General features: G+C 44.9%; 2 protein-coding genes across 4 annotated transcripts; both read left to right on the top strand.

The window, feature by feature from the left end:
* The first annotated feature begins 22,466 nt into the window (after positions 1-22,466).
* Positions 22,467-45,714, top strand: phf21ab (PHD finger protein 21Ab). The gene is made up of 19 exons (XM_080847310.1): positions 22,467-22,585; positions 26,524-26,560; positions 28,295-28,393; positions 29,923-29,955; positions 30,175-30,240; positions 33,028-33,234; positions 33,645-33,890; positions 34,380-34,475; positions 37,359-37,655; positions 38,132-38,239; positions 38,745-38,796; positions 38,889-38,968; positions 39,324-39,384; positions 40,334-40,503; positions 42,313-42,468; positions 42,860-42,935; positions 43,668-43,771; positions 44,274-44,711; positions 44,928-45,714. The coding sequence occupies exons 3-19, from the start codon at positions 28,337-28,339 to the stop codon at positions 45,552-45,554; spliced, it is 2,874 nt and encodes a 957-aa protein (XP_080703436.1). The 5' UTR covers positions 22,467-22,585; positions 26,524-26,560; positions 28,295-28,336; the 3' UTR covers positions 45,555-45,714.
* Positions 45,715-51,674: 5,960 nt separating this feature from the next.
* prdm11 (PR domain containing 11) lies at positions 51,675-64,201 on the top strand. Of its 3 annotated transcripts, none has more exons than XM_080846992.1 (8): positions 51,675-51,852; positions 52,920-53,019; positions 53,154-53,251; positions 53,423-53,682; positions 53,875-53,939; positions 55,387-55,574; positions 56,965-57,501; positions 59,047-64,201. In XM_080846992.1, the coding sequence occupies exons 2-8, from the start codon at positions 52,955-52,957 to the stop codon at positions 61,203-61,205; spliced, it is 3,372 nt and encodes a 1,123-aa protein (XP_080703118.1). In that variant the 5' UTR covers positions 51,675-51,852; positions 52,920-52,954; the 3' UTR covers positions 61,206-64,201. The 3 variants fall into 3 exon arrangements, with proteins under 3 accessions (XP_080703118.1, XP_080703117.1, XP_080703119.1); XM_080846991.1 differs by having other exon boundaries at positions 52,917-53,019; XM_080846993.1 differs by lacking the exon at positions 56,965-57,501 and having other exon boundaries at positions 52,917-53,019.
* The last annotated feature ends 1,318 nt before the right edge of the window (positions 64,202-65,519 follow it).

Here is a 65,519-nt window from a genome sequence, read left to right as displayed (position 1 = left end):
ACACACACACACACACACGCTCACACACACACACACACACGAACACACACACACACACACTTCTCCACTCCCTCTGGCAGGGTGGAAGAGGTGGGTTGCGGAGCAGTTTTACTGCAGTGTGCAGACATGGATCAAACCGCCTCCTACACTGACACTGTGGTTGGATAACAGACTGAGCTGCTGAGCTGAACTGAGCTGATAAGGTTCTCAACGAGGGAGAGAAAGAGACAGTTTATCATGGAGGGAGAGAAAGAGAGAGTTTCTCACAGAGGGAGAGAAAGAAACAGTTTATCACGGAGGGAGAGAAAGATTCTCATGGAGTTCTCATGGAGGAAGAGAATGTCACTGCACACACCTCGACTGATGTCACTACACACACCTCGACTGATGTCACTACACACACCTCGACTGATGTCACTACACCCACCTCGACTGATGTCACTGTACACACATTGACTGTTGTCACTGTACACACCTCGACTGATGTCACTGCGCACACCTCGACTGATGTCACTGCGCACACCTCGACTGATTTATACAGTGTGAATGCTACACTGAAATCAGGGGACTCTGCCAAGCATCTTTATCTAGTATACAAATATATATATATACACACACACATACACACACAGTATATAGAGGCCAGTGCATGTCCGCCTTTGTAGTGGGACTATGGCTCCATATGCAGAGAGTATGTTCATACACACATGCAGAGTGTGTTTTCACTCTCTCTCTCACACACACACACACACACACACACACACACACTAGGGCTGCTTGATTATGGCACAAATCATAATCATATTGGTCAATATCACAATTATTTAACAGCGATTCCCCTAGGCCTTCTTCCAGAAGGGGTCTGGCTGTGCACGCGGACATGAGCCTGCGGCACTGGACCCCTGATAAGAATAGATTTGGTCTTCTTTATTTATTAGAAATAGCAAATACACTAATACGCCCAGACAATTTGTTTTCATATTTTCATATTCAGTTGAAAAGATAATTACTGTAAGCCTACATGATGTAGTCCCACACTGATTAATGGTGCCCTTTAGGTTCAAGGTTGTAGGTTATAGGTTATAGGTTATAGGTTATAGGTTATAGGTTATAGGTTAAAGGTTGTAGGTTATAGGTTATAGGTTATAGGTTATAGGTTTAGGTTATAGGTTGTAGGTTAGGGTTATAGGTTATAGGTTATAGGTTATAGGTTATAGGTTATAGGTTTAGGTTCAAGGTTGTAGGTTATAGGTTATAGGTTATAGGTTATAGGTGCAAGGTTGTATTATGTTTTCATGCGGGCTTGTTACTTGCTACTGGAAATTCCATCGTTTTTGCATCAACCCAAACTGAGCCGTATTTAAATAGTTCAGGACAGCAGCACGATAAACTTGACAACATTTCATACTAAACACGTTGATGGATGACAGGTCAGATAAGGCGCTAATGTGAGATCTGGGATTTACTTTTAACCCCAGTCTATTAGCTAGCTGTGACTCGCACAGAGCTGCAGTGGATAACACTTAGAGAGAGAACAGGGCTGTAGAGAGAGAACAGGGCTGCAGTGGATAACTCTAAGAGAGAGAACAGGGCTGCAGTGGATAACACTAAGATAGAGAACAGGGCTGCAGTGGATAACACTAAGAGAGAGAACAGGGCTGCAGTGGATAACACTAAGATAGAGAACAGGGCTGTAGAGAGAGAACAGGGCTGTAGAGAGAGAACAGGGCTGTAGAGAGAGAACAGGGCTGCAGTGGATAACTCTAAGAGAGAGAACAGGGCTGCAGTGGATAACTCTAAGAGAGAGAACAGGGCTGTAGAGAGAGAACAGGGCTGCAGTGGATAACTCTAAGAGAGAGAACAGGGCTGTAGAGAGTGCAGTGGATAACACTAAGAGAGAGAACAGGGCTGTAGAGAGAGAACAGGGCTGTAGAGAGAGAACAGGGCTGCAGTGGATAACTCTAAGAGAGAGAACAGGGCTGCAGTGGATAACTCTAAGAGAGAGAACAGGGCTGTAGAGAGTGCAGTGGATAACACTAAGAGAGAGAACAGGGCTGCAGTGGATAACACTAAGAGAGAGAACAGGGCTGTAGAGAGAGAACAGGGCTGTAGAGAGTGCAGTGGATAACACTAAGAGAGAGAACAGGGCTGTAGAGAGAGAACAGGGCTGTAGAGAGAGAACAGGGCTGCAGTGGATAACTCTAAGAGAGAGAACAGGGCTGTAGAGAGAGAACAGGGCTGTAGAGAGTGCAGTGGATAACACTAAGAGAGAGAACAGGGCTGTAGAGAGAGAACAGGGCTGTAGAGAGAGAACAGGGCTGCAGTGGATAACTCTAAGAGAGAGAACAGGGCTGTAGAGAGAGAACAGGGCTGCAGTGGATAACTCTAAGAGAGAGAACAGGGCTGTAGAGAGAGAACAGGGCTGCAGAGAGAGAACAGGGCTGTAGAGAGAGAACAGGGCTGCAGTGGATAACTCTAAGAGAGAGAACAGGGCTGTAGAGAGAGAACAGGGCTGCAGAGAGAGAACAGGGCTGTAGAGAGAGAACAGGGCTGCAGTGGATAACTAAGAGAGAGAACAGGGCTGTAGAGAGTGCAGTGGATAACTCTAAGAGAGAGAGTGCAGGGCTGCGGTGGATAACGCTGGTTGGTGGTTATTAAAGCAGCAGCAAGGAGTTATGTTCCAAAACTAGCAAGCTAACTACCTAAAAGGCATGCAAAAACCTTGCAAACACCTCGAACAGCCCAGTTGACACTGATAGAAGCTTGCCAGAACACTAACTGGTGTCTTTTGGCAGTAAAGCAGGACGGTCATGCTGTAAAAGCTTTTCTTCCATTTTTGCAAGCCTTTCCTGCGCGGTACACAGAACTACAGAGCATATCCTGGATGGCTAGTGGGAAAGAGTCACAGGTGTTTATCTGTCCTTCATATGACCATATGCTATCAAAACGGATTGGAGGATGGTACCAAAATAGTTGCCTATAAAATCATACCTCAAAAAGTGTCAAATTGTTGCAAAGTGGTAATTTAGCGCTAGCTGTCGTAGGCTGTTCCCTGCATTGTGTACTAAGATGTGTTTAAAATATTCCAAGTGCTCCACTGGTATTATAAACTAGACCGCTCCTTTACTTAACGTTTAAAAGATTCCAAATACAGTACTCCTCTGGTCTTATGCACCTAATCCTAACCCTAGGCTAGTCCCTTACTTAACTTCTGGCTGGCGTTAGTAATTTGCCATGTAGATTAGGCCTGTAGCATTCAACTATAATATCTTTAGCTTGCTAATTAATATAATGGTATGTTTCGTCATGACTTTCAAACTGTGTGAAATTTAAGCTGTGGCTCTACTTATTCAGTGGCTGCGAGTGAGTTTGAGCTTTTAGAGAGGGAAGAAGGGACTCCACTGTTGTGGAGAAGAGTGCGCTGGATTTATAACACGAGCCAAAACGACAAACATGATTGCAAAACAGAACGCAGCACAGTTAATCGTTTTATCTCGATTATATTGCTTCCATAATCAATGCCATAATCGTAATTGAAATTCAATGAATTGCACAGCCCTAATGGCCACACACACACACACACACACATCACTGCGCCTCCTTACTCCCCAAACTGCAGTGAGTCATTGAATAACAGCATTATTCTAAAACTGAACAATTAAAAAAAACTTTTTTTTGTGATGCCTATATCACAAGTTTAACCAACTCCAGCTCCCTTTTCTACTACATTTAAATGATGTGTCTTTAAGATAAAGCTGTTCATACGAGCCCACTGTATCCATACTCTATGATGTGTTATACTGTATGTCTTGTGTTTTTTGACTTGTTTTTACTTAAGCTGAGTATTTATAGTGTAAATGGGTATAGTTATATTGTGTATATACGTATTTGCATTGTTTTAGTTTTTTTTTAACTTTTCAATTGCCCTGAAGTCTGAGAGCTGCCACCTCAATTTTGTTGCAATGACAAATAAATATATTCTATTCTATTCTATTCTATTCTGTTCTGTTCTATCCATACAAAAGCTGAAGCAGAAACACATGAAGCGAGTGGAACTGCGAGTGGATCTGCCAAACGCTTTTCCACACGGCAGACATGGACCTGAAGCATCAGCTGAGTATTTTTAGCGTAGCTGGATGCTGCCGCTAAATCTGTGCAGTACCTCAGAGACGTGGAGAGGGAGGAGGAGGGGGAGGAAGAGGTGGAGGGGGTGGAAGAACTCTGCTGCTGCCTCCTCCTCCTCTGTGCATGTGTGTGTGTAAGTGTATGTTCTCTCCTCCTCTGTGCATGTGTGTATGTGTAATGTGTGTAAGTGTATGCTATCTTCTCCTCTGTGCATGTGTGTGCATGTATGTGTTAATGTGTGTATGTGTATGTTATCTACTCTGTGCATGTGTGTAAATGTGTGTAAGTGTATGTTCTCTCCTCCACTGTGCATGTGTGTGTATGTGTATGTTATCTACTCTGTGCATGTGTGTAAGTGTATGTTCTCTCCTCCACTGTGTGTGGGTGTTAATGTGTGTATGTGTAATGTGTGTAAGTGTATGCTATCTTCTCCTCTGTGCATGTCTGTGTGTGTGTGTGTTAATGTGTGTAAGTGCATGTTCTGCTGAGCGTGTGTGTGTTAATGTGTGTACGTGTTTGTGCATGTTCTCTCCTCCACTGTGCGTGTGTGTTAATGTGTGTATGCATGTTCTGTCCTCTACTGTGTGTGTGTGTGTGTGTTAATGTGTGTACGTGTGTGTGCATGTTCTCTCCTCCTCTTTGCGTGTGTGTGTGTGTGTGTGTGTGTTAATGTGGTAAGTACATGTTCCCTCCACTGCTGAGTGTATGTGTGTGTTAATGTGTGTACGTGTGTTACTGTGTATATGTGTGTGTTAATGTGTGTACGTGTGTTAATGTGTGTACGTGTGTTACTGTGTGTGTTAATGTGTGTACGTGTGTTAATGTGTGTACGTGTATTAATTGTATGTTCTCTCCTCTGCTGAGCGTGTGTGTTTGTTTATATATGTGTGTGTGTGTGTGTTTTAATGTGTGTGTGTGTGTGTGTGTGCATGCTTTCTCCTCTGCTGAGCCAGGTCTATGCAGGTTGTGCGTTTACATCGCCATCATTTAATTTCTTAAGGATTTCCTGTTCATCTATCGAGAGTTCCTCTTTTCTGCTTCACTGTGTGTGTGTGTGTGTGTGTGTGTGTGTGTGTGTGTGTGTGTGTGTGCAGGCTCCTGATGGAATACATCACGCCCACATACTTGTCCTACAGATATCACTGATGTGTTGGAGTGGCGTGAGTTTCAACAGCTTAGAGGTATTTCCTGTCACTGTGTTGAAGAGCATGTATTCTTTGCAAACCATCCGTTTACAAACCCTTTAAACGAGGCTTTTTGATTGCCCTAACAGCACCCCAGGACGAGTCATGAAATAATGAGCAGGTGTTAAGGTGAATAAGTGGAACGTCCATAAAATGGAGCAACATTGAGTGACCTTGTTTCCTGGAGTGGGTCTTTCGTAATGATACTTCTGGAGGAGCAGGAGTGTGAGTGTGTGTGTGTGTGCCGGCGTGGGATGAGCAGGAGTGTGTGTGTGTGCCAGCGTGGGAGGAGGTTTATCGCAACTGGACGTTCAGCTGCTGCTACAGAATTAGACTCATTGATTGGTTCTGTTTCAGAGACGCTGCCTCTGTGTTCTCTCCAAGCCTAGCATCACTCTTTGCAGAGGACCAGCAGGCCAGGAGCGCACTACGTAGCGTTAGCTTCACCCAAAGGGCCCAGAGGCCACTATGTAGCATCGCATTGGTAACTTCACCCAGAGGCCACTATGTAGCATTGCATTGTTAACTTCACCCAGAGGTCACTATTAAGCATTGCAACATTAGCTTCACCCAAAGGTCACTATGTAGCATCACAGCATTAGCTTCACCCAAAGGTCACTATGTAGCATCGCTGCATTAGCTTCACCCAAAGGTCACTAGTAGCATCGCAGTGTTAGCTTTACCCGAAGGGCCCATAGGTCACTATATAGCATCCCAGCGTTAGCTTCACCCAGAAGTCCAAGAGAGACCTTCTACAGACTGCCCACATACGCACTAGGTATAGTATCCCCCTGGACACCACCTACCACAGCTGCATCTCACAGCAGCTGCAACAGAGACCAGACTGCTGCCATTTCCTGTGTCTGCAGTGTTGCTGCTCTCTGCTCCTGCCTGACTCACAACCGCGAGTCGTGTGAGCCGCGCGCAGATGGAAACTCCTGACGGTGAAGAGGAATAGCGGCCATGCGCGCGTGTGTGTGTGTGGGCAGCTCAGGACTCTGCAGCTTTTACTGCCTCTGATGCACACCAGACCTTACATAAAGAGCACACACATACACACACTATGCTACAGTAGTACTCTTATACACACTACACCTTACATAAAGAGCACACACACACTCACACACACACTACGCTACAGTAGTACTGTTATACACACTAGACCTTATATAAAGAACCCACACACACTGCACAACTGTAGTACTATTATAGATGACAGACCTTACATAAAGAGCGCACGCACACACATTACACTACTCTAGTGCTCTTATAGATGCCAGACCTTAAATAAAGAGTGTGCACACACACACACACACACACACACACACACACACACACACACCACTCCCCTATAGCAGCAAGGTGTACAGAACAGTGAGATGTTCTCCACTATATCTCTGTGTTTTCAGTGTCGTTTAAGGAAGCATGGAACTGACTTTCTGCAGACTGAAATAAAACGCAGAGCTCCAGCTCATTGAAGTAGTCTGTGTAACCTGCTGCTTTTGGGAGGACAGCAGGGCAATGGCCACGGCACATGTGGCGATGCTGTTGGCACCGAGAGGACCACGTCAACAAGCTCAATCACCTGCGTCAGTGTCATGGGTGGGGTTACCACATTCCTCATTTAACTATCCTCCAGAATGTCAACCTCACCACCAGCATTGAATGTATCTTCATCGCCCTCCAGCTTAGATTGACAGGTCATGTTATTAGGAGAGTTACGAGATGGCAGCCGTATAGTCAGAGGACAGAGGAAGAGATGCAAAGACCAGCTGAATGTCACACTCAAGCAGTGCAGTGTCCCAGCCCATCAGCTCCAGCTATTGGCAGCTGATCACCAGAGCTGGTGCGCTGTAATGCGCCAGGCTGCTGCTGAGGCCCCTGGAGTCGGCATGCCTTGCTCCCAGCATGCACTGCTGCCAGGGCTCAGTGTTGAACAACGCAGACATGAGAGACAGGCCTATGGCAGCCCAGCCCCTGGGGATGGCATCCCTTGTCCATCCTGCGAGAAGCAGAAAAATCAGCAAAATCAAAGATGTAACAAAAGAAGAATGCTTAAGACGAGGAATTAAGGACGTTATAGTCGATCGAGATGGGATAAGAGGAAGAAGTAGAGAGGCTATGCTAATTAAGCTACATGAACCCAATAATGCATAACGTTTGCAGCCACCTATCCTTTTCAGTTTAGCTGAACAGAGCTAACAGAGCCAGACCATGTCCTGTGCCTGTGCTTAGCTGCAGGGGCCACACAGACGTGAAGTCCAGAGGGCCAGTGTCCAGAGGACCAGTGTCCAGAGGACCAGTGTCCAGAGGACGTGCTCGTTTCCTTTCATGCGGGGGCTTTCATGTGTAATTGTGAGGTCCCTTTGAGGCAGCGCCTCTCCGCTGGGACGGGGGTCTGGAGCTGCCTAATGACGGCTGGTCGTTACACAGGGACGCCTGTTTGATGTGGCAGCAGGTGCAGCCTGACGGACGGCTTTTGTTCTCTGAAATAACCTGTGGCTTCAGCTCAATAACTCCTGATTATCCTGACGCTCAAACGCATCATGCAGAGTGCAGACGGACTCACACAGGGACTCAGTGCTGCTCAGTGGAAGTGTATTATAAGGTGTAGTTTTAAGTGTAGTATTAAGTGTAGTATTGTCTTTGAAAAGAGTTGCTATCTGCTAAGCGGAACTATAGATATGAATATTCATGTCTATGGCCTGAGCCTCATCACCACTCGACTGGTTGATTTCCCTTCTCTTCTGCTGCACCCTCACTAGAATCTGACTAATGAAGAGCCAGTAACTCAAAGTTATCATTGCTGAGGTTATATTAGCTGCAGTGTGTGTGTGTGTGTGTGTGTGTGTGTGTGTGTGTGTGTGTGTGTGTGTGTGTGTGTGTCTGTGTGTGTCTGTGTATGTGTGTGTGTGTGTGTGTGTGTTTGTTTGTGTGTGTATGTGTGTGTGTGTGTGTGTTTGTGTGTGTGTGTGTGTGTGTGTGATGGGTATATCAATCACACCTGTCAGAAGCCTAAGACAGATACCCCAGCTCTCAAATCAAAGAGAAGCTACTTCAACAGGCCGGGTACAGCTGGCATCATTATTAAAGAACTGAGTGTGTGTGTGTGTGTGTGTGTGTGTGTGTGATTGTGGCTAAGAGGGTGGGGTGGGGGGGGGGGGGGGGTAATCTGAGAAGGGAACAGGATCATTTAGGTCTGATAATCTAATTCATGAAACACACATTGCCTGGGAACAATCACTATACTTTTATCCAAGTCAAGATTGTGTTGCAGGGCTAAAATTATTGACTAACTAGGACCAGAGCACCTATGTCTTATCTGCCTCCTCATCCTTGATGCCCTTTCATGAGGCCTCTTCCTTGTTGCCCTTTCATGGGGCCTCATCCTTGTTGCCCTTTCACAAAGCCTGTACACTGATGCGCAAGGGCTGTGCTCAGAGGAGGAAGTTGACGATAGGGTTTGGATGGGGGAATAGGGATAGTATAAGGGGGTAGGATGATAGGATAGGAGGGGATAGGATAAGGGGTGATAGGAGGATAGGATAAGGGGAGATAGGAGGATAGGATAAGGGGGGATAGGGTTTGGATGGGGGAATAGGGATAGTAAGGGGGTAGGATGATAGGATAAGGGGGGATAGGATGGGGTGATAGGATGAGGGGGGATAGGGAGAGAACACCTGCTAGACTTTCCCAGACACAAATGATTGAAGTTCAGAGCAGAGTAAAAACTCATTCTGTCCTGTCCTTTCAGGTCAATTAGTCTCTCTATCACACAGTCACAGGCTGTATTTGAGCTTTAGAACCGGCCCTCATCACCAGTTTAGTCTGCCCCCTAACCCTAACCCTAACCCTGGCCCTCATCACCAGTTTAGTCTGCCCCCTAATCCTAATCCTAACCCAGGCCCCCATCACCAGTATAGTCTGCCCCCTAATCCTAATCCTAACCCAGACCCTCATCACCTGTATAGTCTGCCCCCTAATCCTAATCCTAACCCAGGCCCCCATCACCAGTATAGCCTGCCCCCTAATCCTTACCCTGGCCCCCATCACCAGTATAGTCTCCCCCCTAATCCTAACCCTGGCCCCCATCACCAGTATAGTCTGCCCCCTAATCCTAACCCAGGCCCCCATCACCAGTATAGTCTGCCCCCTAATCCTAACCCTGGCCCCCATCACCAGTATAGTCTGCCCCCTAATCCTATCCCTAACCCAGGCCCCCATCACCATTACAGCCTGCCCCCTCACCTTTGGTTCCTGTGAGGTCAGAGATAGTTGGGTTAGGGTCTGAGAGGGATGGGGAAGGTTTTTTTCTTCTAAAGGTCTTCAGGGTTTTTTCTACACGTGTTCTATCACCAGCCACACAGGTGGGGTTAGGGCTACGGTTAGTCCTGCTCAATCCAGGCCCTGGGCGCTGTTTTTTGTCCCAGCCTGTACGTCCAGTTGTGTGAACTGTGAAATTCTGCTTAACAGACCCTCTACATATGTGCGATGTAAGTTATCCACCTGCAATATGATCTTTACTGAACTCATTATACTGCATAAAGCTTTCTAGTGCTTTGGAGATTTCTGGTTAAATGTTGGATTGATATTAAACATAATAATGATAATACTACTACATTTGATTTGTAACGCACATGTGTGCAGTTACTCTATAATTCTGGACCATGAGGGCAGGGATTATGATTTCCTATTTTTTCTTGCATAGGAGGAAAGGCTCTTTCTGCACGTGGCTCCAATCTTGAGAGAGGACTCCATCTACTGGTCAAAATGTTAGTTACACCTTATGCAGTTGGCACTATGTCAGAATAACTGTAGACCAACCCCAGATAAACTAATTTGTATTCTAACTACTATGAACTCAGGATTAACAGATGCAAGCATAAAACCATAACATCCATGTGAACAGCTACCTTAGGGACACATCCATGTGTTATAACTTATAACTATAAAAATGTCAGCAGACCTGTACCTGCGTGGAGTGTGGGAGTAAGTGAACACTGACAGACTAAGACACAATGCCATTATAAGCTCACCCTAATGGGTTCACACACAAACTGGACTGGGAGTATAGGGATTACTTTTTATTCTCTAAAAAAGAGATTTACATAAATCTTAAATTTTGCCACACATGAAAAGCAGATCTCCCAAGTGGCACATTGTTAAGAATTACAATTTATTTAAATGGGACTTAAATTAAATTAATTAAATCAGTGAATATAATATGGGTCTCCCTTGTGTTGTACATCTGGCCTTGTCAGCGTTTGAGTCTACGACACAGAAATGGACAGTGCGATGTTGAGGTTGCAGCAGTAGTATTATGTGAGTTGTGCAGTAGTAGTATTATGTGAGTGCTGTAGTGATATCATATTATGTTGTTCAGTGGTACTGTGTGAGTTGTGCAGTAGTATAATGTAGAGTTGTGCAGGGGTACTATGTGGAGTTGTATTAGTATAATAGTGTGGTGTGCAATACAGAGTTGCAGTGGTATTGTGTAGTTGTATTATATTATGTTGTGCAGTGGTGTTATATCAAATTGTGCAGTGCTGTTATATGGAGTTATTATTGTGAAGTGCAGTGGTATTATATGAGTTGTGCAGTGCTATTACATGGAGTTGTGCAGTGGTATTATATGATGTGAGTTGTGCAGTGGTATTATATGGAGTTGTGCAGTGGTATTATATGATGTGAGTTGTGCAGTGGTATTATATGGAGTTGTGCAGTGGTATTATGTGGAGTTGTGCAGTGGTATTATATGGAGTTGTGCAGTGCTATTATATGAGTTGTGCAGTGGTATTATATGATGTGAGTTGTGTAGTGGTATTATGTGGAGTTGTGCAGTGGTATTATATGAGTTGTGCAGTGGTATTATATGATGTGAGTTGTGCAGTGATATTATATGGAGTTGTGCAGTGGTATTATGTGGAATTGTGCAGTGGTATTATATGGAGTTGTGCAGTGGTATTATATGATGTGAGTTGTGCAGTGGTATTATATGGAGTTGTGCAGTGCTATTATATGAGTTGTGCAGTGGTATTCTATGATGTGAGTTGTGTAGTGGTATTATGTGGAGTTGTGCAGTGGTATTATATGAGTTGTGCAGTGGTATTATATGATGTGAGTTGTGCAGTGGTATTATATGGAGTTGTGCAGTGGTATTATATGATGTGAGTTGTGCAGTGATATTATATGATGTGAGTTGTGCAGTGATATTATATGGAGTTTTGCAGTGGTATTATGTGGAGTTGTGCAGTGGTATTATATGGAGTTGTGCAGTGGTATTATATGGAGTTGTGCAGTGGTATTATATGAGTTGTGCAGTGGTATTATATGATGTGAGTTGTGTAGTGGTATTATATGATGTGAGTTGTGCAGTGGTATTATGTGGAGTTGTGCAGTGGTATTATATGAGTTGTGCAGTGGTATTATATGATGTGAGTTGTGCAGTGGTATAATATGGAGTTGTGCAGTGGTATTATATTATGTGAGTTGTGCAGTGGTATTATATGGAGTTGTGCAGTGGTATTATATGGAGTTGTGCAGTGGTATTATATGATGTGAGTTGTGCAGTGGTATTTTATGATGTGAGTTGTGCAGTGGTATTTTATGATGTGAGTTGTGCAGTGATATTATATGGAGTTGTGCAGTGGTATTATGTGGAGTTGTGCAGTGGTATTATATGGAGTTGTGCAGTGGTATTATATGATGTGAGTTGTGCAGTGGTATTATATGATGTGAGTTGTGCAGTGATATTATATGGAGTTGTGCAGTGGTATTATGTGGAGTTGTGCAGTGGTATTATATGAGTTGTGCAGTGGTATTATATGAGTTGTGCAGTGGTATTATATGATGTGAGTTGTGCAGTGGTATTATATGGAGTTGTGCAGTGGTATTATATGGAGTTGTGCAGTGGTATTATGTGGAGTTGGGCAGTGGTATTATGTGGAGTTGTGCAGTGGTTTTATATGATGTGAGTTGTGCAGTGGTATTATGTGAGTTGTGCAATGGTATTATGTGAGTTGTGCAGTGGTATTATATGATGTGAGTTGTGCAGTGGTATTATATGGAGTTGTGCAGTGGTATTATATGAGTTGTGCAGTGGTATTATATGAGTTGTGCAGTGGTATTATATGATGTGAGTTGTGCAGTGGTATTATATGGAGTTGTGCAGTGGTATTATATGGAGTTGTGCAGTGGTATTATGTGGAGTTGTGCAGTGGTATTATATGGAGTTGTGCAGTGGTATTATATGATGTGAGTTGTGCAGTGGTATAATATGATGTGAGTTGTGCAGTGGTATTATATGGAGTTGTGCAGTGGTATTATGTGGAGTTGTGCAGTGGTATTATATGGAGTTGTGCAGTGGTATTATATGATGTGAGTTGTGCAGTGATATTATATGGAGTTGTGCAGTGGTATTATGTGGAGTTGTGCAGTGGTATTATATGGAGTTGTGCAGTGGTATTATATGATGTGAGTTGTGCAGTGGTATTATATGATGTGAGTTGTGCAGTGATATTATATGGAGTTGTGCAGTGGTATTATGTGGAGTTGTGCAGTGGTATTATATGAGTTGTGCAGTGGTATTATATGAGTTGTGCAGTGGTATTATATGAGTTGTGCAGTGGTATTATATGATGTGAGTTGTGCAGTGGTATTATATGGAGTTGTGCAGTGGTATTATGTGGAGTTGGGCAGTGGTATTATGTGGAGTTGGGCAGTGGTTTTATATGATGTGAGTTGTGCAGTGGTATTATGTGAGTTGTGCAGTGGTATTATGTGAGTTGTGCAGTGGTATTATATGATGTGAGTTGTGCAGTGGTATTATATGGAGTTGTGCAGTGGTATTATGTGGAGTTGGGCAGTGGTATTATGTGGAGTTGTGCAGTGGTTTTATATGATGTGAGTTGTGCAGTAGTATTTTATGGAGTTGTGCAGTGGTATTATATGATGTGAGTTGTGCAGTGGTATTATATGATGTGAGTTGTGCAGTGGTATTATGTGAGTTGTGCAGTGGTATTATGTGGAGTTGGGCAGTGGTATTATGTGGAGTTGTGCAGTGGTTTTATATGATGTGAGTTGTGCAGTGATATTTTGTGAGTTGTGCAGTGGTATTATGTGAGTTGTGCAGTGGTATTATGTGAGTTGTGCAGTGGTATTATATGATGTGATTTGTGCAGTGGTATTATGTGAGTTGTGCAGTGGTATTCTGTGAGTTGTGCAGTGGTATTATATGGAGTTGTGCAGTGGTATTATATGAGTTGTGCAGTGGCATTATATGATGTGAGTTGTGCAGTGGTATTATATGGAGTTGTGCAGTGGTATTATATGATGTGAGTTGTGCAGTGGTATTTTATGGAGTTGTGCAGTGGTATTATATGATGTGAGTTGTGCAGTGGTATTATATGAGTTGTGCAGTGGTATTATATGGAGTTGTGCAGTGGTATTATATGAGTTGTGCAGTGGTATTATATGATGTGAGTTTTGCAGTGGTATTATATGATGTGAGTTGTGCAGTGGTATTATATGGAGTTGTGCAGTGGTATTATATGATGCGAGTTGTGCAGTGGTATTATATGAGTTGTGCAGTGGTATTATATGGAGTTGTGCAGTGGTATTATATGGTGTGAGTTTTGCAGTGGTATTATATGAGTTGTGCAGTGGTATTATATGATGTGAGTTGTGCAGTGGTATTATATGGAGTTGTGCAGTGGTATTATGTGAGTTGTGCAGTGGTATTATATGAGTTGTGCAGTGGTATTATATGATGTGAGTTGTGCAGTGGTATTATGTGGAGTTGTGCAGTGGTATTATGTGGAGTTTTGCAGTGGTATTATATGGAGTTGTGCAGTGGTATGATATGGAGTTGTGCAGTGGTATTATATGATGTGAGTTGTGCAGTGGTATTATGTGGAGTTGTGCAGTGGTATTATGTGGAGTTTTGCAGTGGTATTATATAGAGTTGTGCAGTGGTATTATATGATGCGAGTTGTGCAGTGGTATTATATGAGTTGTGCAGTGGTATTACATGGAGTTGTGCAGTGGTATTATATGGTGTGAGTTTTGCAGTGGTATTATATGAGTTGTGCAGTGGTATTATATGATGTGAGTTGTGCAGTGGTATTATATGGAGTTGTGCAGTGGTATTATATGGAGTTGTGCAATGGTATTATGTGAGTTGTGCAATGGTATTATATGAGTTGTGCAGTGGTATTATATGATGTGAGTTGTGCAGTGGTATTATGTGGAGTTGTGCAGTGGTATTATGTGGAGTTTTGCAGTGGTATTATATGGAGTTGTGCAGTGGTATGATATGGAGTTGTGCAGTGGTATTATATGATGTGAGTTGTGCAGTGGTATTATGTGGAGTTGTGCAGTGGTATTATGTGGAGTTTTGCAGTGGTATTATATGGAGTTGTGCAGTGGTATGATATGGAGTTGTGCAGTGGTATTATATGATGTGAGTTGTGCAGTGGTATTATGTGGAGTTGTGCAGTGGTATTATGTGGAGTTTTGCAGTGGTATGATATGGAGTTGTGCAGTGGTATGATATGGAGTTGTGCAGTGGTATTATATGATGTGAGTTGTGCAGTGGTATTATATTATGTTGTTGTTCACATCACCCCCCATTGTAGATTACTGTCCGCCCTTTGAGATTAGTTGACAGGACTTGTGTCATTTCCATCCGGAAGCACAATGAGCTCTCCTTTAAACAAGTATACAGGTTCTGTTAAGCCCTCACTCACAAGTATATTTTTGGTTCCACAGCATCTAAGATACCCCTATGCAATCCATACACATCAATGTTCAGTTCAGTTCAGTGCCCTTTATGCCTCCCGGCTTGTAGGGCAGCAACAAAAACTCTCCAGTTCCTTCTGTCCTGGGCTACTCTCTGGATGCTGTCCCATGTGTGGTTGAAACTCTCCAGCTCTTTTGCCACTGTTCTCCGCCAGGTGTTCTTAGGTCGCCCTTGCTTTCTCTTCCCTTCCGGTGTCCAAAACAGTGATGTTCTTGTTATGTCATTTGTGTCTTTCCTTAACACGTGCCCTATCCATTTCCATCTCCTTCTGAGGATGATGGTTTCCATACTCTCTTGTTTACATTTGTTGTATAGTTCCTCATTTGACAGAGTGTTTGGCCAAAAGATGCGGAAAATTCTTCTTAAACTTTTGGTATGAAATGTTGACAGTTTGTGAAGATCTTTGCTCGTCATCCTCCAACATTCTGAGCCATATAGAAGGGTTGACACGACACAACTTTGGTAAAGTTTGAGTTTTGTTTTTGTAACATACTGTTGTGACCTCCATATGTTATTCAGTATGTAAAATGCATTTCTTGCTTTGTTAAGACGGTTATTGATGTCTTTATCTGCACCTCCATCACAACTGACAGTGCTCGCCAGGTATGTAAAGGTATGAGTGCAGGGCAGATTTTCACCATTAGCCTGAATTTGTGAAGGATTTGGGATGTTCAAGGTCATCACCTCGGTTTTCTTTGGGCTTATCTTCAATCCAATTGCTTGGCCGAAGTCACCAAGACGGGTTGTTTTCTCCTGCATGTGGCTATGGGTGTGTGACAGCAGAGCAAGATCATCTGTGTAGTCTAAGTCTTTGAGGACTGAAAAGAGTGTCCATCTGATGCCTCTGTTCTTATCTTTAGTTTTTTGTTTCAGGACCCAGTCAATCGCAATGTTGAAAAGCAGTGCTGACATCACACAACCTTGTTTTACACCTGATTTTACATGAAATGTTTGTAAGCTATTTCCAACTCTGCACCTGAAGTTACTGTAAAGACTTTTAATTATGAGCACTATTTCTTCCGGTATTCCATACTGGTACAGTATATTCCATAGGCTTGCACGGTGGATAGAATCAAACGCTTTTTCAAAGTCGACAAAGTTTACGTACAGTTCTCTTTGCCACTCTGTGCACTGCTCAATTATGTTGCGTAAAGTGAAAATCTGGTCGATGCAACTTTTACCCCTTCTGAAACCAGCCTGTTCTTTCCTGAGGTGCTTGTCAACAGCCTCTGTTATACGGTTAACAATTATCTTTGAGTGTAATTCCTCTCCAGTTATTAGAGTTTCGTAGGGAGCGTCGCTTTGGGAGTTTGATAATAATTCCTTCAGACCAGTCATCAGGTATTTTCTTATTTTCCCATACCAAAGTGAAGAGTGGCTGAAGAATTGAAGCTGCTAGGCTTGGATCTGCCTTGAAAAGTTCTGCATTAATTGGACTCATCAGAGAAGACGAACTTAGAAGAACCTCCAGTCCGCTTTGGTTCAATTCTTATGGTATTTTACAAACCTCAGCCAGGCAAAGTACAACGTTGTCCCAGAAGAAAAACTTGCTTCCTTTTGCTCTGACAATGTTCCCCAACTCTGAGAAGTGTTTTTTCCAGCAGGGCAATGCTCCATGCCACACAGCCAGGCCAGTAAAGGTGTGGATGGAGTACCACCAGATCAGGACCCTGTCATGGCCAGCCCAATTTCGAGACCTGAATCCCATAAAAAACCTCTGAAATGTGATCAAGAGGAAGATGGATGTTCACAAGCCATGAAAAGAAGTCGAGCTGCTTGAATTCTTGCGCCAGGAGTAGCATAAAGTCACCCAACGGCAATGTGAAAGACTGGTGGAGAGCATGCCAAGACACATGAAAGTTGTGATTTTAAATCAAGGTTATTCCACCAAATATTGATTTCTGAACTCTTCCTAAGTTAAAGCATTAGTATTGTGTAGTTTAAAAATTAATATGAGCTTGTTTTCTTTGCATTATTCGAGATCTGAAGACACTGCATCTTTTTTGCTATTTTGACCAATTGTCATTTTTCTGCAAATAAATGATCTAAATGACAATATTTTTATTTGAAATTTGGTAGGAATGTTGCCAGTAGGTTATAGAATAAAACAAAAATGTACATTTTACTTTAACCCATACCACTAAATAGTAAAACCAGAGAAACTGATAATTTTGAAGTGGTCTCTTAATTTTTTCCGCGGCTGTATATTCACTTTTTAAAATGAAGCATTAGCTACAGGATAAAATAGCATAAATTCACTTTTTAAAATGAAGAATTAGCCACAGGATAAAATAGTATACTCACTTTTAAAATAAAGCATTAGCTCGGGATGAAATGCCACAAATTCTACTGTATTGTTTTTCTACATCTAAAAGAGATCTGCAACTCTTCAAATACAGCACACGGGTAAAATACAACATGTTTGAAATCGCTGCTTAAAAACTCCCTCAGTTTGACCGCACGTCTATTTACAGTTCTCACAGCAAACTAAGCCAGCAGGTATCTATGGCCATTCAGTTCTAGTATGCATGCCCAGCTGCTGCAGATGTGCAGGGCAGATAATAATTATAATAATAATTCATTTTTATTTTTTAACGCACTTTTCATTCCAAAGAATCTCAGAGTGCCTATATATTAGAAATCAACTATAATAACACATACAATTAAAAACGAATTTAAGTATTAGCATAAGCATAACAGAAAAGATTTAACACAAGGCCAGAAATGCACATTTTTATTATTATTCAAGCTTTTGGCCACAGAGAAAAACATATCGTCTATTTGTTTCAAACCAACAAAGCCCTGGACAGTGGACAAAGTGTTTAAGCAATCTGCCTCCCTCAGATGATATACAGTACTGTGCAAAAGTTTTAGGCAGGTGTGAAAAAATGCTATGAACTAAGAATGCTTTGAAAAATGTAAACAATAAATGTTTATTTTTTATCCATTTACATGGTAAGACTGAGCACAGCAACAAGACACAACGTAGTTATACTGCATCAGCAGGGTCTCTCCCAGACAAAGATTTCAAAGCAGACAGGGGTTTCAAAATGTGCAGTTCAAGCTCTTTTAAAGAAGACGTTGAGGATCGTAGACGCAGTGGTCAGCCAAGGAAACTTAATGCAGCTGATGAAAAACACATCAAGCTTATTTACCTTCGAAATCGGAAGATTTCAAGCAGTGGCATCAGCTCAGAACTGGCAGAAACCAGTGGTACCCAGGTACAGACATTTACTGTCCGGGGAAGTCTGGCCAGAAGTGGTCTTCATGGAAGAGTTGCAGCCAAAAAGCTCTACCCCGACAAGGAAACAAGGCCAAGTGACTGAACTAAGCACGGAAACATAGAAACTGGGGTGCAGAAACATGGCAGAAGGTGCTCTGGACTGATGAGTCAAAATTAGAAATATTTGGCTGTAGAAGAAGGCAGTTTGTTCGCCGAAGGGCTGGAGAGAGGTACAATAATGAGAGTCTGCAGGCAACAGTGAAGCATGGTAGAGGTTCCTTTCCAGTTTGGGGCTGCATTTCTGCAAGTGGAGTTGGAGATTTGGTCAGGATGAATGGTGTCCTCAATGCTGAGATACAGGCAGATACTAATCCATCATGCAATACCATCAGGGAGGCGTATGATTGGCACCAAATGTATTCTGCAGCAGGAACATAACCCCAAACATACAGCCAATGTCATTAACAACTATCTTCAGCTTAAAGAAGAACATAAAGTCCTGCAAGTAACGTATGACCCCTACAGAGCCCTGATCTCTACATCATCGAGTCTGTCTGGGTTTACATGAAGAGACAGAAGAATTTTAGGAAGCCTACATCCACAGAAGATCTGTGGTTAGTTCTCCAAGATGTTTGGAACAATTTACCGGCCGAGTTCCTTCAAAAACTGTGCGCAAGTGTATCTGGAAGAATTGATGCTATTTTGAAGGCAAAGGGTGGTCACACCAAATAATGTTTTAATTTAGAATTTTCTTCTGTTCCTTCACTACATTTTGTTAATTTATGAAGAATTGATGAAAATAAACTGTTAACACTTCCATTTTTGAAAGCATTCTTAGTTTACAGCATTTTTTCACACCTGCCTAAAACTTTTGCACAGTACTGTACATTACAGTCTGAAAGCAGATGTATGAGATATATATGTATAAATTACAGTGCATCCAGAAAGTATTCACAGCGCTTCACTTTTTCCAAATTTTGTTATGTAAAAGTCTTATGCTAAAGTCAAAGTTAAATTCATCTTTTCCCTCAGCAATCTATACTCAATACCCCATAATGACAAAGCGAAAACAGGATTTCAGATTTCTTTTTACACCTATTTTTGGGCAGTTCTCTTCTTCTTTGCAGGACCTCTCAAGCTCCATCAGGTTGGATGGGGAGCGTCAGTGCATAGCCATTTTCAGATGTCTCCAGAGATGTTAGATCTGTTTTAAGTCTGGGCTCTGGCTGGGCCACTCAAGGACATTCACAGAGTTGTCCCGAAGCCGCTCCTTTGTTATCTTGGCTGTGTGCTTAGGGTGGTTGTCCTGTTGGAAGATGAACCTTAGCCCCAGTCTGAGGTCCAGAGCAGGTTTTCATCAAGGATGTCTCTGTACATGGCTACATTCATCTTTACCTCGATCCTGTCTAGTCTCCCAATTCCTGCCGCTAAAAAAAAAAACATTCCCGCAGGACGATGCTGCCACCACCATGCTTCACTGTAGGGATGGTATTGGCCAGGTGAGGCGCTGTGCCTGGTTTCCTCCAGACATGACGCTTGGCATTCAGGCCTAACAGTTCCAAATCATGTCCAATCAACTGAATTTACCACAGGTGGACTCCAAACGAGTTGTATAAACATCTCAAGGATGATCAGTGCAAACAGAATGCACCTGAGCTCAATTTTGACTGTCATGGCAAAGGCTGTGAATGCATATCTGATTGTTTCGTTTTTTTATTTTTAATAGATTTACAAAAAATTAAAAATAAAACTTTTTTCACATTATCATTATGGGGTATTGTGTGTAGAATTTTAAGGGAAAAAATGAATTCAATCCATTTTAGCATAAGGCTGTAACATAACAAAAAATGGAAAAAGTAAAGCGCTGTGAATATATTCCGGATGCACTGTATATACCGTCTGGAAGGTGATGTATGACAATTATTTTGGATTAGACGTTGCCTCCTTATTTCTTTTACAAACTTTACGTACGACCAGCCTCTTCTTTTGGAGAAGATTCCTTATCTGAACTACACAAACAGTCATTAGTCTATAGTACTGGGAAAGCTAAGATACTGTTACAGTGGTAGACCTAAAACAATCACAATGTGTCACCTTAAATGGCTGTTGATAGTTTTAAATAGGTTTACATAAGTACATTTTGGTTAGAAAAGACCTGCTGCTCATGCCTTCTCCTGCTCATGAATCCCCACCATTTCTATTAACATAAAAGATCCATGTGAAATGGAAATGGATTTCTAATTTGCCCAGAATCTGCTGAGGCATTTTGTTATTTTCACATATGTGGTCACTCTCCTTTGTCAACCATGATGGAAGACCTAATTTCCTAGAATGGTCTACACATTATTACAAGGGAATCAAAGTCTCCAGTGTGGCCAGCGAGATTTTCAGGCCAAGACTCTTTAAAAGAATGATGTTGCAACATGAGGTCAATTTAATATCTTACATGTGAAGACCGTAACTATGCACACCGGGTCCCTGCATAATAGCCTATTAGAATCCCGTAACCAAGCACACTGGATCCCTTCATATAGCCTTCAAGAAGCTGAGCGGCAAATAACACACAGCTTTCTCCTTGGAAGCCCTGGAAAAAAGACATCGGGGTACAGTGTGCTCTCACTTGACCTGCACAAACTTCCACCGTGCTTTGCTACTCTGTTTTTTCAACTCATCTTGTAATCTGCTGCTTCTGCCAATGTTCATGATTATCTACTTTTGCTCCAAACAATGATAAACACACCCTCAGGCTTTTAACAGTGTAAACCTCTACAATCAAGAAAAACATTGATGTAGAGTTTGTTTTATTTTGTTATTTGAGTTCAAGTACCCTAACTGTAAAAGGAGCTAACATTATGTATTTCAAAACCTGAAAATTTTCTTTGTTAGGCAACGAAAAACAAGGTAATTATTTTAAAGGAACAGTGATCAATTGGGATTAATGTTCATTTCCAACATTACTGCCGCTAAAACTGTGACATTAATACATGTGTTGTGCTGTTAATAGACCAAGCAACACCACGATCGAGAAAATAAAACTGCCGTGTGAAACTAAGCGTTTCAAAGTATTACTGAACGAGTGAGTCAAACCACAGCAACTATAACTACCGTAGGCTAAATCTATCCCGTTCACATCCACCAGCATCCCTGTGCTAAACACGTATACTCGTGGCATACTGGCGGGTAATTAATATAATTCTATAGGCTAGGCTTATGAAGATGTCGGTACATACATGCAATTTAGTTATTCATTATTTATTTACAATCTGCTACACGTGCATTCCTTCTCACATCAAGTTCCTTATTTGTCTACAGCGTAATGGCGTAGGTTACTCGTGGAAAAAAAAGCTGCCCCGCCACTCTCTCTCAAGTGAGGTAGGCAGCCATCTCCCACTCTCGCTTCAGACGGACTAGCTTACTACTGATGTTCTGCCACGCACATGAGCTGTTTTCTTTCTGTTTCTTACAGGGGTGAGCTTAACGTTATTTTACATCATCTTGAATTAACATAAATGTTATAAATGGGTTATTCGGTAACGGAAACGCGCAATGTGCTCCCACCCCTTTTATGGGTTATGGTTTCAATTAGGGAAAAGACAAATCGCGGAGAGGTGACAAAGTCGTTGAATCGATGGACTGCAATGGGGACGTACTTCTTCTCGATGTATATTGAGTTGCACTGAGTTCGCATTCTACTTCTCTCCAGATGAGTTTCACCGAGTTTACATCCGGGTTTTTTCCCTAGGCAATGGGAGGCATAGTACCACTGTTCCTTAGGCAAAGTGAAATAAATTCGCCGCACCGTCACAAAAAGTAGTTCTGTTGTAAAACATATTTTCTTTTTGTCTCCAGCGTCAGCTTTCATCGCATACACTCACTTTCACAGCTATTGTTTAACTATGTAGTGGATTGAACGTGTTACGAAGATAATATACTCTTTTTACGCCACAGTTTTCTTACCCCCCTTCCTCTCCCTCTTCCTGCGCGCATTGATAATTTTTGTGCTATGGCTGTGGTGAATGAGATTGAAGAAGAGTTCTTGTTTTGTATCTCAGTTTCTCTCTTTTTTACACAAATCGAATTTAAACAAATTAAAAAATAAAACAGTCAAACTGGACGTTATTCAATGTAGGCTTATGAAATAGTTAGGGTAGTAAGTGTATCGGGGATCCTGTACCGATTTGGGGTGTTTGAAAATATTTATTTAAATAATTTGTGAGGAGAGAAGGACTACTGCTCAAGTGAGTAGAGAGGAGGGTAAGTGCACCTTGGGATCTTTTTTTATTATTATAAGAACTTTTATTTCCCTTGTTTCGAAACTTTGATCGTTAACATAGTCACTATAGCGTTTGTTAATTTAAGACGTCGTGGTCTCAAGCAAGACAAAACCGGCTGATGGCCACAGTTTTTGTTCGTTTATCGTTATTCTAGGAGTTGAGCGGTATTTCTAAGTGCAATGCTTATTGGAGGGCAGCAAGCGTAGAGCAAAGGGGCCGATTCTAACTTGCCACCATCAGCTTCATGTACGTGATCATGATGATCCGTGAGCTAAGAAATTCAACGTTGCGGCTTTACATGAGTGTAGAGGTTGTTGTGATGGAGTGCAACGGGTGTTCTTATCTTTAGGCTAGCTCGACAGCTAGCTCTAGTAACAGTTAACAGTAACAGTTTTCTCTGCGGCTTCAATAGGCTGTAGCCTGCTAACTGACAATATTAGCGAGCTAGCTGGCTAGCTGTTTCTGGTTAGCTCACTGGCTAGAACCAGCGAGGTAATATTAGCTTACTAAAAGCTTGGAAGGTTGCTCGGAAAGCTGGCTACATTTGTTATCACTACTAACCCGGGTTATGGAGTTATACAGTTCTCCGGAATCCATAAATGAACTTCGTGGTGACGCTAGCACACTGTAATATGGGTTGTTTCTATAATCTTAAAGAACACATTTTCTGTCTTTTCAGACGTTCATCAATTCTTCATCCACTTCTGATTTTTGCTACCAGCTAGGGGGACGTAACATTAGCTAGCTTGCACCAACTACTAGCGAGAGTAGCTATGGAACCTGCAGATTCTCATAGAGCGAAGCAAACGTGCGCCAGCTACATAGCTAAGAAGTAACGTTAGGTGCACGGAGGGTTAAGCTTTGTCTGTTACTTAAAAGTTGAGTATCTTGGAATGTCAGTTTGGTTGCATTTAAAAATGCATCCAGGTGTATAGAGCAATATAACTACACATCTGGATGTTTTGTATTATCACGTATTTTTGGTACACAGGGCCTATCAAGTGAACTTTTCCCTATCATATCCTTGCAACGCTGCCGTACTCACTCATGAAAAAAATATGCTACTAACGTTATGTTGCTAACATGAAATGATTTGTTTAAGACGTAACTACTTTCGAATAGTTCTATCTGTGTCAACCCACGGAAGAAGTTTTGCGATAGTGATGGTGCGGGGGGAAAACAAATTTGACTGGAGAGGAATTTGGACCACCCTTCAATTTCGGACGCGCCCATTGTTTTTCAGTCCTACCTGTTACTTGAATCTAGCAGTCAGTGATGGTGCCATCTAACTGAATTGAAGACCCATACCAACATAGGAAGAATCTGAAATGCGGTATTTGGCTGCCTTGGTATTGGCACTGTGCCGGATTTACCTAGAAGAGATGCACACAAATAGCGACCAACCCAAACACATGTGTCTTAATTAAACAAAAAAGATTTACTTCTGGCCAATCGGTTTGTGCTATAGGCCTTATCACTGCTACTATTATTACTTAAAACACCCAATTACAAGCTTTATGTACTTAAGGAAATAGTTAAATACCTATTGATGGTCAGTGAAAAACGGGTTTTCAATATATTCTATAGAGAGGGGTTGTGACGGTTTTGTGGCATTTCCTTAGACAGAAATAGCTCTAATAGGTTTGTTTTTGAAAATGACTGTGACCTTTTTGGGGGGCACTTAATGAAACCAACTCTGGGTTTTCAGCTAATGTCCTGCCTTGAACTAACCAAGGCCTTTGCGCAGATGAAGGAGAAATATGAAATGTGAACCATGTACTATGAAGAAATGGCTGTGTGGGTTTAAATTTGTCACCGCAGTTCTGCACTGACTTAACTGTCAAAAGGGGCAGACATTATTTATTACAAAACCTAAAAAATGGCTTTGTCAGGCAGCGAAAAACAGGGGAAATTCTTTTTTAAGGAACTGTCATTGCACTCACTTGAATGTACTCATAAGTCATGAGTTATCATTGCTGAGCATAACTTTTAGGTAAAGAGTATCATTGCTGAGTAGTCTTTTAGGCTATGAGTAGCATTGCTGAGCAGTCTTTTAAGCTATGAGTAGTAGTCTTTTAAGTTTATGAGTATCATTACTAATATTATTAAAGCACATTGTGTCTATGTGTGCCATATGAAATGTGCTATATAAATAAACTTGACTTGACTTACTGAGCTGTCTTTTAGGCTATGAGTAGCATTACTGAGCAGTCTTTTAGGCTAGGAGTAGTCGTCTTTTAGGCCCTGAGTATCATTGCTGAGTAGTCTTTTAGGCCCTGAGTATCATTGCTGAGTAGTCTTTTAGGCTATGAGTAGCATTGCTGAGCAGTCTTTTAGGCTATGAGTAGCAGTATTTTAGGTTAAGAGTAGCAATGTCCAGCAACCTCTAAGGTTATGTGTATCATTTTTGAACTCCCTGTTAGATAAATGAGCAGCATATCTCTTAATATGAAATTGAGGTTAATATTAAAGTTAGTGTCTTGCTAAGATCCCTTTCTTTATATACAAAAGTACCTGATGTCTTTATTCTGTAACCAAAACGAAAACAGATGAGTGCAGTCTGAACTTTGCACGGGCCACCCCTGGGCCGCAGATGTGCTAGTGTCTGGATGTCAGCTCAGGACTAACATAAATGGACTACAGGGTTGGGGTTAGAATGCCGCTCCTCAGAAGCTAGGCTATATGAGTTGATTACAGGCAGATGTCCTGCCTCTGCACTTCCTCTTCAGGATGAAGGCTGGGGCAGGTAGCCCTATAATTTTTAGAACCTTGTGAACTAACGGACTGCCATTCAAAACTGTAGTCTTTTAAAAGTATGGTTTGCGGTTTTATCAAAAGGGTTTATATTTTAACTCAACTGCCAATCAAATTCCACCCCTCCCTTCTATGGCCCTGAACCCAAAGTTCAAAGGTTGATTAGCTAGAATAGTGTACGGCTCAGCCTCAGCCGCCATGTTTGTTTGGCTGGACTGTGTATGAACACCAGAGTTGTATTAGCGCTACAAGGAACGAACAGTTCGAGGACCACAAATTGAACCAAAGGAAACTAATTTAACTAAATTTCTATCGTTACAATCATGGACTTTTCCTTTTAATAAAGTACTGGAGTATTGGAATCAGTGTAGCCTTTAGCTTGGGACGGTGTTGGCCATTTCTCTGTTCTGAGTGGGTGTTGGAGTAAGGGAGGTGTTATGGCCATATGAACAGCCTGCCCGTCCTGGACTGACTGGTGCAGGAGAAGTTTAAGTGTGTGTTTTTGTAGTTCTGTAGAGCTCCCCCTATCTGATAGTGTGAGTCGCTCTATGCATCTGGTAAAACTCTTCTAATCTGACACACTGTTTTCCTGTATGCGTGTTTGCGTGCGTGTGGGTAACAAGCCCTATAGCTCAGTACAGCTTCCTCAGTCTTATGACTGCTACTGTGTGTATTGCCTAATAGCTGTGTAGAGCTCCCTAAAGTGTATGTGTATATATGTTTCGCTCTATGCATCTGGTAGAACTCTTCCAATCTGACACACTGTTTTTTGTGTGCGTGTGAGTGCGTGCGTGTGCATGCATGCATGTTTGTTTGTGTGTGTAGGTAACTAGCCCTATAGCTCAGTATAGCGTCCTCAGTCTTATGACTGCTACTTATGACTAATAGCTGTGTAGAGCTCCCACAATCTGATATTGTGTATTCATGATTAGTTCATTATAGTGTGTGTGTGTGTGTGTGTGTGTGTGTGTTTGTGTGTGTATCCCAGTACATCTCCACAATCTGATTGCTGCTATTGTGTGTGTGTGTGTGTGTGTGTGTGTGTGCATGTAGTCCAGTAGCACTCACCAGTCTTCTGTGTGTGTGTGTGTGTGTGTGTGTGTGTGTGTGTGTCCAGTGGAGCTCCCCAGTCTGATGGCTGCTACTGTGTTTGCTCTTTTGCAGGGAGCTGGAGAGAGGCGCTCAGATCCGTGGCCAGGTGGTGAGTCTCGTAATATCCTCTGGGACTGGGACTAGCCTAACTCTAGTAATATCCTCTGGGACTAGGACTAGCCTAACTCTAGTAATATCCTCTGGGTTAGGGTAAGCACTAGCCTAACTCTAATAATATCCTCTGGCCCTAGGACTAGCCTACTCTAGTAGTATCCTCTGGGTTAGGGTAAGCACTAGCCTACTCTAGTAGTATCCTCTGGGTTAGGGTAAGCACTAGCCTAACTCTAGTTATATCCACTGGGACCAGGTCTTGTCTTACTCTACTAATAGCTTCTGGGACTAGGACTAGCCTAACTCTAGTAATATTCTCTGGGTTAGAACTAGCCCAACTCTAGTGATAGCCTCTGGCTTAGGGAGAGTGGAGGGGCAGGTTTGACTCTCATCCTGCCTCTTCCCTGTGCTCTACATGGGCAAACACATGCCCATGTCACAGCCTCCAGCCCAGAGCCCCAATTTACCACAGACTAAGTCATTGTTTTAAAACTAATGACAAATTTGGTATGCAGAACTAACACTCGCATTAAAGACAATGTGATGGGACATGAACATACACTTACACAAAAAGACAATAGAGACACTGTGATTGGACATGCAGATGCACTGACGCAGTAGAGACACTGTGATTGGACATGCCGATGCACTGACATACACATTAGAGACACTGATTGGACACGCAGATGCACTGACACACATTAGACACACTGATTGGACATGCAGATGCACTGACACATAAGAGACACTGTGATTGGACATGCAGATGCACTGACACATAAGAGACACTGTGATTGGACAGGCAGATGCACTGACACACACAGTAGAGACACTGTGATTGGACATGCAGAAGCACTGACACACATTAGAGACACTGTGATTGGACATGCACATACACTAAGACACATTGGAGACACTGTGATTGGACATGCACATGCACTAAGACACATTAGAGACACTGATTGGACATGCACATACACTAAGACACAGTAGAGACACTGTAATTGGACATGCACTAAGACACAATAGAGACACTGTGATTGGACAGATGCAAACATTAGAGACTTCCAAAACTACTACTTTTGGCTTAGGCTTTTCTTCTTGAAGGTGTGATTGATACACATGCTTTCTCTGTTGTTCCTAAAGAGAGAGGAAGATGTCTAAAATTGACAGATTTTAAGTATTATACGTTTTCTCTAAATGTGTCCATGTTGCCCAGGGGAACAAGCAGCCCTAGAGAATAGTGGGCCTGTTGGGGTTTAAAGACTAGTGGACCAGTTGGGGTCTAAAGACTAGTGGGTCAGTTGGGGTCTAAAGACTAGTGGGCCAGTTGGGGTCTAAAGACTAGTGGACCTGTTGGGGTCTAAAGACTAGTGGACCTGTTGGGGTCTAAAGACTAGTGGACCAGTTCGGGTCTAAAGCCAGTTGGGGTCTTAAGACTAGTGGGCCAGTGGTGTAGCCTGTTGGGGTCTAAAGACTAGTGGGTCAGTGGGGGTCTAAAGCCAGTTGGGGTCTAAAGACTAGTGGGCCTGTTGGGGTCTAAAGACTAGTGGGCCTGTTGGGGTCTAAAGACTAGTGGGCCTGTTGGGGTCTAAAGACTAGTGGGCCTGTTGGGGTCTAAAGACTAGTGGGCCTGTTGGGGTCTAAAGACTAGTGGGCCAGTTGGGGTCTAAAGCCAGTTGACTCCTGATTTTGTTTGGTCTGCTGATCTCCCTCTCTTCTCTGTCTGCAGGCTGTCAGTATTCTAGGACTCCCAGGCCAGCTGAGCGGATCAATGATGGAATTACAAACATTACAGGAGGCGCTGAAAGTGGAAATACAAGTTCACCAGGTGGGAACGAGACCGCTTTTCACCTGAGCTTTCTTTTACACTATCCAAGTGTTAGATTTGTCTTACCTATAAAAAAGAGGTGTCATGAATTCCCCCTAGATATGTGATTAATATCTGCCCGTGTGAAGAATATTCGTCTGGTGTGTGTGTGTGTGTGTCTCAACATTCGTGGGTCAACTTTCTTTTAAAGACTTTTAAAGCAACTCTGTGCAACAATTTGCCACTTTTGTTAGGTATGTTTGTATGACCAACTACTGTTACGCCAGTTAGCATGTTGACAAACACTTATCAGTGCCAGCTGGCTGGTTGATGGTGGTTGCAGGCTTTTGACCAAAAGGATTTAGCTAAATTTATGCAACTCCGAGCCCTCTTTCCGAACCCTCTCCGAGCACCTCGGAGTAGCATACATTTTGCTTAGACCAAATCTTCATAATGCTGCTTTAAATGTATTTTTTTGTGCCGTATTGTATTCTATTAGGATTTATAGCGGTTGTAATGAGCAGCCCTTTAAAACACAGTAATAACATATAACAGTCCCCTTAGTAATAATATGGGGGAGGCCTGTGCTTTACTACTTACATGTGCAGTAATCAGGATTCCTACAGGTGTAAGGATATTGTGCTGTCTTAGTCAGACAGTAATTAGACTCACATTGGCTCAGCACGCACTCTCTGGTGGGTACCTTTACCCTGATACCCCACAGGGGTCATCTAGACCCCACAGAGGGCATCTAAACCCCACAGAGGGCATCTGTACCCTTAGACCCCATCGAGGGCATTTAGACCCAAAGACCCCCCAGAGGGCATCTATACCCTGATACCCCACAGAGGGCATCTAAACCCCTCAGAGGGCATCGTGCGTCGGGATCCTCACAGAGGGCATCTATACCCTGAGACTAAGGCCATCATGCATCTGATGCCCCACAGAGGGTGTGTGCCCTCTGACGGCTCTGTATAAGATCCAGTCATAACAGGTGTTGGTTCTCTCCTGTGGTCTTGTTCTGCATGCTTAGTGCTGCCCCCTAGTGGATTTTTGTGGAGTAAAAATAAATCATTGTCATGTGTAATTTGTTCTGAAGTGATTTTTATTTGGAGGTTTTTTAAATACCTCCAAAACATCAATGTTTAATTTCCTCCAAATACATCAGCCTGCACTTATATTTCTGGACTATTGAAGATGAATTCTGGCTGTAATACTGTTTTATGCACCTGTTGCAGATGCATTAGAAGAATTAACATAATTAGCATGGGGTTATGCAGAAATGGCTCTAACGTGTGTTAGAATGTATGTAGCTATGTATGTCCCTCATATCTGTGGATAGAGATCTAATAGTTTGGTAATTTTGTCGAACAGGTGCACTTGGCTGCAGTTCAGTGGTTGGCCTGTAGATGTCACTATTTCTGCTGTAATGTTTGCTGACTTGGATTTAACATTGAATTTCACCTCTCCAGAGGTGCCAAAAATGATCCCGTCTAATGTTCCAGTGTACCTGTTGTAGTTTCTAACTCTCTTTAAATTTCCCCTCATAGAAACTGGTGTCTCAAATGAAACAAGATCCTCAGGTAATGACTAATATAAGTATCTACACTAGATTTTAGAATGCCTAACGTTCTTCCACCATTTATAAACTAACTCATTCATCATGTCTGCTACCCTTAAAGTACTTTACATGCTCAATGGCACAAATTATTTGTTGTGTTCTTGTTCATCCTGATTTTATAAGAAAATAAAAGTGAGCCCCTTGTGCTGACCAGTCCCATGTTCCTGTGCTTGCTCTGTAGAATGCGGATTTGAAGAAACAGCTCCACGAACTACAGGCCAAGATCACAGCACTGAGTGAGAAACAGGTGAGTTCTGAGTGAGAAATGGCATTAACACAGTTCTTAGTGAGAAACAGGTGAGCACAGTTAGAGTTAGAAACAGGTGAGCTTTCAGTGTAAAGCAGGTGAGCACTGAATGAGAAACAGGTGAACACAGTACTGAGTGAGAAACAGGTGAACACAGTTCTGCGTGAGAAACAGGTGAACACAGTACTGAGTGAGAAACAGGTGAACACAGTTCTGCGTGAGAAACAGGTGAACACAGTACTGAGTGAGAAACAGGTGAGCACAGTTCTTAGTGAGATACAGGTGAGCACAGTTCTGTGTGAGAAACAGGTGAGCACAGTTCTTAGTGAGATACAGGTGAGCACAGTTCTGTGTGAGAAACAGGTGAGCACAGTTCTTAGTGAGAAACAGGTGAACACAGTACTGAGTGAGAAACAGGTGAACACAGTACTGAATGAGAAACAGGTGAGTTCTTAGTGAGAAACGGGTGAACACAGCTGTGAAAAACCTGGATGGAGAGTGTCTGTGAAAAGAGCTCCTGCATGTTTCAGACACGTTAGAGGCGTGTTCCTGCTGTGCTGTGCCAACGGTCATCACGGTGCGTCTCTGGGAGTTAGCTGATGAACTCCTTCTGTGGAAAACCTCATTCAAATGAGCCTGATGCAAATGCTCCTTTGAGGTGGAATAACATGCGTTACTGGTTGAATAACTGGCAGAGTTCGTTATGACACCGTGCTCCGTAACACACTCTCCGCAGCTCACTCTCCGGCTGTGTGTGTGTGCGTGTCACGTGTGAACGAGATAGGCAGGTAATGCGCTGGACACAGTGAGTACTGACCCCCAGTGACCGTAGCCTCCTTCAGGGTGGTGTTAGTGTTCATGTTCACACCAGTGGTGTAGTGGTCCCTGGAGAAGTGGGTACACTGCAAAAAATGCCCCTCTAGATTAAAGACAAATAATTACATATTTAAGCAGGATTTTGCTTAAAACAAGCAAATGTGGCTGCCAGTGCGTTAAGCAAATTTGGCTTGTTAAGATTTCTTAAAATAAGTAATATTTGCTTGAAATAGGTAAAAATAACCTTACCAAGAAAGCACTAGGTAAGTACAATTTAGCTAGAAACAAGACCAACTAGATTTTTCATCTCATTATAACACTAAGAGTAGAGTAATAACACTAGGTTAGAAAAGCATTTTTTGCAGTGTATACTCTTAATTTGTTTTAAGCAGCCCATACAGCACAGGATAAACGCTCTGTTTTGAGAAGTGGGTATACGCAATGCAGACTGAAATGTGAGTGGGTATACTCCGTATACCTGCGTATACCCTGGACTACACCACTGGTTTACACGTGTACACAGCTGGAGTTTGTAGAGTTCATTCTCAGTCATGCCTGTACTATGCTACTGCAGGCACTCGTGGTTCAGTTTTGTGGTGTGCGAGCAGACGGCCGTCCCACTGTCACTCGGTGGCCACACGGCACACATGTTCTACTGGCGTTCCTTGCAAGCGTGGTGGCCAGCAAGGATCTTCAAGCCTCTGTACTGTCTCCTAGCAACTGGTGCAACATATGTGTGCCGCACGCCGGTGCGTCTGTCTGTCTGGAATCGACATCTTAAGAGTTAGCCAGCTGGCATAAAGAGAAGTACCCCATGTCCCTTACCCAGGATGGAGAAGTACCCCATATCCCAAAACCAGGGTAGATAAATACCCCATATCCCAAACCCAGGATGAAGAAATACCCCATATCCCTAACCCGGGATGGATTCACATATCAATTGCACATATTCTTCTGTGCTTGTGATAGATAATGGCTCTGCATCAGCTAGGCTTTCTCAGAATACCTGGCCAGTGGTCTGGACCTTGGTAGTGACCTTAGATTAGAATAACCATTTAATGGGCAAGGAGGACCTCTGTGTAATTGGCTATTGATTTGAGTGAGGGGTTAGTTTGTGCACATGTGTGTTTTGTGTTTGTTCATGTGTGTGTCAGGGAAGGGACATGGAGATAATACAAAAAGAAAGGCAATGTGTGTGTGTGTGTGTGTGTGTGTGTGTGTGTGTGTGTGTGTGTGTGTGTGTGTGTGTGTGTGTGTGTGTGTGTGTGTGTGTGTGTGTTCGAGAGAGAGAGAGAGAGAGAGAGAGAGAGAGAGAGAGATATAAAAAGGCTAGACACTATGAGTGAATGAGTCTGAGAACCAGAGGCACCTGGCTTCAGTGGGTTCCGAGGCAGGGTGTTGTGTGAGTGTGTGTGAGCTGAATTTTAATGAGGAGTTTCTCCTGTTCTCTCCTGACTTCCCTCTTTTCCATTGGGGTAGTTTTTCATGGGGGGGGTCACACCTGGGGGGTTGGGGAGACACACCCTCAGAGAGTGGCTCAGGGACACTGGACACCTGAAGGAAACATTCATAATGGACAATCAGTTCCTCTCTGTCGCTTTACATGTACTATTTTCTCTAACGATACAGTGTCTAGCACATGAGGTCAAACACACACACACACACACACACACACACACACACACACACACACACACATACACATACACATACACACACACACACACACTCCCTGCCCCTCCAGGAAGAGAAAAGCATTTAAGGAAGGAGCATTTTTCAACCATCAGCTTTAATCCTCTCTCTCTCTCTCTCTCTCTTCTTTCTTTCTTTCTTTCTTTCTTTCTTTCTTTCTTTCTTTCTCTCTCTTTCTTTCTTTCTTTCTTTCTTTTCTCTCTCTCTGTCTCTGTCTCTCTCTCTCTCTTCCTCTTCTCTCTCTTTCTCTCTCTCTCTCTCTCTCTCTCTCTCTTTTAGAAAAAAGTGGTTGAGCAGTTGAGGAAGGATCTGATGGTGAAGCAGGAGCCTGAGTTGAAGCTCCAGCTGCAAACGCAGACGGCTGACACCAAGCACCTGCTCCAGCTACCAACGGCACCGACACAGCAGCCCACTCTCCCCCAGCAGGTACCCTACCGGACCACACACACAGAACACAGACAGACACGGAACACAGGCTCACAACAGGTACCCTACCAGCTCCACACACACACACACACACAGACACAGACACAGACACAGACACATAACACAGCGTTACAACAGGTACCCTACCAGCTCCACACACACACTCATAGACACAGAAAACAGGGGTACAACAGGTACCCTGCCAGACCCCCCATACCCACACACACACACTCACACACTCACACACTCACACACTCACACACTCACACACACACACACACACACACAAACACACAAACACACAGAACATAGGGGTACAACAGGTACCCTACCAGACCCCCCATACACATATACACACACACACACACACACAAAACACGGGGGTACAACCGGTACCCTACCAGACACCCCCAGTGTAAGTGTAGTCTAAGACCCCTACCTTTCTGTTCTCTGTCCGTGTGTCTCTGTAGAAGACATTGACGGTCACGCCCGTGCTCACCGCTAAGACGCTACCTCTCGTGCTGAAAGCTGCCACCACAATTCCTGCTTCTGCCGGGCAGTGTCCCACCGTCGCCATGGTCACTGCCATCAGCAACCTACCCAAGCCTCTGGTCAACTCGGACTCCCAGGCCACACCCATCAACTTGCAGGTGGCCAGCAAACTGGCAAATCAGGGCTCAGATCCTGTCCGCATCATCTCCAAGAACGCCATTGTGGTAAGTGTGTGCTCTGTCCCCTGGCTGTTCCCGTCATGCTTTGCCTCCCAGGTCAGCATGGTCTTCCTGGGGGCAGATAACTCTGTGTGTGGAGCTGGAGGTCACACTCGCGTTTTAAACATGTTATTCCTTCCTGTGTGTGGCTGGGGTGTGTGGTGGCTCTTGCCTTTCCAAGCTGAACTTGGTTAAGATTCACAAACAAAACAAACTCCCTACACTTCATTGCTTACAGTGTGTACTGGGATTGTGTGCTTAAACCAGGAGTGTGTATTGGGATTGTGTGTGTAAAGCGGGATGGTGTGTGCTGGGAGTGTGTACCACTAATGTGTGCTTAAAGTGGGGTTGTGTGTTTAATGCGGGAGTGTGTACCGGGAGTGTGTGTTTAATGCGGGATTGTGTACCGGTAGTGTGTGCTGGTAGTTGGCCCCTGCAGTGGAGTGTGGATGCTCTAAGGGCGGGGCAGAGAATAAACAGGTGATCTCATCATAGGTGCAGGCCGCCACCACCACCTCGGCCCAGCCAATCAAAGTTCCTCAGTTTGTTCCACCTGCTAGAGCAACGCCCCGGCCTGCCTACCTGCCACAGGTGCGTCCCTCTTAGCCCCCCTACCCCCCCTCTGTGTTTGTGTGCCTATGTGTGCGTGTTGTTCAGCATAGATGCCACTAGAGTGCGCTCATGCCCACAAACCCACAGGCAGCTGCTTCAGACAGATCTCAGTGCTGCATCAGAGGAAAGAGCTCTCCCTTAGCTGCTCTTCCCTACTTCCCTACAGGATGATCAGCTTAGCTGCTCTTCCCTTAGCTGCTCTTCCCTTAGCTGCTGTTCCCTACATCCCTACAGGTTGATCAGCTTAGCTGCTCTTCCCTTAGCTGCTCTTCCCTACTTCCCTACAGGATGCTCAGCTTAGCTGCTCTTCCCTTAGCTGCTCTTCCTTAGCTGCTCTTCCCTACTTCCCTACAGTATGATCAGCTTAGCTGCTCTTCCTTAGCTGCTCTTCCCTACAGGATGCTCAGCTTAGCTGCTCTTCCCTTAGCTGCTCTTCCTTAGCTGCTCTTCCCTTCTTCCCTACAGGATGATCAGCTTAGCTGCGCTTCCCTACAGTACAGTTCAGTCTCTTAGATGATCAGCTTTACTGCTCTTCCCTAAAATAGAGTTCACTCTGTAAGTTGATCAGTTTGACATCCCTACAATATAAGTCAGTGTGTTAGATGATCAGCTTGTCTGCTCTTCCTTACAATATAATTTTTTCTGTAAGTTGAATAGTTTGACTTTCCTACAATAGAGTTTAGTGTGTTAGATGATCAGCTGGACTGCTGTTCCCTACAGTAGAGTTCAAGCTGTTGGATGATCAGCTAAACTGCTGTTCCCTGAACTAGAGTTCATGATCAGTTTGACTGCTTTTCCTTACAGTACTGCATAGAGTAGCTGAGAGTGTGCTGCTGCTTTCCTGCATCTAGTTGCTTTTGTCCTTGTATCTGTGTGTGCCTCTTGTAGTGCTGTTGTCTCATAGCTGGCTTGTGAATATCTGTTTGTGTGTGTGATGTTGTTTCGTAGCAAGTGTGTATATCTATGTGAGTGTGTGCTGTTGTTTTGTAGCAGCTGTGTGTGTGTGTGTGTGTGTGTGTGTGTGTGTGTGTGTGTGTCTTGTAGTGCTGTTGTGTCATTAGCACGCGTGTGTGTGTGTGTGTGTGTGTGTGTGTGCTGTTGATTCATAGCAGGTTTGTGTATATCTATGTGTGTATGTTGTCTTGTAGTGCTGTTCTCTCATGGCAGGCTTCCTTTCAGACAGTCATTAAAGTGATATCTGTGTGGGTGTGTATGTGTGTCAGTTTAAGTGATATCTGTGTGTGTGTGTGTGTGTGTGTGTGTGTGTGGCAGTTTAAGTGATATCTGTGTGTGTGTGTGTGTGTGTGTGTGTGTGTGTGGCAGTTTAAGTGATATCTGTGTGTGTGTGTGGCAGCTTAATGCATGTCAGTTTAATGCGTGGCTGGCCTTTTTCAGGGTCTACCCACCTACACAGGCAAACACATACTCATATACACACACTCTCATGCTCATACATACACACACACACACACACTCTCTCATACTCAGGCACATACACACACACACACACACTCTCTCATACTCAGGCACATACACACACACACACTCTCACACTTAGGCACACACACTCTCATACTCAGGCACACACATCACACAGAGGAAGCAGTGAGCATTTAAAGCTGCATATGAGCCCATTTGAAGCTTTACTGTCACAGGTAGCATTAGCCACTCCTGAATGCAACTATTGACACAGCAACTGTGAAGGCTCCTCAATGTCAGTATTCACACAGCAACTGTGAATGCTCTTGAATGCCAGTATTTACACAGAAACTGTGAAGGATCCTGGGATGTCAGTATTTACACAGAAACTGTGAAGGATCCTGGGATGTCAGTATTTACACAGAAACTGTGAAGGATCCTGGGATGTCAGTATTTACACAGAAACTGTGAAGGATCCTGGGATGTCAGTATTTACACAGAAACTGTGAAGGATCCTGGGATGTCAGTATTTACACAGAAACTGTGAAGGATCCTGGGATGTCAGTATTTACACAGAAACTGTGAAGGATCCTGGGATGTATGTCCAGACATGGCCACCACTGCAACATACAATAATCAGTTGAACAGAAAGTGCATTTTCCCCAAACACTGACGATAACGTTTTCTCTTTACATTGAATTATTTTGTCTCTCACTACATGGCTGAAAAGTGGCTTCACTTGTCAGTGAACTTCAGTCAGACCTCTCCTGCAGTTCCATCATCTGGCCTGCTGGACAGCATCTGTGGGGTGGCTTCTCAATGCTGTCTGCTCCAGTTCAGCTCTCTGGTCCAGTTCAGCTGTCCGCTGGTCTGTCTGGTCCAGTTCAGCTGTCCGCTGGTCTGTCTAGTCAAGGTCAGCTGTCTGGTCCAGTTTAGCTGGTCTGTCTGGTCCAGTTCAGCTCCCCGCTGGTCTGTCTGGTCCAGATCAGCTGTCTGGTCCAGTTCAGCTCCCCGCTGGTCTGTCTAGTCCAGTTCAGCTGTCTGGTCCAGTTTAGCTGGTCTGTCCTGTGCAGGAGCTCGGATCTGGTCTGTCTGAGTTCAGCTGTCCGCTGGTCTGTCTGGTCCAGGAGTTCAGCTGAGCACTGGTCTGATTGGTGCAGGAGTTCAGCTGTTCACTGATCTGATTGGTTCAGGAGTTCAGCTGTTCAGTGATCTGATTGGTTCAGGAGTTCAGCTGTTCACTGATCTGATTGGTTCAGGAGTTCAGCTGACCACTGGTCTGTCTGGTTCAGGAGTTCAGCTGAGCACTGGTCTGTCCTCAGTGTTGTTACCTGTGAGTGTGTGGCAGGCTCTTTCCCCAGCAGCATGGCAGCTGGAGAGGGGGCGTGTCTGTGAACTTCTGACCTCTGACCTCTAGCTGACCCTCTCTCCTCTGTACCCCAGGTGCGGCCGAAACCTCCGGTGCCCAACAACGTGCCCATCGCCCCCGCCCCTGCTTCAGCTCCTCCCCCACCCATGGTGGCCGCGCCCCCCCAGCTGCTACAGCGGCCAATCATGCTAGCCACCAAGCTCAGCCCCTCCTCCCTGTCCCAGACCACGCCCATCCACCAGGTGCGCATAGTCAACGGCCAGCCCTGCGGCACGCTCTCCAAGAATGCGTCGACTGGACAGCTGACCGGCATCGTCATCAGCGCACCTGCGACCACGCTTCAGATCAGTAGCCTACCCACAGACGCTAAGGTAAGAAGAAATAAAAACTAACAATTAGCCTACCCACAGATGCTAAGGTAAGAAGGCTTAAAACGAACCATTAGCCTACCCACAGACGCTAAGGTAAGAAGAAATAAAAACTAACCAGTAGCCTACCCACAGACGCTAGGGTGAGAAGACTTAAAAACAAACCATTAGCCTACCCACAGACGCTAAGATAAAATAGACTTAAAAACTAACAATTAGCCTACCCACAGATGCTAAGATAATAGATTTAAAAACTAACCATTAGCCTACCCACATACGCTAAGGTAAGAAGACTTAAAAGCTACCCATTAGCCTACCCACAGACGCCACGTTATTGACTACAGTTGGACAGCTTACAGTAGCCTGTTGGCTGGGTTAGCAGACGCTAGGATTAGCCCCCAGTTGTATTTTTGCTGTTGTGAAGTGATGTGTGTATGTTGGTTGATTGTTTAATGTGTGTGTGTGTCCCTCCTTAACAGACTGTTAAATCACACGGGGGATCAGAGCATGTGCGGATGAAGACGACCCGCGCCTCCACACCCCCACTTGCACCCGTGGCCAAACCCAGATACGAGGACAACCCTCAGGTACAGCAGCTCACCTTTGCATGTCAGACTCTACACCTGGCAACATTTACCTCTGCTCCTTCTGTTTGAAGTGTGTACACAGTAAAGAAGGCGCGGACCTCCTCAAGGAGGAGCATTGAGGCTGTTTAATAAGGGATATCTGGTGGCAAATATAAAACAAAATATAAAGTATAAACTATCAAAAAATCACAAACTATTTAGGGGATATACTATGTTAAAGCTTTAATAACACTATGACCTTGATGAATACTCTGGTCCAGTCATTCAGGCCCTACGGCAAATGTCGATGTCAATTTTTTTTATATTTTTGATTAAATTAATTAAATTCTTCCTTGTTATGCTGTCAATTATTCCAATACTTCTCCTGATGTTTTTTGCCGTGGTTTTGTTTCAGTATCGGTATTGAGATATGTAGGCAGGTATCGTATTAAAGTAATTAAGGAATCAGGGCAACACTACTACAGATGCAGAAACCGACACTCCGCTTGTGTGCTCTCTTCCACAGAAACTTGCCTTCATGGTGTCCCTCGGCCTAGTGACGCATGACCACCTGGAAGGTACTAAGAGATGTTGCACACACTCAAACACACACACACACACACACGTCTAGGCTGGCACAGAAATCTAAAACTGTGGTTTTCTGCCACAGAGATCCAGAGCAGGAGGCAGGAACGCAAAAGGAGAACGACTGCCAATCCTGTCTACAGCGGAGCAGTGTTTGAGCCAGAGGTAAGCACTCGCGCACACACACACACACACACACACTTGCCGGTACCATGTACAGCGCAGCAGTGTTTGAGCCCAAGGTACATATTAACACACACACACACACACACACACACACACACACGCACAAACACACACACTTGCCGGTACCATGTACAGCGCAGCAGTGTTTAAGGTACATACTAACTTACACACACACTCACACACACACTTGTACTCTGTGTTTGACTCTCATTTGGATCCATGCAGTAGAGCCACGTGATTTGACACATGCAGCTCATAATGCATTGAAGCTGATTGTCTGTTGTCAGTAGTGCCTGTCTGTTGTCAGTAACGCCTGTCTGTTGGTCTCCTGCAGAGGAAAAAGAGTGCGGTCACCTACCTGAACACTCCTCTCCATCAGGGAACCAGAAAGCGAGGTAAGTCCTGTGTGAAACTGCATTGTGTAGTCTCTCTGATCTCTCGGCGACTCTGCGGTCTCTCTGTAGTCTCTCTGGGGTCTCTCTGTAGTCTCTCTGTGGTTTGGTCAGGTTAGCGTGTTTGTGTGCTATCAAACCCACTAAACCAAACCACTTTTACAACTCTGCTTATTTTCTGAAAGGCAGATGCCCGCTAACTCTAATTCTAACCCTACAGCAAACTGAGCTGGTCTTTGAGTGCACTCTGTAACCGTACTGCATTCTACGCTGCAAATGTACTATTTAATCCATACTACGCTGGTCTACAACTGTATTATCTAATCCTACTGCATTCTACGCTGGTCTGAAAATGTGCTGTTTAATCCCACTGCATTCTACGCTGTTCTGTGAGTGCACTGTCTAATCCTTCATACTACGCCGGTGTGTGAGTGCACTGTTTAATCCTTCTTCATACTACGGTGGTCTGTGAGTGCACTGTTTAATCTTACTGCATTCTACGCTGGTGTGTGAGTGCACTGTTTAATCCTGCTGCATTCTACGCTGGTGTGTGAGTGCACTGTTTAATCCTGCTGCATTCTACGCTGGTGTGTGAGTGCACTGTTTAATCCTGCTGCATTCTACGCTGGTGTGTGAGTGCACTGTTTAATCCTGCTGCATTCTACGCTGGTGTGTGAGTGCACTGTTTAATCCTGCTGCATTCTACGCTGGTGTGTGAGTGCACTGTTTAATCCTGCTTCATACTACGCTGGTCTGTAAGTGCACTAACTCCTCTTCTCTTCCTTCATCATTCTTCACCTTTTTAACACACTAGCCAATGAGGACCCCCTGTGTAAGGTATGTGTGATGGCTGTTTGACATGTCTGTTTATTATTTTATTTTCTCCATTTTCCCCCCTTCTTTTTTTTGTTTTGTTTTTTTGTTTTGTTCTCGTCTGTCTCATTTCACCCAGGTCGCCCTCCCAAATACAGCAGCGTCCCGGACCCGAGCGCCCACCACCCCCCGTGCTCACCCTCTGGCTGCCACCCCGCCTCCCTAGCCCCCGAGCGGCTCGACGCGGGGGGGCTCCCCTTCCCTGCCCACCCCCACACCCTCCCTCTGCCCACTCCCGGCCATGGGGATGTAAGTAGCAGCCGGAGAGAGGCAAGGGCCTGCCCAGCCACTGCCAACCCCCCCACAACACCCCCCTTACACTGCGGGGCGCTATCTGGCAGGCTGCCCCCCCCCACCCCCCAATCACAACCTTGTGCTCCTCAGACCGCTAAGGCAGGAGCTTGGCCCTCACTACGGAGTCTCACACACTTGTTCGCCCCCAACCCACACACACACTCGTTCCCCCCAAACCCACACACACCCACTCTCCCCCCCCAACCCACACACACACACTCTCCCCCCCCAAACCCACACACACTCGCTCCCCCAAACCCACACACACTCACTCCTAAACACACCCACACATACTTGCTCCCCACAAACCCACACACACTCACTCTTAAACACACACCTGGTGTCTTTCCAAACCCATACTCTCTTAAGCGGCCAGTATACCTGATGGATTGGTCACACAACGCGCTGTGTCTGTCAACGCAGAAGCGAAACCTTTTGTGGTCCACAGTCGATGTGCATGTGAGTCGCTGCAGTCTTCTCTTAAACGATGGGTGTTGCTGCTGAAAAAAATTCCATCTACACAGCTGGAGAGTAAAATGCACTGAAGAAGAGTGCAGTGGAATGGCGGTACATGACGGTTAACTGTATCACCAATATTCATTTGTGGATTAACCGCTGGAAGCCGCAATAGGCGAGGTGATGTGCCCAATAGAGCACAGTGAAAGAGCCTAGGCTATATGACGTGGCAGTTCACCACGATCACCTGGATTCATGTGTGGATTAAACTGGACGAGTCCTGAAAAGTTTCTGGCTAGTGTTTTATTGCTAGTGTCCAGCAAAACTAGCCTGTTGCCTAACTAACTTACGTAACTTGTTATGGTAACAAAAGACTGCATTATGGAACGGTGTTATTTTTGTTAGTTTTTTCCACCTAGTGAATCGTTACGTTACGTTTTGGCACAGCCTACGTGCAAAGTTTTGACCCTCAAGTTTCCATCAGGCAAGACGTAAGCAAACCCACAGAAACGTTGGTTCAGTTGTTGCAGTAATATCGTTCTGTGCCGTCTGGGGAATCCCTATGCTCCTGCATTGAAGGGTCATAGATTTAGAGACCGACCTACGACTCGTGTCCCCTGCTTTCTCTCTCTGCATATGCGGCAGCCACACCGCACGCGACCGGTTACAAAAGTATGAAGTTGCACGACACCAAATGGAACGACACAATGGAATGACACCAACGCGCACCACGCGCCTGTGGAAATAGTGTTGTTTCTGGTCCGCGCCGCCGTGCGCACGGACTCTCTTTAGACTACAGGTCCTCATCCTCATACATACGCACCCAGAAAAACCGTTGCTCACAATGCACACTTCAGAGTCCCCCATACCTCCAAAACACCGCTCCACACACACACTTGCTCTTTCAGATAAGCTCACCACTCACTCTCATCCCCATGGAAACGCTCACTCATTCACTCTTGATCCATCATTTCATGTTATGTATTTGTGTTCATGGAGCCTGCAGCCTTACAAAGTGAACAGTCATAATGCCCCCCCCCCAACCACATAGATTGGCTTACTTAAGCTGTAGGTGTTTCTATCTGTTAATCCAGCCCTTAACTTGTGAAGCAGTCAAGACTTGACAAGTACAATCTTAGCTGCCCTTTTTATCTAAATGACTTTTCAGTTTAAAGGCTTTCATTCAAAAGGCCCCCCCCAAAGCAAACCCCCTCCCCTTTTTATTATGCCCACCCTGCCAAGCGGTGGGTGATTGGCCCGGCCAGGAAGGGGGAGCGGGACACTGATGCGTGCGTTCTTCCATGACAGGGAGACATCCATGAGGACTTCTGTGCCGTGTGCAGGCGCAGCGGCCAGTTGCTCATGTGCGACACCTGCTCCCGCGTCTACCACCTACCCTGCTTGGACCCGCCTCTCAAAAACATTCCCAGGGGCATGTGGATCTGCCCCAAATGCCAAGACCAGGTAAACAGGGAAAAAGGGAATGCCTGCCCCCTTAAGCCCCCTCCTGCCCCTTATGGGAAGTGACCCCCCTCACCCCTGCTGTGCCCAGTCTCCCCCCCCTGTGCCCCTTCTTACGGGCGCAGACAGTGATATGGCTGTTCGCGGCTTTGTAAGCTTCTGTCCACACTGTTCAGTACTCTTGTGTCATGCCTCTATTTCCACATTGTCAGTGCTGCCATTCTCCTGCTTTTGGTTGTTCATCTCCACCATTACGTGTCGGTCCCAGAGGGCCGCTTGTCCTGTCCTCCCTGAGCAGTGGGGTGTGTGTGTGTGTGTGTGTGTGTGTGTGTGTGTGTGTGCATGGAGCAACATGTGGCTCGGCCCGTCAGCTAACGCCTCGTTGCCTCCACAGATCCTCAAAAAAGAAGACGCCATCCCCTGGCCTGGCACGCTGGCCATTGTCCATTCCTATATTGCCTACAAAGAAGGTACACAATGCGTCGATTCTTGAGCTGTTAATAATCCCAAACTTTGCTAAAAGTATCTGTAATCGAAATTATTATTATTTTTTTTTTTTAACTGTACCGGAACATTTTTGGTATCCTTATTACGGAACGCTGTACCATGTATTCCGTTATTCCCCAAGCCCGATCGTACGTTACCTTTTTTCTCTAGCCATTTAGCTTAGCTTCAGTTTGGCTACAAAACAAAGGCTATATAATGCAACACCACTGCCTTACTAATTTGCCTCAAACAGCTTGACGTTGGCACCAAGACATTAACCTACCTCAATTTCTTTGTGGTAAGACTTAATATGCCGCCAGAGGTTTGTGGTATTCTTACCAGCATTTTTATGTGCGCTGTGCTTCCATTCTCAAATAACAATGCCTTCAGTTTTTTTTCTTTCAGCCTCATTATACCAAAAATGGGCCAAAAAATCTGCAAATGTCTTTCTCCCAACTGTCGTTGTCATTATTTATCAATAGCTCTCTAGAATAGTTGCAAGGTAAATTCACATACTCCTCACTATGCTTATGCTGCGTTCAAGACAACTCCGAAGGCAAGATTTTTCCAACTTCCTAAAAGGAGAAAGTATAATGGAACACCATTTAAAGCGGGAGTTGTCTCGAATCAAATATCCAATTAACTGGATATTTTGATTGTAATTTAGGGGGAAAAACAGTCAATAATTGTGTGTGTGTGTGTGTGTGTGTCCTCAGCTAAAGAGGAGGAGAAACAGAAGCTGTTGAAGTGGAGCGCTGAGCTGAAACTGGAGAGGGAACAGCTGGAGCAGAGGGTCAAACAGCTCACCAACTCCGTCACGGTACAGTGGTCTCTCACCAACTCAGTAGTACACACAGTACATTCAGGAAGAGGAACAGATATGTGAAGCTAACAACCATGTTTGCAGCTGGGTGGGGTGGGAATGATTTCATCAACACAAAGCTTTCTAGTCCGTTGAATTGTTTCAAAATGTAGAGGGGCTACAATACTTTGAGTCATGGGCTGAAACATTACGCCACCAAACATATGCTGCTATAACCATGACTCATCAGAAGAGGAATCTGTGCTCTTTTGCTCTGGACATTCAAGGGTTGCTGTATAAGATTCACCTCTAACTAGTACTTAACTCGCACTTACAGTGGTATAATTTCTTATGTACAAAGTATTTATTGTTACACTAGGTTTCTATTGCTCGTAGCTGTATGGTTCTTTTATTTGTACATAGCTTTGGATAAAAGCGTCTGCTTAATGACTTAACGTAAACGTAAAGATTAGAGGTGTTTCATTCGGTTGACACGCTCCTATCTTGTTTGTTCTTACAGAAATGCATGGAGACCAAGAACACCATCCTGAGCCGTCAGAAGGAGATGCAGTCCTCGCTGGAGAAGGTGAAGCACCTCATCAGCCTCATCCAGAGCTTTGAGCGCAAGCAAACTCTGGAGCCTCTGGAGGCCTTCCAACCAGTCACGGAGGAATCCTCAAAGATAGTCCCCGAGGTCAACATGGAGGTCGCCTCAGAGGTCAATGAGGAGGTCACCTCAGAAATCAACAAGGAGATCACCTCAGAAATCAACAAGGAGATCACGTCGGTAACCAACAAGGTCGTCCCCTCAGAGGTCAACATGGAGGTCCCCTCAGAGGTCAACAAGGACGTCCCCACAGAGGTCAACATGGACCTCCCCTCAGAGGTCAGCATGGAGGTCCCCTCAGAGGTCAACATGGAGGTCACCTCAGAGGTCAACATGGAGGTCACCTCAGAGGTCAACAAGGACGTCCCCTCAGAAATCAACAAGGAGATCACCTCGGTAACCAACAAGGACGTCCCCTTAGAGGTCAGCATGGAGGTCCCCTCAGAGGTCAGCATGGAGGTCCCCTCAGAGGTCAACAAGGAGATCACCTCGGTAACCAACAAGGACGTCCCCTTAGAGGTCAGCATGGAGGTCCCCTCAGAGGTCAACAAGGAGGTCCCCTCAGAGGTCAGTGCTGAGGCCACAGCGGGCGGGGCAGCTGAGCCAGCGTCCAGGGTGGAGCCCAGTTCTGAGGGGGAACCTGAATCTAAAATGGAACCCGTTTCTGACGTGGGGTCCAGTGCTGAGGTGGAGCCTGCGTCTGGGATACCGGTCGGTTCTGAGGCGGATCTTAGTTTAAAAGAAGAGCCGAGTTCTGAGGCAGATGCCAGGTCAGACGTGATGGTCGGTTCTGAGGTGCCAGTTGGTTCTGCGGTGCCAGTTGGTTCTGCGTCTGGGCTTGGGGGCTGTTCTGAGGCTCCGGCCACCAGCAGACCAGAGGAGCCCATGGATGTCTCAGCCAATGGAGACACAGACTCTCACACTGAGAGCACAGTGAACAGCTGCCCCAACGCTGTCCAGCCTGAGGTGTCTGCCGCCCTGTTGCCCAGCAACGGCACTGAGGGGGGGCACGCGGGGGGGCAGGGGGACGCTGCGGAGGAAGCCGACCAGGACCAGGAGCAGGACAGGTCCAGTAACGGCAAAACCTCGGAAGGCTCAAAGGAGCAGAACAGCTCCAGTAACAGCAAAACCTCTGAATGCTCCCTGGAGCCAGTCCAGCTCGCTCCTCATACTCAAGCAGAGTCCCCCAAATAACACGCGCCTCCTTCACCAGAGCGTCACAAAGAACTCCACTGCACCCAGGACTGGTGCGCTATGTTGCCAATCTCTCTCTATATATAAATATAAATATATATATGAATATATGAACACTGTTTTTATTTAGTTTTTTGGTTGGACTGTATTGTAAAGCTGTCAGCAGCAACATCCCAGAGTGGTTTTTGGATGTAGTACCCACAGCACCCACTTGGGTGAGTGAGGATCCACATGAGACTGTCATGCCAACCTCTGCCCAGAGGGGGGCGCTGAGTGGACCAGTCTGGAGTATCCCACCAGCGTGTGCCTGCAGCAGTTCACCCTGAAACCCAGGGATTGGCCTATAAGTTAGTGGAGTTAATCCTTCAGTCACTCCTGAAGTGTTCAGCGACTGGCTAGTAGGATAGGAACCGTAACCAGTCAGCCACTCCTGAAGGGTTCAGCGACTGGCTGGTAGGTTAGGAACCGTAACCAGTCAGTCGCTCCTGAAGTCTTCACGGACTGGCTGGCAAGTTAGTCTTCTACTCTAACGGTGGAACCCTTACCAAGACCGCCTGCTGCCGGTCGCTCCGTGTTTCCTAAACCAAAAGATCTCTGTCCGCGGACAGGAAGGCGTCAGTATTCAGTGTCCAGGCAGCAGGGAAATCACCGGGGTCAGGAACACCACGCCGGCAGAGCGAGCCCGTCCTCTCAACACCTCAGGTGGGCGACAGGAGAAATGAAACAAGGAGGAGAAATCGGGGGCGAGCAGGAAGGAAGGTTTTTCCACCACCACTGAGAAGAGAACAGCAAGATGGGGGCAACACACACACGGGAGACCTCGGAGGATACATGGTAGCTTAGTTTCTAAAAAAAAAATTGAAAAAAGGAAAACAAACAATATGGTGTTGGTCCTGTGTTGTGAAAAACGTTTTGTGTGTGAGTTGGTGTGTCAGTCCTGGGCGGTTAATGTGAACAGTTGCAAGCTTTGCAATGTCAATCTGTCACAATATGACACCTTGTCCATTTTCTGGGGAGTATTTCTTTTTTTTTACATAGAGGTGGAAAAATATGCAGGTCTTCCTAGTCGTCAGAGATACAAGTGCTTTTGTTTCTGTCATTCATTTTTAAAAAGGTGTTGACTGGTGTAGTTTATGCAGGCTGGTCTAGTGGACGCCTCTTGATCAGGCTTCTGAAGAAAGCTTCTGCTGGTTTCTGAACTGCCAAATATTTTTGTATCCAAGTGTAAAAAGGACATGTTCTGTTTATAAGGACCAGGTCAGTCCATAGTTCCCATTGAGATGAGCATGAATGTTGCACTGTCATTGCTAACAACAAATGTGCTTTCCAAAAGTTTCTGTCCTTGTTTGATGGAGATTTTGATGGTAGAGGTGCAGATATTGCAGCCATCTGAAACTAAAGCACAAGCTTGTCAGAAAAAAAAAAAGATTTGGTAAGAGAGATCACACACACACACTTTGAACATTTTCTTTTTTATGGATTTGGCTTCAAGTGTGTATGTGTTTGTTTGAGTAGACCTGTTTGTCGTTTTTTGCAACTTGTTCTGTGCTTGCCAAGAATTCCTCCATGTCCTTAAAGCAGAGAGAAGAGGCCTTGTCCTGACGTTTGTGCACCGTGCAGAGACAACTCCTAATGTTAGTTCACCGTGCAGAGACGACTCCTAATGTTAGTTCACCGTGCAGAGACAACTCCTTACGTTAGTTCACCGTGCAGAGACGACTCCTAATGTTAGTTCACCATGCAGAGACAACTCCTTATGTTAGAGCTGGCGTTAGTTCACCATGCAGAGAATACTTCTTACGTTCCTCCTGATGTTAGTTCACCATGCAGAGAATACTACAGATGTTAGTTCACCATGTAGAGAATACGTCAGGAGCACTCTCCGCACATGAGACTAACGTCAATCATTTCTTAATGTTAGTCCTGTCCTGACGTTAGGCTGTTCCTGATGTTAGACCATTCCTGATGTTAGCCCATTCCTGATATCAGACTAATGATCTTCTGTTCCCGTTCTCCTGATTCTACCTGGCGTTATTCTTATTCCTGATGCTAGTCTGCTCCAGACGTTAATCCTGACGTTAGTCCGGTTCATTCCTGTTCTTAACGTTCCACTGCTGAGTTTCTGACTCTCTCCCCTCCTGTCCCCACAGCTTATCTCTCTGAAGACGATGCCCCCATGTCATAATATCAATATTAGTAATGAATAATAAGTAATAGACCGATAAATATCAGATTCCATGAGGATGTGGACCTCTGTTTGGATTAGCTGTTGCTTTCATTGCTAGACTGGGAAATCTTATAAAGGCCGTTTATGAATTCCCTCCCATCTTAAACTCTATGACAAATATCCTTATCTAACTGTGCCAGAACTAGGTTATATTATTTTTGACCATCTCTATTGTCAGCATCCTGATTTGACAACTTTTTTAAAAACATTTTTATGTTAAAAAGTCACTACAAGCCTGGTGGTGTGTATCATGTTTACATTAATCCATGACCAATTAACATATCGAAAAGAAGAAAAAAAATAATGCTTTTGATCAAGAAGAAGAAGAAAAAAAATGACACAATGATGGCTAACATTGGTCTCCATTTCCCTCAAAATACCATTTCGAGCAGGTTCTTAATGTAATTGCACAATTAAAAAACATTACTAAGAGATGCAACCAGTTGAAATGTAGATACTTGTTGAGTCTGTGTGAAAGGACCATTGGTTGTGTTGAGTTTTGACGTGACCTTTGAACTACGACCTTGAGTTGTGCTTTTTGTGGTTTGTTTGTGTTGAGTGTCTGGTGGCTGAAAGCTGTTGGAAGATGTGCGGTAAACCTGCGCATTCAGTACTGTGAAATGACGACATATCTTCATCTTTTGGCCTGAGTCCAGGCGTCTCTTGTATCTGACCAAGTGTTATGTTGACCTGCTCTGTCCCCCTACCCCGAAACCCTTGCGTTCTCACCCGGAGGCACCCTCACCTTCTCACTTGGAAAAAACATATTCCACGTTTAGGTACCCAGAGTGCCTTGCATCATTCCCTCGGTTTTTCCAGCTGCACTGTGACAAGTCATCTCCGTTTCTCTCAAAGATGCTCGGACAAACCCCCCTCGATCCCTGCCCTTTGTCAGCCCCCCCCCCCCCCCCCTTCCCCCTCTTGTAGAGTTGAGACCTCAAAGCACAACAGCATGTTCACAGATCCGAGGCCATGTGATGAGCTCCTTCATAATGAGCTCTGCAGTCTAAGTGTCGTTGTATTGTTCGGGGTTTGGTTTGAGTTGATTAAAACTGCCTTAAGTTGTTTTTATCCGTAGTGTGAAATATTGTCCAAAATGTCCTAGACTGGGGGTGGCTTAAGGGTCTTAAAGTGTGGTTGATGTGAAGGTCCACGTGACATAGAGGTGCTTAACTTAAGCCACCATCTCTTCAATTTGCAAGATCAAAATCATATTGACAAATGTGAACCTTTTTTAAAAAAAGTGGAAACCACTTTGATGTAATTCATGTAGATATTGACCCTCATTTATGCACTTTTTATACCCCAGGTATTTTAGTTTGTCTCCCCCTCAAAGCGGAGTCCATCAGTGATCCCAGACTCAGATCAGGGAGTTTAATCCCATCTCACCCTCAGGTTCCCAGAGCTGAGATCCTCTCCCCGCCCCGCCCATCTGCAGTCCTGTGGCGTATATATCTGTGGTTCTGAAACATATCAGTGCTCCTGTGTCAGCCTTCATTTTCACGCTTTGTGTACTCAGTCATTTATTTTGGAGAAACTATGATTTGGAATCAGGTGAATTCAGGCTTGGAAGGATCAAATGAAACTGCTCCCTGATTGGATGAGCCTGTTATACCGGGAGCTTCTTCTGTCCAATCAGGACCCTCAGAGAGCATGCCTTTTTTTATGCAAATGTTTTATAGATATTCGTTTCAGGTTTCTGTTGTTTTTAAATATGCATTTTTACTTAAGTTCTTTTTTTTGTAACGCTTTATGCAAAATTTAATTTTTCTCTGTTCACATTCTGGCAGTATAATGCCAAATCTAAAAATGTTAAAAACAGACTTAATCTCTCCTATAGCATTATGATTATTACAACGAACAAAAACATTTGGGACATTGCATCTCTGGAGCCACAAGGCTGGAAACTAACTCCTTTTGCCTATCCTCATGCCGGAATCGTCTGAATGCCATAAACTGTGAAGTGGTCTGTGGGAACAAGTCAACCCAGGGTTCTGTGGGACGGAGTCGACCCAGGGTTCTGTAAGAAAGGAGTAGACCCAGGGTTCTGTGGGACCCAGTCGACCCAGGGTTCTGTAAGAAGGAGTCGACCCAGGGTTCTGTAAGAAGGAGTGGACCCAGGGGTCTGTGCGCGGGCGCCTGACTCTGTGGGGTCTGTGTCCGGGCGCAGGACTCTCGGGTCTGCCTTTGGTGACACTCAGAGCTGAATGTCAGTGTGAGTGGGGGTGGTAGAGGGGGAGGGGTGGTCTTGCGTCTGGTATTGTTGAGTACATTTGTTGTGTTTTTAAAGGAAATTCCAAGTAAAAAAAGAAACCACGCATTCCATTTAACATTTAATTTGTAATGACACCAGTATACCCAAAGAGATTGCAAATGTGCTTTTTTTTTCTTTCTTTTTCTTTTGGTATTAGATGCCTTTTATATGCATTTTAAATACATATCAGTTGACTAGTTTCTTGAGGCACTGTTAATTGTATGCTTTTGCTTACAAGCCATCGTCACGTGATACGTCATCCCTGGGGTAGGGGTGAGAGAATGGTGCATTCACGAGCTGCAGTAGTTGTAGTTTTTCTCCTGAGCGTTTCCTCTCTTGCCTTCTGGGAGAGTAGCCCTCCCTTCCTCGTCTGTGCATTACATGACTTCACTTATTTACTTTTTAAAATGGCATATCGAACTACATTCCACACCTTCTTTATTTACATGTATGTCATTTATTGTGGCCTTCTAGTATTCTTGATGCATTTCATCTGATCTTGTTGTAATACTGTCGACGCCCCCACTGTTGTACAACCTGAGAGCGTGCGTTACCTCGTCTGCAGTACACACAATTGGAGGACTTCTCATGTAAAGTGTGCAAAAAAGAAGAAAGGAAAAAAAAAAATGATTCTGAAAATTCTTCCATTTTGTTTCAACACGGATGGGGATGCATAGTAGCGATATGAATTACACAACGTGGCTCACCTGGTGTGCTGAACTACGTGTAAACTTGTTTATTACACGATCTGAATATTTGTAAAATTGTTTGTATTTTTTCATGATTTTAAAAAGAGATAAGAAGTGTGATTATTTTTTGACTTGTTTCTGTTACAGATCTTTTTTTTTTTCTTTGTTTAGCATTGGCCTGACATTGTGAGTGAACCGCCGGGTTTCTGACCTCTCCTGTTCTCTGTGATAAGTTATTTGTATGCAGTGTTTAGGAAATACTGTAGGGAACGTGGGAAGAAGTTGATATTAGGAGCATTTGATCAATTTGTATTTATTTATTTTATCATTTTGTTAATAAATTGTTAAAATGAAGTCTGACTGTTTTCGTGTTGTGGTCTTTTCGGCCTGTCCTGATGTGTAATGTGTAACCGCAATGCCCATGATAGATCACTTTCTCTACTACTGGGATCTGTATGGCTGCACTGGCTCGGAATGTCATTTGAGATCATACCAGTGGTAGTTCTGTACCGATAGCCCACCACAAACAAGTTCGAAATTTCGTTCTGCATTTACTTGAAAAAGTCACTTTTTCGTGCCAAAATTAAATGGATTTTACTCTGCTCACCTGGACTGACATTTTTCCTCATCTGAAAGCAATCTGCAGGTTTCACGAGTTTGTGAGATCTGTAGCCTGATATAAATAAGCGCGCCCTCAGACTGTCACTTGGGTCGGGGTGAACTTGCCCACCCTGCAACCCAATAAGTTTATGTCTATCTGTTGCAGGGTGCAGCTTACGTGAGACCTGTCAGCTATATGTAGCCTCCCAAAGCCAGTTAAACCTTGAGATGCTGGGAGGTTTCAAACCGAATTTATCCTCCATCCATCATAACTCCGCGGTTTTACACTCAAGTTGCTTTCTTCCGTTTTCCATGTCATTTCCTGTAATAAAAAGATGGTGGTCAAAGCAGAGAGAAGCAGCTGACTCGTTACAATAATTTGAAATGATAAACTTTACATCGCCCTGGACTAGTAAAACCAAACATTGCCATTGCGTCACCGGCCGGATTGACCGAGCGCAAAGCTCTGAGGTCGTGCATTAGAAAGTCCTGCACAGACCCCCCGACGGACTGCGGACTCGACAGAAGGTGAGCTTGTCTTACTAGCCAATGTGGCCAATGAAAATGGCTTCCGAAAGCGTTAGGCAAATTGCCAATTGCCTGCAGACTGGAATCGAGGAAATTTTATGTTGACGCGCAGCTGTCAATGGTTCATTACCACTCTTGACAGATTCATATCCATTGCGGAGTTTGCTGATTGTTTCACGGCAACAACAAACTTTCGAGGTGAAATGCAAGTTTGCTTTTTAGGATCATTGTTGCCCCATTTGTTTCGCTTCGAGCTTGTCGTCAATGTAATATACGGTCTGCTCTGAGTGACGGTAATAAGGACCAATCACAGACTAGTTTTTGATAAGAAAGACCTATCGTGATTCAGATTTGCAGTGCAAATGTTTTGGATGTCGATTTTTTTTTAGAGAGAGTCAGCAGCATCGCGATGCACGGCTACAGAGGGTGCCAGACTTACTCGGCTGCAGAGCTTAATATCTTTTGCACCAAATATCATGTCAGCGTTTAATATGGAGCCTCTAAGTAGGCTACTGTAATCTTCTGCGGTGTCTCTGCAATAGGCTGACGTTAATTTGTGAAGAGCATTGCTAGGCACTGAAACATGTTAAAATTCCTACAAGTACTTCCTGTGTGTATAGGAACAGAGCAAACCTGGGGGGATTTTCATGTCCAATCACAATCTGTTTCTGGGAGTGAGAAGGACCCTCTTGTTTTTAACTGAGGTGAATACTGAGGTTACCCCAAGTTTACCTTTCCATTCAGAAGTTGAAAGGGCTTCATTACTTGCTTGGGATCGCTCCAAACTACGATTTCAGGCAGTGACATGTACATTATGTTAGTCTGTCTCTCCATATATGAGTGTGTGGTAATGTGTTTTATGTGTCATAATCATAATCATAATTAGATTTTATTGGCCAAGTTAGTTTGCACATGGAATTTGTCATGGTGCAGTGGCTCTCACTGTGCTTACACATAATACTCAAAATATACAACACAACACAAAACAATACAACAGTGCAAAACAATACAACACATTTGTGTGTACGAGTGAAAGAGATTATCACTTTAGCCTACTCCCTCAGCAGAGATGATGAACTAACTGACCCAGGGTATCCCCGACATGACTGACACCACCACCTTCGGCTCTGGCCCATCTCCAGAGAAAGACATGGACTCCACCACAAGGTGAGACATCTACAGAGAGTCTGTGAAGTGTGAGTGAAGAGTGTTTGATGAAGCGCCTCTGTAGGCAGTTCAGTAAGGATGTGCGAGTCCGATGACGTGTTGTGTGCAGTCAATGATGTGATGTTCCTCTACAGCACCATCAGGGAAAACTCTTTAGAAGAACCGAGCAAGAAGCTGAAAGTGGACCATGAGCGCTGTACCTCAGAGAATCAACAGGGTGTCGATTTCTGGTGTAAGAAGCTTCCTTTTCTCACTGAATAAAGTTCACAATTTATAATGACTCTAGTTCACCATTTACGTGGAATATGGTCCACCATCTGCAATGAGTTTAGATCTCCATTTCCACTTAATCTATTTCTCTATTTGTGTGTGTGTGTGTGTGTGTGTTTCTGTGTGTGTGTAGTCTGTGAAGAATGTAAGGAGTTCTTTCTGGAGGAGTGTCCGTCCCACGGCCCCCCCGTGTTTGTGCCGGACACTCCCGTGGATGTGGGGGTGTGTAACCGCGCAGCGCTGACCGTGCCCTCGGGCATCGAGCTGGTGCGGGAGGGGGGCGAAGTGGACGTTTGCTGCATGGACGAGGACATCCCCAAGGGGGCGCTGTTCGGCCCTTACCAGGGCGAGATGGTGTCCCACAACCAGTTGTCTGGCTCCTCCTGTTGGATGGTAGGTGCAGGGTTAGGGTCAGGCCCACACTAGATAAGGGACAAAGGGAATGTGGATTATGAAAAAAATATAAAATATGCATGTGGGACACAGAAAACATATTGTTTATTTATGAATTCAGTACATCGTGACAACTGAAGTTGTAGCAGGGCTTTGAAATGGATGACCTCCCACACTGTGTTTTCTTTTCAGGTCGTCGACAAGAACACATATAAATGCATTGATGGCAGTGATGAATCTAAAGCCAACTGGATGAGGTGTGTGTATATATTTACACTTGGCCATCCATAACCATGTTATAATATATATTATACGATTCAAGGGGGGAACGATTCAAGAGCATTCCATTGCAATAAGGCAAATGTGTGTTGAGTTGCTCCAATCAGGGAATGGTTACAATCAAGAAAACAGCTGCTCGCCTTCAAATGCCCATATAAATATAAAAAATATAGATATAAGTGCTGTCATTTAAAAACAATCATGAAGCAGCCTGGAAGAGGACACAAGGTTATTTTGTCAGCAGCCATAGTGAGGCGAATGATCAGAGAACATTTCCAAAGACCCCAGACACCACAGAGTCGGGTAGCATCTCGGGGTCCCAAGGAGCCACGCACTGAAAACACTTTGCTATCTGACCAGTAGGTCGTGCATGGGATGAGAAGTGTTGTCCATTATGTGGAGCAGGTTGTGCAATATCCTCCTCTCCACGACCAACTCTAGGGGCTCCAGATCAGTCCCCAGCACAGAGCAGTCCCCAGCACAGAGCAGTCCCCACCGCAGAGCAGTCCCCAGCACAGAGTAGTCCCAGCACAGAGTAGTCCCCAGCACAGAGTAGTCCCCAGCACAGAGCAGTCCCCAGCACAGATCAGTCCCCAGCACAGAGCAGTCCCCAGGACAGAGCAGTCCCCAGCACAGAGTAGTCCCCAGCACAGAGTAGTCCCCAGCACAGAGCAGTCCCCAGCACAGAGTAGTCCCCAGCACAGAGTAGTCCCCAGCACAGAGTAGTCCCCAGCACAGAGTAGTCCCCAGCACAGAGCAGTCCCCAGCACAGAGTAGGCCCCAGCACAGAGTAGTCCCCAGCACAGAGCAGTCCCCAGCACAGAGCAGTCCCCAGCACAGAGTAGTCCCCAGCACAGAGTAGTCCCCAGCACAGAGTAGTCCCCAGCACAGAGCAGTCCCCAGCACAGAGCAGTCCCCAGCACAGAGCCAGCCTTCTTTATCATCTTGTTCAGTTTCTTAGTGTTTCTGGCTCTGATGCTGCTGCTTTAACAGATGGCTGCAAAGAAAATTGCACTTGCCAGAACAGACTGGTAGAAGATCTGCAACCTATTGCTCCACATATTAAAGGACCTAAGCTTCTCCAAGAAGTAGATTCTGCTCGGTCCCTTGTAGTAGACAGCCTCAGTGGTATATTTTCAGTCCAGAGATGTTTCAGGAATCAGTGATGTGAACAGTGCTCTGATCTAATTACTACAGTAAATATGACTCAGCAAGTAGGAATCTAATTACAGCGGTAATATGACCCAGCAAGTTGGAATCTAATTAGAGGCGTAAATATGACTCAGCAGATAGGACTAGGGATTTTAGTGGCTTTAGTGTTGGAATCCTTTGCTGGAATGGTTCTATTAAAGTGGCACTGACATCAGGAATGCCGTGAGCAAGAGTAATGACTGTTGTTACATTGCTCTACTCCGTTGGTGGCAGGTTCGTCCGGAGTTCGTCCGACGGAGATGAGCAGAATCTGAGTGCCTTCCAGCACGGGGAACACATCTACTTCCGCGTGTGCCGTCCGCTGGGGTCGGGGGAGCGTCTACGCGTCTGGTACAGCGAGGACTACCTGAAGAGGCTGCAGGGCGTATCACAGGACAGAATCATCCGGAACCTGGATTCTGGTAAGACAGCGCCTCCTTTTGCAGACAGTGATGTTTTGATTCCTTAACTCAGATGATTGTCCTTGCATTTCTGAATGAAAGTGTTGGTATTTGTCTACGTTGATAAAAACACAGTGATTATCACATAAGCCCATGCAACTTGTAGTATGTATTACTGTAGTTACGACTGCAAACCCTTGTGCTTGTGACTGTCATTGCCTTAATTTGGACATTGGGACTGTGTCTGGTCTGGAAATGTCATGCCTCTATGCCTGTGCAGTGAAATGAAGAAAGTCTGATGGATGTTTACATTTCACACATACATGAGTCTGAGCAGTTAAAGGACGTTTACATTTCACCCCTACATGAGTCTGAGCTGCTAAAGGACGTTTACATTTCACACCTACATGAGTCTGAGCTGCTAAAGGACGTTTACATTTCACACCTTCATGAGTCTGAGCTGCTAAAGGACGTTTACATTTCACACCTTCATGAGTCTGAGCTGCTAAAGGACATTTACACTTCACACCTACATGAGTCTGAGCAGCTGACTGCACTGGTCGGCCCTGTAGCAGCCAATGATGTAACAACTACAGATAATCCAATAGCTATCAGTGATGTCATAACTATAAGTGATGTCATACCTATCAGTAATAAATTAACTTCCGTCCGTGTAATAACTACCCATAATGCACCAACTACCAATAATAATGCACCAACTACCAACTACTGATCATGTTATTACTATCATAAAAATGACAAACTATCAATAATGCAACTACTACCGATCAGTTGATGATTGCCAATCATTTAATAACTATCAATATAACAAATATCAATAATATGAGAATTATATTATAACAACTGATAATGTAATAACGACTGATCGTCTCAGCCAGTCCCCTCTGTGTTTCATCAACATGTTTGATGTAAGACTCTAGAGACACAAGTTCAGGCATAGCTCTGTCTATGGCCAGAGGTGAAGCATCCTTACAGTTTGACAACTAGCTGGTCCAGTTAAGCGTATATGAGATCCTGTATAAGTGCAGATGGCGTGATCAAAATTTCATTTTGTTTCATTTTTTAAAATACGCCACTGTGGCCCATCAGTGTAGCTGTGTAGACCATCACTTTCAAGCCATTAAGTCTGATGCCTTTAATCTAGCTCAGTATTTCATCCTAGTTCCTAGAAATGTCGCTTAGCAGGACAGTTTACATTTAAATCAGCTACACAGAAGAAAGCTTCCTGAGCAAGGTGATGAAGGTGAGTGTTGTCAGTTGTCTCATTATCAAACTTTGTCACCATTCTTGTTTGTTTTTATGTAAGCAGAGATTCATATTGATGAGAGACATCTTGTCCTTGCCTTTGCTCAGGATGATTTATAAACATCACGTCCCTCTTACTGTGCAGGGGCTGTGAAATCTGAGGAACCAGCTCAGAACCCAGACGACAATAAAGGGCCGGTAGCTCAGAACCCAGACGAAAGCAAAGGTCCGGTGCTCAGATCTGCGCTGCACGGCCGCAGAGGCCTGACCAAGCACAGCGCGGAGGAAGGGGACGGCCAGCCTCAGCCCAAGAGGAAGAAGATCGACCTCATCTTCAAAGACGTTCTGGAGGCGTCTCTGGAGGCTTCGCCGAGTGAGGAGAACCCCCTGAACAGCCCCTTCTCCCTGAGGAAGACCCGCGGTGGTCATGCCAGCCCTCACGTCCGCCACTCCCCCCCCGGCTCCGCTCTGCCCCCGCTGGAGCTGGATTCCAAGGAGGGGGGGTTTGACCTGAGCTGTCTGAAGACGGAGGAGGGGGACGCCTCCACCTCCTTCTGCACCAACTGCGTGAAGCTGAGGCGGAGGATCCGCGAGCTGGAGGCGGAGCTACAGCGCCTGAGGGGAGAGGAGAGGGCGGAGCCAGCAGCCCATCCTGGGCATCACTGTGGGAATGACCTGACAGGTTAGTGGCCAAGCCCACAAGCAACACTGCATTCAACACTCAGATTAACACTCAGCCCAACACTGCATTCAACACTCATATTAACACTCAGCCCAACACTGCATTCAACACTCAGATTAACACTCAGCCCAACACTGCATTCAACATTCAGATTAACACTCACCCCAACACTGCATTCAACACTCAGCTCAACACTCAGCCCAACACTGCATTCAACATTCAGATTAACACTCACCCCAACACTGCATTTAACACTCAGCCCAACACTGCATTCAACACTCAACCCAACACTCAACCCAACACTGCATTCAACACCCAACCCAACACTGCATTCAACACTCAACCCAACACTGCATTCAACATTCAGCCCAACACTGCATTCAACACTCAACCCAACACTGCATTCAACACTCAACCCAACACTGCATTCAACACTCAACCCAACACTGCATTCAACACCCAACCCAACACTGCATTCAACACTCAACCCAACACTGCATTCAACACTCAACCCAACACTGCATTCAACACTCAACCCAACACTGCATTCAACACCCAACCCAACACTCAACCCAACACTCAACCCAACACCCAACCCAACACTAAACCCAAGTCTAAGCCCAACACTAAGACCAACTCTAAGACCAACATTAACCTTACACTTACCCAGCAATCAGTAATGAGGTGCTCTTCTCATTCCTTAATTTCTTCTTTGCTTCACAGACAGTTGTCCTGGTGGCTTCTATAAATAATGGATTATATTTTTCAGCAATGTTCAGTTTAATCTTTTTCCATCTGTATTTCTGGACTTCAACAAAGATTTTATCTCATTACCTTTAATAAACCTACTGGTCTCTTTGGTTTTACTGTATGTTGGTAGATTACTGCAGTTGTCAGTACAGTTATTTGTATTGTTTGTAGCTAATGTATAGTGTATATATAATGCTTCAGTGCTCAGATATTTCAGATATTTTCTATTTGCTGTTGATCTGTGTTCTGTCATGTTAAAACTGTATAAACTTGATCCTCTGTTAATTTTAACTGCACAATTAAATTCTGTATCCGTGGCTACTTCACCTTGGGCTCTCATTTCATTGGCTATTTGAAAAGAACACATGCTTTAACTGCTCTCAGTTCATTGGCTATTTGAAAAGAACACATGCTTTAGCTGCTCTCAGTTCATTGGCTATTTGAAAAGAACATATGCTTTAACTGCTCTCAGTTCATTGGCTATTTGAAAAGAACACATGCTTTAGCTGCTCTCAGTTCATTGGCTATTTGAAAAGAAAACGTGCTTTTACTGCTCTTAGTTCATTGGCTATTTGAAAAGAACATGTGCTTTAACTGTCAATGTACCTCAGCTGATTTCTGCATCTGCAAGAGGTCATTTGGGTACCTGCCATTCTAACCATAACCAACTGTCACTCTTTTTTTAGTTTCACCTCAGAAATATCAGTGTGTAACTGTAACCTAATGTTTAAAAAATAGCACATTTAAAAAAGATTGTGTGTGTGTGTCTGTGTATGTGTGTGTGTGTGTTTGCAGTGGCGGAGGCCCTAACTCCTGTCCCAGTGGCGATGGAGGAGGATGACCCAGACGTCGACTCCGCCGACGAATCCTTCTCTGCCGACCTCATCGTCGCCGTAGACGACACCACCAAGCTGTCGGTTGGGCCGGGTCGCCGGATCCGGCGCTTCAAGCAGGAGTGGCTGAAGAAGTTCTGGTTCCTGCGCTACTCGCCGACCCTGAACGAGATGTGGTGCCACGTGTGTCGGCAGTACACCGTCCAATCGTCTCGCACCTCCGCCTTCATCATCGGCTCCAAGCAGTTCAAGATCCACACCATCAAGCTCCACAGCCAGAGCAACCTGCACAAGAAGTGTCTGCAGCTCTACAAGCTGCGTATGCATCCCGAGAAGACGGAGGAAATGTGCCGCAACATGATGCTGCTCTTCAACGCCGCGTACCACCTGGCCATCGAGGGCCGGCCCTTCTCTGACCTCCGACCCCTGGCGGAGCTGCTGAAGAAGTGCGAGCTGAAGGTGGTGGACCAGTACATGAATGAGGGCGACTGCCAGATCCTCGTCCACCACATCGCACGGGCCTTCAAGGAGGACCTGGCCGAGCGGCTGCGCCTGTCCCCGTTCCTCAGCGTCATCATGGACGGTCAGCACGAGGACCAGCTGGCCGACACCGTGGCCGTGTACGTGCAGTTCCTGACCAGCGAGGGCGCCCCGGCAACCGAGTTCCTATCCCTGCAGAGGCTGGCGGGGGGCGCCGGCGCGGAGGGCTACGTCCAGGCCGTGGACCGCGCCTTCGCCGTTGTGGGGCTCCGGCTGCAGGAGAAGCTCCTGGTGGGGCTGGGGATCGACGGAGCGAACATCCCCTCCAGCCTCCGGGCCAACATCTACGTCAGCCTGCGTAAGGCGGCGCCCTGGGTGCTGTGTCTGCCCGTCATGGTCCACCGACCCCAGCTGGAGGTGCTGGACGCCATCAGTGGGAAGGAGCTGTGCTGCCTGGAGGAGCTCGAGAGCAACCTGAAGCAGCTGCTGGGCTTCTACCGCTACTCGCCCCGCATGCTGCTGGAGCTCCGCGCCACCGCGCCCACGCTCTGCGAGGAGGCCGAGTTCCTCGGGGACATCCGGGCCGTGCGCTGGATCATCGGCGAGCCCAACGTCCTGAACGCGCTGATCAAGGACTACCTGGAGGTGGTGGCTCACCTGAAGGACATCAGCGGCCAGACGCAGAGGGCCGACTCGGCCGCCATCGCTCTGGCGCTGCTGCAGTTCCTCATGGACTACCAGTCCGTCAAGCTGATCTACTTCCTGCTGGACGTGATCGCGGTGCTCTCTCGCCTCGCCTTCGTCTTCCAGGGCGACTACCTGCTGGTGTCGCAGGTGGACGCCAGGATCGAGGAGGCCATCCAGGAGATCGGCCAGCTGGTGGACGCGCCCGGCGAATACCTGCAGGAGTTCGAGGAGAACTTCCGCGAGAGCTTCAACGGCGTGGACCTGAAGAACCTGCGCGTGGCCGAGTCCAAGTTCCAGTCCATCCGCGAGAAGATCTGCCAGAAGAGCCAGAGCGTCCTCGCCCAGAGGTTCGACCCGCAGAGCCGGCCCGTGGTGAAGGCCTGCCAGGTGCTGGACCTTGCCACCTGGCCCCGTGGCAGGGACGACCTGCAGGCGTTCGGCGAGGAGGAGATCCTCCTGATCTTCGACCACCTGGAGACCATCCCCTCTGTGGGGTGCGAGACGCCGCACGAGCGCCTGGACGCGCGCGGCAGCCTGGCGCTGGAGTGGAGGGACCTGAAGGCCGACTACTTCAGCACGAGCGGCTTCAGGGAGGTGGTGGGCCACATCTGCAGGCACCGGCAGCGCTTCCCGCTGCTGCATCAGCTCCTGCAGGTGGTGCGCGTGCTGCCTAGCTCCTCGACCTACTGCGACAAGGGCCGCGGCTCGCTGCAGAAGCTGCGCCGGAACAGTCGCTCGCGACTCGCGCTGGAGCAGATCAACGACCTGCTCACCCTCGCCGTCAACGGCCCGCCCGTCGCCAACTTTGACGGCAAGCGCCCGCTCGACAGCTGGTTCGAGGAGAAGTCGGGGAGCAGCTACTCCATCTCCGCCGACGTGCTGAGCAGGATGTCCGCCTCCGACCAGAAGTCTCTCCTGCAGGGGGCGGAGGTGAGCTTCTACCCCGACTGTTGAGAGCGAAGGTTCAAGTGACTGTGTTCCAAAAAGCCATCCCATTTGTTAAAAAAAACTGATCAGACCTACGTGTGATTGGCCAGGGTATCAGGAGCTGGCCATGCTGCTATAATGGTTTGATCAAAGTCTCTTTAAGAGACACCTTCTGTTATTTGTTGAACATGTCGAACAGAGGCAAGCACATGTACAGCTAAACTCTACGCTGTGTGAATCCTGTCCAGCCCCTAAGAGTGACAATCCACTTAGAACATGTGTACACATCAGAGAATGCAGTCAGAGTTAGAATGTTTCACAGCACTCTGCTGAGCCTGTTGGTTCAATCTTAGCGTTCCCTTCTGTGTTGTTAAAACGTTTTTAAAGGTTTTTGCCATTTCATTGCCAGAACATTTACAAGAGTGGGGTTTTCCCCTCTGCACACCCAGTTTTGGGAAAAACTAAAATCCACTTAGTCTGTTAATCTTCAGCACTTAATCACTGGTATTTGCCAGTTTTTGTACAGATAACACTTACTTCATATTCCAGTGACTACAACTGGTCTTGAATCTTCATTGTTAGCAATAGCTTGCAAGATGATTTCGTTCAAACCATTAAGTTGAAGTTTAGTTAAATTAGCATTTAACAATGTATACAATTAATTTGGCTTTATCTCATATTATATAAGTGTTTTATAAATATAGTGTTGTGTAAAGTCCATTTAACTGTTGTTTGTTTGTTTGAATATCTATGGTTAAAACTTTTAAGCTGGGAATGTGCCAATAACCATGCAGTATGCAACTTCATGCCAATGCTGAACATGACAAGAGCTCAAGAGCATTGCTAATGCTAAAGTGTCATGTTTGATCACGTGTTTGCTATATTATTCCTACTATACTGTTATTATGCTTACTTTATTAATATTATTTTTATTGTTAATATAATTTGCAAAGACAAACACATTATGATTGTGCCAGCTGTCTATAAGGTCTTTCAATACAAGTAGGCGGAATGTATCATTTCGTTGTTATAATATGACCAACCTCATAGAAATCTTTATTTTGCAAATGTCAAGTTTAATTCTCGTCATTATACTGCATTAGCCATACAAACAGTTTGGTATGGTGCCCTGTCTCCTCTGATTGTAAAATCCCCAAAGAATGTTGGGATCATGCCTGTATCGTAAGCTGTGCAAAGCACTGGTCTTGCAAAGTGAACACAGAAGTCAAGACAGCCAGTGTTTATTTGTTTTGTTTGAGTCCAGTCCATTAAGAATAGCATTGCTCTTACAAGCGAAACAAATGAGGCTTTCCTCAGTGTTTATACGTTTTCTTTGAGTCCAGTCCTATAAGAATAGCAGCGCTCTTACAAGTGAGATACATAAGGCTTCCCTCTGGCCTTGCCTGAGTGGCCAGAGTTCAAAGTTCAGAGTTCAGTTTTAGAGTGAGAGTGAGACGCTAAAGCAGATCTTTAGTCTTTCTGTTACAGGCGCTCCTTTGATTTAGTCATGCCATTATATCAATGCCAAACATAATAAGAATTTGATGTGAAATGTCGGTATAATTCAATTTAATTTTACGGAATGTAGCAAATTATGAGGAACTGGTTGTATGTGTGTGTGTGACATGAATGTGAATGTGGTAAATGGAATCAGTTGTCATGTTGCTTGAGTCCGCTGGACATGGTTAGGAATAATACACAAAGGAAGGCTTTTTGTCCCGCTTGCCCAGCATGATATTCAATGGTGCATCGGCTTTCATGGCTACAGCAGTCTGATGGATGGATTGATCCGGAATGAATGGAACAGCAGTCCAATGGGTGACGTGCAGACAGTCATGCTTGGGGAAAATGTGACCGTGTTCTTAAGCGCTAAATGCCATTCAAAGGCATACCACGTTTTGGTTCAAAAAGATTGTTATTATGTGTGTTTACAGTTTTTATTTTTTTTCATTTTGCCTTATTGGTCTTGTTTGTCATTCTTCATATGGACATGAATAGAGAAAGAGAGAGAGAGAGAGGGAGAGCGAGAGAGAGAGCGAGAGAGCACTCCACCAAATGGCCTCACTCTTCATGTGCTTCTGTGCTGGTTGGTGGTGATGGTAATAGTGATGTGATTTGCTATCGGATGGTAAGACTAGACTATTACCTCACAGTGAGGTATGCCAGTGAGTGGAACAGATCTGTGACCTTCTGAAGACATTACTCTCCCATCAGTGTTTGTGTGAGGTCTGGGATGCTGAGGTGTCCCCTCCGCAGATGGCTGGCTTATGTCTGTGTAGAGGAAGCTTTGCCTCACGCTGAGGAGGCAGCAGTTCTTTAAAAGTGCAGGAAGCGTGAGGCTTGGTTGGGGCAGGAGGGCTCAGTAAAGCCATTTGAACTCTGAATGTCGAAGGAGATTAAACTTAAATGGCAGTTCAGACCAGTCATTTATGGGTTAATGTCCTCCTGGTTTGCCATCATATTGCACCTTTATGCATTTTACTATACTTTGTTATATCTGTACCAAACGTCTGTCCATTGTTGATTTTATTGATCATAATCTGATTTTTGTGACCATATTGCATTTCTGTTTTCTTTTATTGATACATATGATTTTTTCCTGTGTTATTTTTATACTTCATACAAATTGTGAATTTTACAGAATGTTTAGAAGTTCTCATACAATGAGCCAAAACAAAGCAGTGAACTCGATCTGTATAAACCATATATATGTGTCTGAAAATGAATATATATCAGAGTGAAAATGCCAAATGATCATCTTTAATGAACAGATGCACAGTTCACACTGTTGAAGAGCCGGTTCAGTGATGCCAATGCAGTAACCCAGGACAACCAGCTCCATGTTCTCACCTTGAACTATTCCCTGACAGGGTGGCAGACCATGCAGTCCATTCATCTTCTTCTAAGTGTAGTAACACCTTTCTGTATTACCTGTTTGAAATCACACTGGATATGCATAACTCTCAACTATGTGAACATGGATGTATGAGGTCATTACTGGGTCATGTGGAGATGTTCTTTATACCCACTCAAATAATGCTTTAATAAAACAGTTTTGTATTTTATCTGTGTGTGCAGCGTCATTGTCTAGTTAATGTGTCCCGTAATGAACAGCAAAGCTTCCGAGCTGTAAGGGCCTAGTCATGGGAGATGTTTACAGAAGAAAAGTCTAGTCTTAGTCTTGGTTCTAGTCATGGGAGATGTTTACAGAAGAAATGTCTAGTCTTAGTCTTGGTTATAGTCATGGGAGATGTTGCCAGAAGAAGAGTCTAGTCTTAATCTTGGTTCTAGTCATGAGATGTTGCCAGGAGAATAGTCTAGTCTTAATCTTGGTTCTTTTCATGGGAGATGGTTACGGAAGAAAAGTCTAGTCTTAGTCTTGGTTCTAGTCATGGAAAATGTTTAAAGAAGAATAGTCTTAGTCTAAGTCTTGGTTGTAGTATTAGTCCTAGGGTTCTTTTCAGAAAGTGTCAGGGCTGTTTCCAAGACTTTAGCTGAAAGGAGATCCCTTGATCCCTATAGGATAAGGTTTAGATCTGCTGACATCTATTAACATGGTATACTGTGTGTGTGTGTGTGTGTGTGTGTGTGTATGCTGAGCAGTAGATGATAAGTCTTAAGAAGAGAGTGCCTGTAAACTGTGGAGGAAGAGGAGATGGACTGTTCTTGCTTGTCGATTCTGAGTCCTTAAGAAATGCAGTGTAGAGCAGCTCTGTGTCTCTTGCCATGAAGACCTCTTTGTTTGGCTTATTTATTTTTTTATAGCTCACTGGACGTTTGTTCTGTGCCCTGATCTGGGGAAATTCATGGCATGAACCACGCAACTCCGTCATCACATTGTTTTTCTATCTGTTTTCGGAAATGTCAGACTGTGAGCGTTTATTGTCCCGTGGCTGCTCTGCGTCCTCTGATCCTCCGGAGCCCAGGCCCACGCTTTGCTCAGAGCGTCCCAGGTCCACGCTTCGCTCAGAGAGCCTCAGGAGCAGCATCCACACTTCACTGGAAGGGCCATGGCCGGGTGGTTTGATGAGCAGATATATCAACATGCGAAGCTACAGCCAGCATGGACATCTGAGGCATGCATTTGTGTGTAAAAGTCCTAAGTAAAAAGCCTGTTGTGTGTGTGTGTGTGTGTGTGTGTGTGTGTGTGTATGTGTGTGTCTGCATGTACAGATCTGTGAGCTTGGGTGACTAGTGACTGTCTGTTGTGTACTAGTGTGTATGAGTGTGTGTATGTAAGGTTGTTTGAGTACAGAGTGCGTGTGTGTGTGTGTGTGTGTGTATGAGTGTGTGTATGTAAGTTTGTTTGTCTTGAGGACAGAGTGCGTGAGTGTGTGTGTG

Source organism: Sprattus sprattus (genome assembly GCF_963457725.1).
Source record: "Sprattus sprattus genome assembly, chromosome: 11".
Classification (NCBI taxonomy): Eukaryota; Metazoa; Chordata; class Actinopteri; order Clupeiformes; family Clupeidae; genus Sprattus; species Sprattus sprattus.
The sequence above is the reverse complement of the archived record's forward strand: the minus strand, read 5'-3'. Positions and strand labels throughout refer to the sequence as shown.

Excerpts from the sequence above, each read along its gene's own strand:
- phf21ab (XM_080847310.1), top strand. The coding sequence starts at position 28,337 with ATGATGGAATTACAAACATTACAGGAGGCGCTGAAAGTGGAAATACAA. Across the intron at positions 42,469-42,859 it reads GCCCCAAATGCCAAGACCAG|ATCCTCAAAAAAGAAGACGC; the intron begins GTAAACAGGGAA and ends TTGCCTCCACAG. Across the intron at positions 43,772-44,273 it reads AGCTCACCAACTCCGTCACG|AAATGCATGGAGACCAAGAA; the intron begins GTACAGTGGTCT and ends TTGTTCTTACAG.
- prdm11 (XM_080846992.1), top strand. The coding sequence starts at position 52,955 with ATGACTGACACCACCACCTTCGGCTCTGGCCCATCTCCAGAGAAAGAC. Across the intron at positions 53,020-53,153 it reads GACATGGACTCCACCACAAG|CACCATCAGGGAAAACTCTT; the intron begins GTGAGACATCTA and ends GTTCCTCTACAG. Across the intron at positions 53,683-53,874 it reads CTGGCTCCTCCTGTTGGATG|GTCGTCGACAAGAACACATA; the intron begins GTAGGTGCAGGG and ends TTTTCTTTTCAG.